This window comes from Leguminivora glycinivorella, chromosome 15, assembly GCF_023078275.1.
Source record: "Leguminivora glycinivorella isolate SPB_JAAS2020 chromosome 15, LegGlyc_1.1, whole genome shotgun sequence".
NCBI classification, from domain to species: domain Eukaryota; kingdom Metazoa; phylum Arthropoda; class Insecta; order Lepidoptera; family Tortricidae; genus Leguminivora; species Leguminivora glycinivorella.
Window position 1 is genome coordinate 6,097,604 of NC_062985.1, and position 70,149 is coordinate 6,167,752.

General features: G+C 37.3%; 2 protein-coding genes across 4 annotated transcripts; one reads left to right on the forward strand and one right to left on the reverse strand.

Annotated features, from left to right (window-relative positions):
* The first annotated feature begins 10,146 nt into the window (after window positions 1–10,146).
* LOC125233977 (GPI mannosyltransferase 2) lies at window positions 10,147–12,503 on the forward strand. The gene is made up of 2 exons (XM_048140156.1): window positions 10,147–10,267; window positions 10,349–12,503. Exon 2 carries the CDS (start codon window positions 10,354–10,356, stop codon window positions 11,953–11,955), a length of 1,602 nt encoding a protein of 533 aa, XP_047996113.1. The 5' UTR covers window positions 10,147–10,267; window positions 10,349–10,353; the 3' UTR covers window positions 11,956–12,503.
* A 2,562-nt stretch (window positions 12,504–15,065) lies between these two features.
* Window positions 15,066–28,930, reverse strand: LOC125234083 (methyl-CpG-binding domain protein 3). 3 transcript variants are annotated; one of them, XM_048140266.1, is made up of 7 exons: window positions 28,777–28,930; window positions 28,525–28,690; window positions 27,963–28,112; window positions 26,124–26,289; window positions 16,901–17,045; window positions 16,090–16,235; window positions 15,066–15,772 (listed from the first exon to the last, which is right to left on the reverse strand). In XM_048140266.1, the coding sequence occupies exons 2-7, from the start codon at window positions 28,644–28,646 to the stop codon at window positions 15,752–15,754; spliced, it is 750 nt and encodes a 249-aa protein (XP_047996223.1). In that variant the 5' UTR covers window positions 28,647–28,690; window positions 28,777–28,930; the 3' UTR covers window positions 15,066–15,751. The 3 variants fall into 3 exon arrangements, with proteins under 3 accessions (XP_047996223.1, XP_047996224.1, XP_047996225.1); XM_048140267.1 differs by having other exon boundaries at window positions 28,789–28,907; XM_048140268.1 differs by lacking the exon at window positions 27,963–28,112.
* Window positions 28,931–70,149: the final 41,219 nt, after the last annotated feature.

The window sequence follows — 70,149 nt, forward strand, 5'->3', positions numbered from 1 at the left end:
CCTTATCTATGAGGTCATGAAAAACCGTATAAGAAATTAACAAACAGCTGCTATATTTGTGTTAAAGGAAGACATAGAGAAAAGAATATAATCAAAATCTCAAATGCGTTTATTGCAATACCTTGCAAGGCCTTGTGTCCGAAGCTATGACTTTCAAATAGTAGATAAAACCTGTCAACACCTTACACATACACAGAGAAGGAACCACTGTTTTACAAACAGCTGCATTGTCTGCTATAAAAAGGAATGGAATTGTCAAGAAATAAATGTCACTTATTGAGGGACAGTAGTTCTCAAAGAAGTTATATGACACAAAGAATTGAAAATAAATTATATTTAAGCACAGAACAGAAAATTGGCCTATTTATTTTCATATTTGAAACTGAGAAACAAAAGGAAATTAAAAGTAAACTGATTAGAATTTGCTTGAAAATATAGATATTAAGATTATTGTTTACCAATATGGTACCAGCAATTACACCAAGTGTATCATGTCCCAGAGAAGATCTGCTTACATATGTGAGCAATTACAATAAAAGGATAAATTTAGTAGATGATAACCCTTTGTCAGATCGTATTGACATACTTATAGGAAGAGATTATTATTATTATTTGCATCTCCGTTTAAAATTCTCGGGTCTTTCGAGCCCGCTCATTTATTATTATTATTATTCTTTATGAATACTGAGAAACAGAATTTTCAGAAAATCTATATTAGGCTAGATCTTATCAGGAAAACCTGATCATAAAGACAAAATGACCTGATGGTTTTAACTTACTTTCAGACTCTGTATGAGAATAAATTGACAAAACCTGACCCTACTTTAGATGTAGGAAATGTAAAAGTTGTGTGAGAACTAGAATCCATTATTATCACAGATACTTCTAGCACGGATAGAGACGAAGAAACTATTAATAATTAACGAGAACACTACTATTATTAACAACCGCTATACGGTTGGCTAGTTGTGTAATGAGTACCCTACGGGTCTACCTGCAATAGAGAGTTGCACTGCTCATTTATGAAAAAATCCCATAAGACCGATTGAATAAAGAGATCATAGTTTGTCCCTAATCACAGCCAGGTAGACCATTCAGTATAATTTGGCTCACCATGGAATTTCATTGAGGGGAAAGGCCATGAGAACTGTACAACGTTTCAGCAGAGGGTAGAGAAGGTAAAAGTTTGATTGAGTCTATATCATAGCCCTCTGATGCTAAAAGATCTCATCCAACTCGTGGTCAAGTTCAGATGTCATAGAATAACAAATAGCTGATATAGAAAAAGCTTTCTTATAAATCGGACGAAATGAAAAGGATAAGAGATGTGACTAGATTTTATGGCTATAGAACATTAACAAAACGTATTCTATGGATACAAATCCTACGGATCTGGAAAATCATTCCAGAAATAAACAATAAAGGCACAGTAAAAACCTTAGGATTGGTTTGCGATATGTGCAAAGATACTTAAATTAAGAACAAATCCAATAAAATACTTTCACCAAAAGAGAAATACTAAATACCATAAATGTTATATAGCTTGCATCTAGGGATCCGTGTGAAATTGCAGCGCCTATCGTTTTACCAGCTAAATTGCTCTTACAATCTTTATGGGTAAAATATATTAGATAGAACTCTACCTTATTAAAAGAAATTGTAACATACTGGAAAACTATATAACTGTGTAGAGGTAGTAAAAGAAATATGTAGGTATACTTACCTAGAAATATATCCAGGGAAGAAACTTGTCAAATATATGGTTTCACAGACGCATTAGTCAATGCATATTCTGCTATAGTGCATAGAGATACTAACTATAATATATACAGCAAAGGTATTAACTGAAATAGACTGACTCTCATAAGAAATCAAGGATGATTTAAAAATGTCCGTTTAGAACTATGAGGCACCTCAATAGAAAATAGATTAATATAATATGTAAAAAGATATCTCCCAATAAAAGGTGACTAAGCAAACATTAGAGTGTGACAGTCAGATTGTTATAAGTGGCAGTCAAACAAGTTACTTGTACTATTTGTAACAAAAGGGATAGAAAAAATGTAAAAGAACAAAAACTTAGATCTACGTTATGTATCCTCCAAATTGAATCCGGCTGATGTAGCAAAAGGACCGTTAAATGACAGAAAATTACATTTTGGCTACTTAAATTGTCCCGAAGTTCTTGTTATATAGCCCGTCTAAATGTCTGAGCAATCAGATGATTGACAACACTTTTTCTGGCGCGGGAGGGTCTCTCGAATTGTGAGAGGTTAAGAATAAACAGAGAGAGAGTTCAAGTTAAGGTGGCACCACGTGTTGTGTTGGTGACATAGTATGTACAAATTAAGAAAAAATCAAGAGAACAGAGAGACTCAGAAAGTTGATCGTATATCAAAATTAATTACAGAAATAAATGGGCAATGTAGAGTGGCCAAAGCAAATTAGGTAATACTATATTTATAGGATATATAGCACATTTGTGTCCTTGAGATAGGAGAATCAATGGTGTCTGTGGATCCTGCAAAGGATATATTAAATGATAAACATTCTATGAGGAAGAAGTGATGGATCTTGATATAGAAGTAGATATACCGGTTCAAAGAGAAGATGTGAAACATAATGGAAAATAGATCAAAGGAAGAGATAGTGGATAATAACATACTAAGTACTCAGAGATAAAATAAGGTGGATATAGGCTTAAGTAGAAGGCATCAATGAAACAGAAATCATGTATACCTCTGAAAATATGTCAGAGTGATTTGCACAAGATGGCATAGAGTCAGTGACGCCTAGAGATGAGAGACAAAAGAGAGCAACAGCGGTCCAAGCAATTGGAGAAGATCAAAGAGTGGTCCCGCCACTTGTTGCTTACACTAACTCCTTTTCATTAAACTTTCGTCGTCGGGTGTGTCGCGACGTTTCGCGAGTTACCTGGCAACACTACCAACTGAACGAAACAACCTCCATTCAAACCAGTAAAAACCTGTTTGTCACTTTATGGCGTGTTGAATTTAATTATGTAAATAATATTCGAGTCAGTGCTCATCGAAGGCTGAGTCATCAGGGAAAGCTAAGTGGTGTTTTTTATCTCTTGATAAAAGAGGAGTTATTCTCCCAAAACGTTCTCGTATATTTAACCTAAAACTAACTTTTCATGATTGAATATTATTGCTATGCATTATTACAAAGTTTACGATGATGGTGTTTCCGTTATGGATGATATATTGAAATGAGTGTGGCAGGGAGTTGTTACACGTTTATGCATATAAAGATCATGTAGTTAACATGATTGCATCACAAAATGGCGCATGTTGAATGCGGGAAAGAGCCAACGTGGCTGTAAGTCAGCGCGGCCCCAACGAGTTTGGGACCAGGCATCGGGTAGCCCTGATGCTGGTATGACCGCCACCGGGGGCTGGGGGTGCGGTCCAGCCTTAGTAATTGTGCTATCTATTTAATATGAGGAAAGTTATGAGTTTGGCTGGGGTTGGAGTCGCGCCCCAGGCCTTGGTAAACGCCAGTGAGTTTGTGAGACCTGGCCGCTGACACCTGAAGGCCATGGGTTCACGCATCCTCTGGGAGGACCCCCCAAGATGGTGATCACTGTAAGGGCCCTCGGGCATGTGTACAGACTAGCGCTACTCTGAGAGGGTTGACGAACCTTCATACACATTTTGGGTCTAATAATGATATTTGTCAGGCGTTGGCCACTAGTGTGGAGCGTTGTGACACCATGTAAATGTATAACTTTAAGTTTGTATATTGTGTCTAAGAAAATGTATGATTTGATAAAGATGGATTTGGTAATGTGCCAGATGAAAGAACTACCTGATTTCCCTATGGGTTTTTCATGTGTTGGTTAAATTCATGTTTATGAAAGTAATTACTGATATGATAATGTGGTTACCACAGAGAGGTTCTGTGGCTTATGAAACATCTATGATGTAACTATAAGTGGCTTTGATAATATGTGTACGACAGAGGTGTTCTGTTGTTTATGAAATATCTCTAATAATCTGTAATGTGTTGATCTATGTGTGGTGTTAATGTACTTGCCTTAGTTGTGTTTATGAGAGACATGTTTGAGAAGTGTACTTTGTAAGAGAATGGTTACAAAGCTTTCATATTGAGTTTGACTATCATATGTGGAATTTTGTATCCTGAATATGCTGAATTGAGTTGATATATCTCAATACATTAGTTGAGATAATAGCAACTATAATGAAAGACAAATGTTGTTAGAAATTGACTTTGTTTACTGATTTACTGCATTATTTGTGTAGTACTTTGGTATGAATATTGATGCACCATAATGGTGGCTGGAAAGTATCTTTGAGATACTTTACATATGTATTTAAGTACTACATTTATGTAGTTCAAAGGGAACTAACATGATAATGGTCATGATAATGATAATGGTCATGATAATGATAATGGTCATGATAATGATAATGGTCATGATAATGATAATGGTCATGATAATGATAATGGTCATGATAATGATAATGATGATGATGATGAAATAGTTGGAACTGTGATAACTTTAATAAGCAACTTGGAATTAATGATTTCAGTGAGATTTGAGAACCTATAATGGAAAGAATATAATATGAGATTAACCTTGTAATAATACTTGCATAGAACTAAATGTGTGATATTATATAGAGATAATTTAGTGACTTTGTAAGTCATAGTTACCCCTTTTTAATACAGATCTTGAGATGCCAGTCATGCTGACCAGTGTGGAAGCAACGAGGACAGCGGTTAGAGAAAGGCTCTAACAGTCATTCCATACATGCAGTGTAGCCACTGCTAACCAAAGGTATGAATCATTCCTTTGCTTGACTGACGTTTGTACAGATTGAGTTATAATGATAGCAGTTATAGTTGATAAACCTTTGGAGATGAATTCAGGCAATGTTTTAATTCTTTTTGTTCCAAACTTATTCCCCAGAGTTTGGAACAACTATGCTAGAAAGAGTGCAGAGGAAGTTCTCTAGGCACATTTACAAACGACTGTACGGATATTACCCATATATGTATCCATCTCTATTCGTAACAGGAATGGTTGGTCTTCAAACTCTAGAAACCAGACGGAAACTGCTGCATATTATGCATTACCGCCAACTGTTTCACCATAGAGTAGATGACGCATCCGTGCTTGAGAGAATGGGGCTGCAAGTGCCAAGAGCGAATGTGGTGGTTGGCATGCCGGGCGCGGTGCCGGCGCGGCGGCGGCGGCGCCTGTTCGCGGCGGCCGGCGCACCGCTCGAGCCCGAGCTGCTCTTAACCGCATCATGTTGGAGACAGACGATATTGACATATTTGCTGATAGTGTTGGTGTGTTTTACAGAAAACTCTTAAGGTTCATAGACTCTACACTCCTTAGGTGATTAATGTAATAACCATAGTTTAACTTTTAAGTGTGTTTGCTTTTATTTATGTGACGCGCGCGCAGCGATCGGTACCGGTTGTGTGCGCTATGGTTAATATTTAATCGCCTTGTTCGAGACGAAATTCGCAAAAATGACGAATGTGCTTAAGTGTAACGCGTGTAACATCGTTATTGATGAACTGTTGTGCTATATACAGAATAAACTGTCGGTAATAGATGACGACACCTTAGTGCGCTTGTGTAAAACGTCGTTTTCCAGCGAAGAAATTAAAAAGTCGAAATGTTTATTGTTTGAATCTGTGTCGACTGATCAACGTAAAATATCGCGAAAAAACAGTGGCAAGGAAGTTCGAGACTTGGAGGACATTGTGGGATTATTGCGATCTATTGAAATAGATAAAGTGCCCGTGTTTGTTGCCCGTAAACTCGAGAACTTACCACCGATAACGGTCGATCATTTAGATTGTACCAAGCTGTTAAAAGACCTCGCTAAGGTACAAAATGACATTGCACTAGTAAAATCGTCTTATGCTACAATGAGCCAACTTGAGGACCTACGTTTCGAGTTAAATAACGTTAAATGTGCGTCAATACCGCCAATATCGCAATCTCCGTTCGGCAATGTGAATGCGAGACGGGGAGCGTGGATGTACGACAGTGGTCCAGTTGGGCTATCCCATTGTTCCACAAACTCCAAAGAAAACTCGCTTATGTCTCAAGTGTCGCCTACTATACCGCTAAGTAATGATAAGAGCATAAGTAGTCGTCAGATATCCTTGAGAGAAAAGAAACAATCTCCAATTAAGAATATTGAAATAAATAAATGCCCCAATAATAACGAAATTGCAATTTCGAATCCGTTATTATCCGTTGAGGTGAGTCATCCGCCTCAGACAGAGATCGTGGTGCCATGTACTCCAGCGGAAAATGATTGTACGACTACCCGCACCGTAGCGGCCGAAAACAACAGCCACCCGCGCGACCTCGACAATAATAGTGAAAGTGGGGACTGGATTGTAAAAACATATAAGCGTAATAAACCAAATTACCGATATGCCGGAAAACGAGGTTTAGCATGCGATGCGGAAAACAGTGCTAAGTTTAGGGCAGCCGAGAGAAAAATACCAATTTTTATCTCGAATGTAAACAAAGATTGCCTTGAGTCCGATATTATAAACTATGTCAAGGACAAAACACAGGAAATCATAACGCTAGAAAAACTAAATATTAGAAGAACGTCCCATAATGCATTCAAGTTTTTTGTATCGGAAAGCAAGGAGTCACTGTTCCTGAATGCTAACATATGGCCGCAGGGTATAATATTTAAACGATTTGTGCACTTTAAACAAGGCACTACGAGCAGAAAGTTATCTGTTGACGGCTCACAAAATAACATTCGAAATGGAAAAAACATATAACCAACAATGTGATAATGACAGTGCAGTTATACAGTTAGTTAGTTTTAACTGCAAGAACGTAAAGCGGTCAGTTGATACGATAAGACAATTATGCCAGTCTTCATCTGTCATCGCCTTGCAAGAAACATGGTTACGGCCTGACGATATACAATACTTGGCTGAAATAGACACAAGATTTGGATATACTGGAACCTCAGCGATTGACACTTCGGCCGGCATTCTTCATGGTAGACCTTATGGAGGAGTTGCGCTACTGTGGAATAAGAGTGCGTTCCCCAATGTTTCTATCGTACAGTGTGATAACGCGCGCGTAAGTGCCATAAAAATTAACCTACCTAGTGAGTCCATACTTGTGTTCAGTGTTTACATGCCTACGGATAAAATGGTGAATTTAGTGGAATTTACGGATTGTCTTAGTCTGGTGAGTGCTACTATTATTAATGAGGATGTCCGTTCGGCGTACATACTAGGAGACTTTAACGCTCACCCGGACGAATTATTTTATAATGAAATGATGATGTTTTGTTCTGAACAAAAGTGGACCTGTGCTGACATAGATAAGTTAGGATTAGGATCAAATACCTACAGTTTTATCAGTGAGGCTAATGGGTCTAAGCGCTGGCTAGATCACATTCTGACAACGGAATTTGCTACAAAAACAATTTTAAATGTTAGCTTTATATATGATGTAATATGGTCAGACCACTATCCTCTATGTGTTAAATGTAACGTTGGTAATATTGGTTCAGAGTTATTTTACGAATTAAAATCTGTCACTAATAAGGTTATTTGGGGGGAAAGAAAACCCGAACAAGTAGATATGTACAATAAAATTTGTGATGACAGGCTTAGCCAAATTGATTACTCAAATGATTTTGAAATTTGTTGTGACCGTTGTTGTGATAATGACAGGCATAAAAACCTTATAGATGAAATGTATGTAAATATAATAAAGGTCTTAAGTGACGCGGCCACTAGTAGTTATACTTTGAAACGTGTCTTTAAAAAGAAACCAACAGTGATTGGGTGGAACAAACATGTCCGCGCGGTGCACTTGGAGGCTAGAGATAAATTTAAGTTATGGGTATGGCATGGAAAACCTAAAGCCGGACATGTCTATGATGACATGCGAAATAGTCGTAATGTTTTTAAAGAGCGCCTGAAGTGGTGTCAAAACCATAGCGAACAAATTAAAATGGACATATTGGCAAGTCATCATAGAAATAAAGATTTTCGTAGCTTTTGGAAATCAACTAAGAGGCTAAATGGCAAGCCGAGTCTTCCGGCAAGTATAAATGGCGTTAGCGATCATATCAGTATTGCTAGTATATTTAAGTCCCATTTCACCGTAACATCGCCTTTGGTGGCATCGCCGACAAAAGGTGATGAATGGCCGCGTGGACAGGAAGTTAAAGCTAAATTTGATGCCAGCGACGTTCATGCAGTAATTAACTCAATGGCTCGAGGAAAATCTCCTGGACACGACGGTCTTAGCATAGAACACCTTAGACATGCTGGCTCACACCTTCCTAGAATACTGGCCTTATTATTTAATCTCTGCATCAGCCATTCTTACTTGCCGGATGCACTCATGAAAACTGTAGTTGTGCCAATAGTTAAAAATAAAGGTGGCGATATTAGCGATAAGACCAATTACAGGCCAATTTCTTTAGCAACGGTGATTGCTAAGGTACTTGACAGTCTGCTTAGCACTCAGCTTGACAAATACCTGGTTCTTCATCACAACCAATTCGGTTTCAGGCCGGGGCTGTCAACCGAAACGGCAATATTGTGCTTGAAGCAGACTGTCAGGTATTATACGGATCGAAACACGGCTGTGTATGCTTGTTTTCTTGACCTCTCTAAAGCGTTTGACCTGGTTAATTATGATATATTATGGCAAAAGTTAAAAAGCATCAATATGCCTGCTGAACTTTACCACATTTTTAAATTCTGGTATGTTAACCAGGTCAACGTGGTGAGATGGTCAAACGCATACTCAGATCCATACAGGTTGGAGTGCGGGGTGAGGCAGGGGGTATTTCCTCACCCAAGCTCTTCAACCTGTATGTAAATGCATTAATAGAGGAGCTCAGCAGCACTCATGTCGGCTGCCATATAGACGACGTATGTTTCAACAACTTAAGCTACGCTGACGACATGGTGCTGTTGAGTGCCTCTCCGTGTGGCCTGAGGCGGTTGCTTGGCATCTGTGAGCAATTTGCTCGTAGTCACGGCCTCGTCTACAATGTTAAAAAAAGCGAATGCATGGTCTTTCAGGTCAGAGGTAAAGACCTGCCACCTGTTCCTCCTATACGTTTGTATGGTACTCCATTGAATAGGGTAGAATCTTTTAAATACCTTGGCCATGTGGTTACCTCTGACTTGAAGGACGATGCTGATATTGAGCGAGAGCGAAGGGCGTTGTCTGTTAGGGCAAACATGGTGGCCCGCAGGTTTGCTCGTTGCTCCGCTGAAGTTAAGTTAACTCTCTTTAGAGCCTTCTGTACAACTTTCTACACGAGCAGCCTGTGGATCTCCTATACCCAGAAACAGTACAACGCCCTCCGTGTACAGTACAACAATGCCTTCAGGATGCTGATGGGACTGCCCCGCTACTGCAGTGCATCAGGTATGTTTGCCAATGCTAGAGTAGACTGTTTCTACACCACGATGCGGAAGCGGTGCACATCCCTGGCGCGTAGGGTGCGGGACAGCTCTAGCGGCCTCCTGAGGGTATTTGCGTCAAGGTTTGACTGTTATGTCAATTTAACATGTACATAATTATATTACCACATAAGTGCTTTGGTGAAATACTGTTAACTTTTGTGTATTTTTAATAAATAAATAAAAAAACGTGAAAAAAGTCCCAGAATCGGGCCCCTTTTGCTATACTCTGACCGCCCCTGTCTATACTACTGTAATGTTTGACGTTATCACGTTAAACTACCGTCCGTAAATCGACTTTACAGACAACCAATTTTTTTCCATTTTTTTATTTTTGCACTTTTTGTTGGCGTGATTGATATACATATTGGTACCAAATTTCAGTTTTCTAGTGCTTACGGTTACTGAGATTATCCGCAGACGGACAGACAGACATGGCGAAACTATAAGGGTTCCTAGTTGACTACGGAACCCTAAAAATTGACAGGCGACATACGAGAGGCCACCGAGAGGCAGAGGCTAATAATCTCCTAGTGATTATTATATTCTTTGCTAATAATCTATTTAACGTCTATGCCAGAACCTGTGGTATCGGAACGTGCCTAGACGTCAAGCACGAAATGTCATTGATTGTGACAATGACAACTTGGCGACCATTAGCACAAAATATTGAATCAATGTATTTCTTGTTTCGCATTATTTACTTAGTTTCCTAAATGGACTAATTTCAGTGTAGTTTCGATAATAACTACAATTATTATGACTCAACAGGAATAACAGTGAGGTGAGTGAATCATATAATAGATACTGTAATGATTTCAAGTAGGTAATAGCCGGTGCGGTCAATTTTACACTTATTTTTCAGGAAACATGTATTCACCGCGTCAGAAACTTCTATGGTTTGCGTTCAGCTCAAGAGTAGTATTGTTAATACTACAAGCAGTATCTAACTTTATTATCCCGGACCACAAAGCCAATGTGTTCGTCAGTCCGGAGGACGCAGGTTTACGGCGCACGGCGGTTGACGCGGCTGTGGACGTGCTGCTCGGCGGCTTCAAGAGATGGGATGCTCAGTATTTTATACATATTTCTCAATACGGATACACGTACGAAAATTGTCTAGCATTCTTTCCGTTCTTCCCCCTCATAGTAAGATATGTAGCATATGGTCTGAACAGCATTGTAGGTTCGTTCTTGAACATACACAGCTCGCTATTGATTTCAGCAACTGTTTTAAATCTTATCATGTTTATTAAATCAGCTGATATTTTACATAGATTGAGCCTAAGAATCCTACGAAGTGAGAGCAAGGCATACAAAGCTGTGATACTGTATTGTGTCAACCCAGCTAGCATTTTTTTTTCTGCGCCATATTCAGAAACTCTATTTGCTCTAATGTCATTTTATACAATGTTGAAGTGCACAGAAAATGAAACCCTTAGATTTGCAAATATTGATATAACAAGTGGCTTACCTGCTGGGTTTTCTATGATAACCAGGTCAAATGGGACTGTAAACATGGGATTCATCCTCTACACTAGTTTCAAGAATGTGATTGAGAGAACTTTACCTGAGATAGTGTACAAGTATAGAACTCTGAAGCGTAAGATTATAATGCCTTTCCTGTTACTGCCACTGTTAACATCTTGTGTAGCTCTCTTTTTGACTGTTATTGTAGCTCTGATACCATTTGTTTTAGTTCAAGCTTATAATTACTTGAAATTCTGTGTTCCTGGAGAACACAATCTGCCAGAGTTCTTGTCTAACTCGGAGTATGTTCTGCCCGGCAGAGGAGACAGTCCCTGGTGCAACAGCTCCTTCCCATTATCATATAGTTACATACAGAGTCATTACTGGGATGTTGGACTATTCAAGTATTATAAATTAAAACAGATCCCTAATTTCTTACTGGCATCTCCTATTCTGTTCCTCATAGTATATCATTGCATGTCTTACATGAAAAATAATCCTAAGCTGTTTCTAAGATTAGGTCTAAGGAGCAATATATTTAATTTTGGGTACATTAACAAAGTGCCTTATAGGCCGAGACAAAATTCAAAAAGTTTTGGTGCCAATGACCCTGCAATCTTTGTATACATTGTTCATGTGTTAAGCTTGGCTACAATCTGCATCCTGTTTGTTCATATCCAGGTCTCCACAAGATTATTAGCTTCTGCTAGCCCTGTTCTGTATTGGATCGGTTCTTATAAGATGAATGTGGGACCCACACCAACATCTGATCAGAATACTATCAATGAACATTTCCGACGCATAGGTATTGGAAAGCGGATACCACCACATCATTTGTCGATAGCTAATTTAGAAGGTGTAGACAACATGTACAGTAAATGGAAGACATTTATTATAACCAGATGGATGCCAGATTTCCAGTCTCGTTTAATACAGTATTACTTCCTGGGCTATTTTGTCATAGGAACAATATTATTTTCTAACTTTTACCCATGGACATAAATTTATTTTTAATTTTACTACACATATCAGTTAAACATATCGCCCTGACAGTACAAGAACAGTTAGTAGAACCATGAATTTATTGCATCCAGGGCATATCTGAGGACTTAATACTACAACTTATTCTGATTTATTAAATTAAATACATACCAAACATTTTATATGCACTATTGAATAAATCACATATCATTATATCACTTAACATTCCTCTTAATGCTATCAGTATTTAATTATCATAATAATCATAACTCCAATTCGCGTCACAGTATTAGATATCGTTATTTAGTAAGTACTTCTAACCATGATCACTAAAGGGTGTTTTACAGCTTTGTATTTGTAGACATAATTGATTAGTTCACCAAATCCTTTTAAGAGATAATGCTACAAGTAGGGTAAATTGCCAGAAACTGGCCAGCATCGAATAAAAATGAGTTCTCTTTACATATCGTCACTACTTTTAAAAAATTTCGTATCTCACGCTGTTCCTCAAAGTTAAAACGCAGTAAGTCTATATGCATTCCATACATACTTACTACAATTTTCTTTTCATTGACAGACGAAGATGCAAGTTTTTAGGGTTCCGTACCAAAAAGGTACAACAGGAACCCTTATGGTGCGACTCTGTCCGTCTGTCTGTCCGTCTGTCACATTCCTAAATATCTCGAGAACTAATAGTTGTGAACATTGTAAACCTCTACAAATAGAAAGTATAATTTTTTTAAATATATTAATATAATTGTAGAAAATGGCCAAAATGAAAGGGGGGCAAACTGTAAATTTCAAGTTACTAGATCAAGTGGGATATCGTTGGAAAGAGCTCAAATTGAACGTAAATAAACTATTTTTTATAATTTTTTTGTTGTGGAAAAAAAAAGAATTTTGAAGGAAAATGTAACCTCCCCTTATCTCCGAAGTTTACCAACGAAAAATTATGAAAATTTTAGTAAACATTGGTTTTATGATATATAATCGTGTTTGTATTTTGAATACTTTTTTTTTAATTCACAAAAAACTTTTCAGATTTTTACTTTCAATTTACGCACCCTTGCATATACATCCTATCGTACTTAAAATTAATACGAGATGTTACGTAAACCATCTTCTGTCCAATAAAGTAAAAACTGTTTAAATCGGTTAACATTATAAAGAATTATCCCTGAAAAACCAGGTCGCGCAAATTAGTTAGCAAATTGACCGGGAGATGGCGCTATACACTATAATACTCATTAGTGCCTATACTTTTGTCTTCTAGTCAAGTCATTAGAGTTATATGAAAATATGAGATTATTTTTACTAGGTAGTTTGAAAGAAAGTTTGTACGGAACCCTCGGTGGGCGAGTCCGACTCGCACTTGGCCGGTTTTTTTAAAAGTAGTGACGATATATGTAAACAAAGTTCATTCTTATAGAAACTTTCCACCTCTCACACTCACACAAACTAGCCACCTCTCAATAGGTAACTGGCCATGTTTTGCTAAAACTTCTTCTGTTTATCAATATACAGGGTTAATTTTTAATACTTACTGGCAATTTAACCTAACTAATATTGATGTAAAACACCCTTAAAATAAATTTGTATTTTTATTATTAGTTAGGAACGAGCATCAATTGCAATTGGATTCTAACAATAGTATTTATGTAGGTAATTGATAAGATCCTTAAAGTAAATAGACCTTTCGCGCTTGAAATCTAATGAAGCATGGGGCCTTAGATTATAGAATTTGTCCATTTTAATATAACAAATATCGCACATTACAATTTTAATAATGTTAAATCTATCGCCTTTAAGAATTTTAAATATCTACTATTTAAGCAAGTTTGTCCACCATTATAAACTTTTATCATTCTAGTCATTTGTGTTCATGTAGGTAAGAATTTTATTGACCATTTCCATAAAGTAGGCTTAAATATAGATTACTAGGAATGCTTTAATAATATATTCATACTCGGATTATTAATATAATCGCGCCGTGTTCTAAACGGCTCAGCTGCTTGATTTTTATCTGAAAGAGCAAACGTTTTCCTAAATTAATAAAAATAAATTGACCAAATATAGATATAAGAATATTGAAAAAATTGTAATGCTAAGTATTTTTCTTTGGCATGCATTAGGTAACATAGATATATTTCATTTTATTTATTTTTACGTCTAAATTAATTCAACATCAGGTTTGCGTTTGAAAATGTTTAAGTACCTACAATGCATGTAGCATTAATTTCATTTTCTATTGGCAATATGATTAGATAGTCCATAGGACCGTCCATTTTTAATAGGACTGCAATAGAAACGAAAGAACGTTTATAAAACAAAATGCTAACAGCCATAGATAGCTAGGTAGCTTATACTCTGTCAAACAAGTTTGTCACTAAATAAGAACAAAGAAAACTATATGCATCCTTTTCTTTAAGGTGCTATAGAAAAGGATACCTATAGTTTTCTTTGTTCTTACTTAGTGACAAACTTGTTTGACAGAGTTTAGGTAATTATTTTGTAAACCGATTTATTTTTGTCTTTATGGTTGTGATTTTAACTTGAAGCCCTGTATCAGCTATTATTATGATAACGGTTGGGTGCCATCAACGGTTTACGAAGAGAGAGCTACACCTTAGCATTATGTGGGTACAAATAAGGTAATCAATACAAAAGAGACGGAAGAGTTGACGTGAGGCCGGTTTCAACATATATAAAACTCGTTTCAATTGCTTTACCTTTGTATATTTTTTAGAATGATAATAAGATAATTCCGGTCTGGCCTAGCGGGTAGTGACTCTGCCTGCTAAGCCGCGGTCCCGGGTTTGAATCCCGGTAAGGGCATTTATTGGTGTGATGAGCACAGATATTTGTTCCTGAGTCATGGATGTTTTCTATGTATATAAGTATTTGTATAATATGTATATCGTTGTCTGAGTACCCACACCACAAGCCTTCTTGAGCTTACCGTGGGACTCAGTCAATCTGTGTAAGAATGTCCTATAATATTTATTTATTTATTATTTATGTCAATTAAAAAGGGTTTTTGATATTTGCATTTTATTTTGTTACTTTGCACAAATTGAAGACTTTTGTAATACTTTATTTAAGTGATTGTATTATTAAATAAAACCAAACTGTTGACAGATTATAAAACTTTTATTGCTACTTTCCTTAATTTTAATATAGTTAATACTATAGAAAGCCTTAAAATATGGTGTCATCAACACCTAAAAGTACTTAATATTAATAAATAGCCACATACATTTTTACTGATAAAATATTAAAATAAAAGATCGAGTTTTTCATGCTTACAAATACGATTCGCGCGAATTGGAAATCATGCGTCGCATTGGAATTTTGCGATAATGCTCACGCATCCAAATATCGTGGATAAGATATCATTCATAAAGTGTGACATTCTGTGGTAAAAGGTACCTTATGGTGGTCGGCGCTCACAGCGACATAAGCGCCGATCGCAGTAACGTATATTTCACTAAATTACGTCGGTAGTCAATAATATATCGTCGAGAGTGTAGTGTGCCGCGTGCAAGCACCGCACTGATTGGCCAAAAACAGTAGACTTTAAAAAGTGGCAATATCGTAGTGTCATCCCTTTCAGATGAATACGTGTGAGTAAAAGGGACGACACTACGATGTTAACAGCTTCTAGGAAGTCGCGCTAGTCAGTAGTGGAGTGCACCAGCGCGGGCTCGGGCTCGCGGAGCGCGGTGTGGGTGTGGGCGGCGGCGGTGTGCGACTGGTCGGGCGCGGGCGCGGGCGCGGCGGCGGCGAGCATGGCGGGCGCGCCGGCGCCGGCGGGCTGCTACGCCGCCGCCAGAGCCTCCTGTGGAACGAAACAAATCAATGAGTTGCGTGCAGATAACTTTTGGAGTTGTTGTATTGTTTGGAATATAATACATATAAGGATTTTTAATATTCCAATTCAGTGCCTCGAAATCCTCCGGGTTGAAGGTCATGTAATTTTCAATTTCGTAAAAATTTGTGCGTGCACTTTGTTGACGCTAATCTCTGAGGCTACTTGCCGAACAGACCCGGGACTCCCATGACCCTTAGCGAAACCCCGAAAGCAAAAATTAAAGAAACGGATAATCACAATCGGAGCTCCCGTGGCCCTCAAGTAGTAAGTAGTTATACACGTACCTGTAGGCGCGCACGCGCACGCTTAACACGCTCCTCCTGACGGCGCACATCCTCCTTGCTGATAGTCACGGCCGCGATCAACGGCTGCTCAGGGTTTAAAAAAACTCCCGGGTTTTCAAGAATCGCCTGCTTCGAACCGATTTGCCCTGAAATTGCCAAATAGAAAATCTTAATAATATATATATTTCGAGAGGAAATACGGAGTTATCGAAAAACTATACCCTAAGGTATTTATGTCTTTGAACATTGATTTTTCCTGAAAAATATTAATGGGTGATAGTTAAGCCTTTATAAAGCAGAGGGAAGCGATTGTATTCAATGTTGCATAAAGTTCACGGCACCCTTGCAATGTTATAATTTTCTCATTTTGGGAAGTCTGACTTACACACAGACACACTCAAAATAATAATAATAAATATTGGGGACACCTTACACAGATCAACTTAGCCCCAAACTAAGCAAAGCTTGTACTATGGGTGCTAAGCGACGACATACATACTTAAATACAATAGATAAATACATACATATATACATAGAAAACATCCATGACTCAGGAACAAATATCTGTGCTCATCACACAAATAAATGTCTTTACCGGGATTCGAACCCAGGACCGCGGCTCAGTAGGCAGGGTCACTACCGACTGAGCCAGACCGGTTGTCAAATGAATAATGAATGAATAAAAACTTACACATATTAAGTAGTTTCTTGCAGTGTAGCTGTGTCTACACTCAAAATGTATAGGATATTTAGTAGTTTGTCCCAATAAAGTTCTCGTCATCTTATCAATTTACTACATCATTCACTGTACCTGTAATTGGCTGTGAAGAGACGTGCAGAGCGGTGGCCAGCGACTGAATGGTTGTGGCGTCCGAGTTGTAGGGGCCCAGTGGCTTGATGTACTTCGGCAACGACGTCGTGCCGATCACTCCGTTGGCATCGCAGGCGGTTAAACCCTGAAATGTATAGTTTTCTTTATGAACTTATTGTAAATATTATTGGTATATGACAAAAATCCAAGTCCTACTTCCTGTCATTCAATCATTGTATAAATACATTCATTCGTTCTCACTCAATCTGTCATTCGTTCATTATCATAATTACTGCTTCACTTGAATACAGAACGTTGAACAGTCAACACGTGTTTTTACTCTGCCGACCCTACCTACACCTATAGGTTATGGGCCCAGGCCACGTGGTTGTCATTAATCCATTTTAAAATAACGTTTAAATACAAATACGTAAAAATGGATCAACGAGCGAAAAGAAATATTCAACCGTTTAATAACCAACACGTGGAAGTTCCGCATCAAATCACTTTTAGCTGAACTTCAAGTGTCGTCCGTCATCGAAGAACCAGCTCCAGAAAACCCTGACGCCGTGTGGACGCGAAAGAATCTCATCGCTAAAGGCACAATTGTGGAATATCTTGGTGACGCATTTTTAAATTTCGCCCAAGATACGGATTCCGCAAAAACCGTTATTGACAACCTCGATAAAATATATGAACGGCGTAGCTTGGCTACACAATTGGCATTACGTAAGCAGTTATTAAATTTAAAACTGCAACCTGACGTGAATCTTATCCAGCACTTCACAAATTTCGACAGTTTAATCACCGAGTTGATTTCCGCTGGCGCCAAACTCGAAGAAATGGATAAAATATCTCATTTATTGCTCACGCTACCTGCTAGTTACGATGGCGTCATTACCGCTTTAGAGACGCTTGGCGAAGATAATTTAAACCTATCGTTCGTTAAAACGCGCCTTTTGGATCAAGAAGTCAAAATTAAGAACGAGACAGTCACTGGATTAAAAGTACTTCATACGGCAAGTGACAAATTCGCATCTCACATCCCATTTCATAAAAGGAAGAGACACATAGATTACACGCCGAACTACGTCCCCGATTACAAAAAGAAGAAACCTAACTACTATTCACAGTTCAAGACGAATCAACAGCAATCTAGAAATTCATCGCATCATTTGTCAAGAATGTACTGTGACTTTTGTGGAAGACGTAATCACTTCAAGCAAGATTGCCGTTTCTTTAAGAAATCACAAGCAACCAGCAACGCCAGCGGCAGCAGCGCGCAGCAGTCGCAGCAAAACCTCGCCCACGCCGCCGTACCGGAGCAAAACAAATGTTCTCTCAATGTAAGTTATCAAAACCTAATCAAAACAGTAATGAAATTACTTTCCTTTTAGATTCTGGAGCCACGGACCACATCGTAAACACACTGGACGTTTTTTCATCATATACGGAATTTACCTCACCTCTCAATATCAATATAGCTAAAAGGGGAGTAACCATACAGTCAACAGGACGAGGTCGCGTTCATGTCTCCACCAACATGGGAATACAAGGTTCCCTCGAAGATGTTTTGTATTCGGCAGAGGCTTCCGATAATTTACTGTCAGTAAGTCGAATGCAAAAAGCAGGTATGGAAATTCTTTTTAATAAGGAAGGCGTTCGTATTTTTCAAAACAATAAGTGTATTACGTCTGGCATTTCTTGCAATAACCTGTCTATGATAACATTTACTATCAATTTGCAAAAGGCGTTGAGTGTAGATGCAAAAAGAAATTCAAATCTATACAATTTATGGCATAAAAGACTTGGTCATATACATAAACAGAAGTTCATTAACCTTAAAAACATGATCGATGATTATTCTGTAATTGATAAAATAATTCCACCTACCGACGAGTTATGCGAGCCATGTATTCTAGGTAAACAATCTCGACTGCCTTTTGCAAAGTCAAAACCAGAACGCACAAACAACAGGCCTTTGTTTATAGTTCACAGTGATGTGTGTGGCCCTATTACACCCACTACACTCGATGATAAAAACTATTTCGTGAATTTCATTGATGATTACACTCATTACACCGTTACCTACTTATTGCATTCGAAATCTGAAGTTTTAAAGTGTTTTCAAGATTATGTTGCCAAGAGTGAAAATCTATTTAATTGTAAGGTAGTTAATTTATACTGCGATAATGGCCGAGAGCATAGCTGGGCACCGTTAATCAAATAGTTAACTTCGATAATCGTTAATCCGTTACTTAAAAAGTTAACTTCGTTAATCGTTAAAGCGATACATTTCGGTAGATTTAACGGAAGTTAAAGTTAATCGATAATCCGTTAACACGTCATAAAAATAGGACTTCACTGTAGGTATTATGTATTTGTATTTACTAAGTATCCACCAAAAACCATTAAACGTGACGCCAATCGGTAAAAAACCGAAATGTAATAATTACGGTCTCTTCGGGCCTCTTCTTACCGCCCTTGGTTAGCTAAATCCTAGGTTTTACTTCGGATCGGTAATTATTGGGTCATTCATGCGGTCGCAATCGTGGTGCGTCGGTTCTTCAGATTGAGGTTTGAGACGACAACTCGATGCTGTGGGTCACGATAACTTGGTTGCGCGATTTGTCTGTCATGTCATGCCTGATGATTGCACTCTATTCCCAGATTAGTGATCGATATAGCACGTCTAATAAGATTTAGAAGATCTCGAATAAGTGATCCAAAGTCGCCAATTGGTCTTTAGACTGTTTATAACCGACGGATCTGCTTTTACCGATAAATCCTAGGTTTTGCCGTACTACGGGCTTTTACAGTAGCAGTCAGGACGTGGTTTTCGCGGCGCAGCGAGCCGCTTGGGGTGCTGGATTAACGATTAACGGACTCGATGAAATTTAACGGAAGTTAACGAATCCGTTAACATTTTTTAAAGTTAACTTAAAAGTTAATCCGTTAACCGAAATGTTAACTTCGTTAATTAACGATTAACGGATTAACGAGTTAATGCCCAGCTATGGCCGAGAGTATCTGTCAAATGAGTTCAAAGATTATTGTGTAAACAAGGGAATATCATATCATTTAACTGTGCCCTACACACCTGTCCAAAATGCAGTATCCGAACGCATGAATCGTACGTTGACCGAAATGGCAAGAACCATGGTTACAAGTGCGAAGTTGGGTAAACAGTTTTGGGGCGAAGCCGTGTTGACAGCAAATTATTTAATAAACCGGCTACCCACTAAAGCGCTAATTGGCAAAACCCCGTACGAAATGTGGCATGGTATAAAACCGAAAATAAGTCACTTGAGGGTATTTGGCTCCACTGCATATGTTCATAACAAAACTAGAAAGACCAAATTTGACGAAAAATCATTTAAATCAATTTTAATTGGTTATGTGCCTAATGGTTATAAATTATTTAATACTGAAAACAATCAATTTTTAACTGCCAGAGATGTAGTGTTTGACGAGTCAAATTTTGGTGAATCTAGATCAATATGCAGTGATGTGATCCCTAATAAAATCAGCAAGCCGAACAATGAGTCGGTGGAGTTGATAAAGCCAAATAAGCCAATATGCAGCAATAACGAAATTCCCGCCAAAATCGATAAGCCAAATACATCGGCGGAGTCGATAGGCAATACACAAAGTGACGTAAATAACAAATCACTAAATGACAACAATGTACAGTTACAAAGTGACGGTAGCAACAAGTCACTCGACACCGAAGGTAGTTGTTTACGACGAAGCGATAGAATTCGTAATCTACCCGCTAAAAATTATAAATTAATGAATGACCCAGATTTAGCGGTTTTATCGCTTTGTTCTAAACAACAGTTACCATTACCGGTGCATTTTAATGATATTTTCAATCGGCCAGATACAAATGAGTGGTTAAGTGCTATAAAAAGTGAAATTGATTCATTACGTAGCAATCAAACTTGGTGTCTTGTGGATAAACCGAGTGATGTAAATATTGTAAGTAGTAAATGGGTTTTTACTATTAAAAATAACGAGTTAGGTGAACCGATTAGATATAAAGCCCGATTAGTTGCGCGAGGTTTCAGCCAACAATATTTAGAAGATTATGACGAAACGTTTGCCCCAGTTGCGCGAATAACTACATTTAGAATGATTTTAGCGTTTGCAAATCAAAATGATTTACTTGTCCATCATATGGACGTGAAAACTGCATTTTTAAATGGCATTTTAAAGGAGGATATCTATATGCAGGTACCTGAAGGTATTTCTAGCAAGTCTAATCAGGTGTGTAAATTAAATAAAACACTATACGGCTTGAAACAGTCTTCGCGGTGCTGGTACGAACGTTTCGATCAGGCAATTAAGGGCATGGGTTTTGAAAGCTCGAAAGTTGACCCATGTTTGTACATATTGAATAAAAATTCGATTGATTTGAATGTGTACATAGTTTTATACGTTGATGATCTGTTAATAGTAACAAAATGTGTACAAACCATGCAGCAACTTAAGAACTGTCTAATGAAACAGTTTCAAATGACTGATTTAAATGATATTAAATTGTTCCTTGGCATACGAGTTGACAGAACCAAAGACAAAATAACTTTGGACCAATCAACATATCTACAAAATGTTTTAAACAAATTTTCCATGAGTGATTGTAATCCCTCAAAATCACCTTTTCCAAATAAATTAAACTATGACGCATTGAATAGTGATGAACAGTATGATGCACCTAGTAGACAAGTCATAGGTTGTTTAATGTACGCAATGCTTTGTACGCGTCCTGATTTGTGCGCGGCGGTTAATATTTTAAGCAGATTTCAAAGTAAAGGCAATGAGGAATTATGGAAATGTTTAAAACATCTTTTAAGATATGTAAAAGGAACTTTAAATCTTAAATTGACTTATCATAAATGTGATTACAAACAGCTATTGACTGGTTTTGCGGATTCTGATTGGGGAGGCGACGAAACTGATAGAAAAAGTACAACAGGATATTTATTTCAAATGTTCGATAATTGTACAATTTCGTGGTGCACACGGAAACAAAATACAGTGGCCGTTTCCTCAACAGAAGCCGAATATATGGGTTTATTTGAAGCTGTAAAAGAGGCTATATGGGTAAAATCGTTACTTAGTAGTATATACATACAAGTGACTAAGCCCATACTTATTTATGAAGACAACAATAGTTGCATTAGCATTGCTAATAATCCCACAAATCACAAAAAGTCAAAACATATCGATATAAAATATCATTTTACTCGTGAACAAATTAATAATAAGGTAATAATGCTAGAACATATTTCCACAGGAAACCAACTAGCAGATATGTTCACGAAGGCAATTCCGATGACCAAGTTTCACGAATTAAGAGTTAAATTAAATTTGATTTAATTAAATAATAATTGCATAAATGTAATTTGATTGCATGAGATAATGATTAATGTTTTAAATGCAATGTATGTTAAGCTTGGATTATAATAGTCTTAAATTTGATTTGAGTTTATATTAAATGTATAAAATACTTGAATTTTTGAGGGGGACTATTGGTATATGACAAAAATCCAAGTCCTACTTCCTGTCATTCAATCATTGTATAAATACATTCATTCGTTCTCACTCAATCTGTCATTCGTTCATTATCATAATTACTGCTTCACTTGAATACAGAACGTTGAACAGTCAACACGTGTTTTTACTCTGCCGACCCTACCTACACCTATAAATATTTATTAAATTGTTTAACATTTCATAAAGCGTCGCCAGACTTTTCTCGGACGGCAAACGTAGATGTCCGTAATAGTAAACGAGAAAATTGCGCGCACTGCCTCAGCTGTAGCACGTCTACATTGGCCGTTCCTTGCGACGCTGCCCACCCCGTGTGTGCCTAGCTAATGGGGGATGTCTGAAAATTTTAAAATCGCCTGATATTTTTTCTGGTGATAGGAATAAGCATTTCTATTTACAGAAAAAAGTTACAGATTTTTTGGTAGCACCATACATTTTATAAAAATAAAAACGTGTTGCTCGACTGCGCGTACGACACACTTCGGCAGTTATGAGATTTGTCTTAGTCTTTAAAAAAACTCCATTTTGAATCTGTGCTGGCCACAGACACTGACAGTTGATTGTCAGCTTGACATTTTTCTCGGAGAATTCATAAGTTTCATAACCATATCTGGTGAACTATTTATTACTGTTTTCGACTCATTTTCTCTCCCTGGCCTCTGATTTTGCCTCCTTCTACGACTACCTTCGCTCTCGAACCCCGGACGTTGATTTTACTGGCTTAAAATGACGACCTTTGATATTAACCTCTGGACCTGATTCTGCTTGCATTAACGAAGACGTTTGCTTTTAAACACTGGACCTGATCCTGCTGAACTGTTTACGATCCGTTTTGCCTCCCTGACTTCTGATTTTGCTTGATATAAGGACGATCATCGCTTTTAAGTTCCGGACACTATTTGTTATAATGAATACAAGTACATAAACACGATATAAGGATCCCAAAACATGCTTTATACCAACTTGTTCTAAAACCAACCAGAAAAACCCAGATTTAAAATTGTTCATATTAAGAAAGGAGCTGAAGGAAAGTTGGTCTCAATAGGTTGGCAGGAACTGCCCAACCAGAGTGTGATTTTGCTGTGAAGACCACCTGAGTGTAAGATACCGTGTCTTGTTTACCAACCTTAAAATGCAGTTACACGCTGGCAATAATATCATAAAAAAGAAAGCCATAAAAATCTGACACGGTGGCATTTTATAAAATGTGTATTTTGTTGGATAGACCAATAGGAAAAATATGGTAAAATACATTTTTTTTTATAATTTGCAATGTCCTATAATAAAATACAATTGATTTATTTTATTGTGTTGTTTTATTTTACTTCTGAGTTGTAGGTGTGTCATGTGTGTCGAGTTACTGTCAAGTTACTATCAAATTCAGTCGGCTATGGCTTTCCATATTCTTCTATGGCCCTCCATACTGTTAAAGCATGATTAACAGCACTATAGTAGATTGTGTTACGAGGAGCAAAATTGCATATTTATAGCGAGGATATAAATGGAATTGTGAACAAAGTGAAGTATTCTATATGTAATTGAATACTGAGTGTAGTGACTGGGATTCGAAAAGAAAGGGTTATTTTCTTCCCTGCACTGCGAGGAGGGTGCAAAGAGGCACTTTTCCTCTTTGCTATTAGGGACCAAAGTGATACTTTTCCCTTCAAGGACACATTTTTTTTACATGGTTACATAACATACCATTTTTTATGTTCATATAACATATCATTATATATAAATTTCCTAAAAGTTCATATAACATATCATTATATATAAATTTCCTAAAAGTTGATGTTAATATGTGTAGCAAATTTAATTCCACCTTGTGTCTTAACACTTGAATCCCTCACTACGCTCAGGATTAAATTTAAGAATACCTTGCTACACTCAAGATATATATCTCATTTTTCTCCCTTGTTGCACAATCTACTATTGCTACCATTTGACACTTTTTTTTTCATATCATATAAGCAAAATACTAAAATATGAATCAGGTCTGTTGTAAAAATATTATGCACTTAATCGACACAATTTTTTTATACATAATATTAGAATATGTTGCAACATAAAAATGTTCTCATAGCAATATAGGTATTAAGATTTATAAGATTATAAGTATTAAGATTTTTAGTTATTAAGAACTATATTTGCAGTGCCCTTACAGGGTTCATAGCTGTGCTATACCTACTGAAATGTAACAACTTATGTACCTATGATAGCAATAAAGAATTACTGATTACTGATTATTACTTATGTGCAAACACTTTCCGTGGCGTTAATATTTTATACAGGCCAGACAAAGTTATTGAACAGAAAAGTGTCACTTAATTCCCTCCTAACAGGGCCGAAAAGTACCCTTTCTGAATGGGTGATGTGAAAAGCAGTAGGCGTCACATCGCAAACTCATTTCCTTTTTGAGCACTAACTACTTAAAGCAGACAATAAACCAACAATCTAAAGTTATTTGTTTAGGGCACAGGTCCTTCTCTAGTTCTCATCTGTAGGCAGGTGCGCTTATGAATCACTACTAGGAGTTAGCCTGTTTTCACATTACCTGATCCAATATCGGATGTCGGAAGGATTTCAATGGAAAAAATCCAAGACGACGCCTGTAATGTATGGGATATCGGTCCAACATCCGGTATTGGATCGAATAATGTGAAAACGTACTTATGGGTGCTAAAATGAGTAATAATGTTAATATAGATCAAGACAAATTTATGTTTATTACACTCTAATAACATGTAGTTGCACTTTTCAAAATTAATGGGATACACATTCTCTGTCCAAAATATCTCTGCATCTTTCATCAATTTCTTCTTCACAGGCATTGTGTTTGTCGCTGTTCCACATTTTGGCAAATTAGATGAACTAGCTCTTACAAAATCGCTAGTACCTATCCACGTTTTCCCAACTCAATGGGCTTAAAAATTGTAATCAGGTCCGGGGTTCAACGCAAAGGCCGTCGGCAGCAAGCAGGGCAAGCACACATCTTCGTTAATGCAAGTAGAATCAGGTCCAGGGTTTAAAATCAAAGGTCGTCGTTTTAAGCCAGTAAAATCACGGTCCGGGGTTCGAGAGCGAAGGTAGTCGTAGAAGGAGGCAAAATCAGAGGCCAGGGAGAGAAAATGAGTCGAAAACAGTAATAAATAGTTCACCAGATATGGTTATGAAACTTATGAATTCTCCGAGAAAAATGTCAAGCTGACAATCAACTGTCAGTGTCTGTGGCCAGCACAGATTCAAAATGGAATTTTTTTAAAGACTAAGACAAATCTCATAACTGCCGAAGTGGGTCGTACGCGCAGTCGAGCAACACGTTTTTATTTTTATAAAATGTATGGTGCTACCAAAAAATCTGTAACTTTTTTCTGTAAATAGAAATGCTTATTCCTATCACCAGAAAAAATATCAGGCGATTTTAAAATTTTCAGACATCCCCCATTAGTAGATATTGGTATCGTAAGAATGGTAACAAAAAGTATTGTCAGTAGAAAAAGGCGCGGTTTTAAATTTTCCTACAGGACAACAATAACCTTTCAAACCTATTTTTTTAATTATTTGACTTTTCTACTCACTGAATATTTTACCATTGCTTTATCGTAGTAAACATAGAAAGTAGAAAGAAACAGGCATAATATTACACAATTGTGTTGTAAAACTTTACCTCCAATCTTTTCTCCCAGAACAGTTGTTTTGGTTTTTCCGTGGTGCCGTGCTTCAGATCTGTCTTCACCATGCTCTCCTGGGTCTTATACACAGTAACTGGCTGTTTGAAAATGGAAGCCGTTTGCCGGATGGGTGGCACCAATGACGCGTCAGAGCGAACCCCTCTGTAAAATACAATTCAATTTTAAAAAGTCTGCTACTTCTGATAGTACTGATGCAACAATATCTTTACTTTCTTATATGTGGACCAGTCAGTAAAGTGGTGTAAATTATGTGCTAATCTAGATTTATAGAACTATAAAATTAAATATAGAAATATATAAGGGCCCTAAACACCACTGGCAATTAAATATTTATGAACACAGAACACCCGTGACCCGAGTAAAGGAAATTATGTATGATACATTTCATATTATACTAATTATATCAATGTCAAAACAGAATATCAGGTTGCCTGGTTTAGTGTGTAGGTCCCTTCAAAATCAATGCAAACAGAAAAAAAAAAACTAAAAATATATTGTTTAGTTACACAACAATACCATGCATCCATCTAAACACTCATGCGTAGGATATATTATATAAGCATCGGAAATCTATCAGTAATAGTATAACTATGTAATAATGAACAACAATTTGCATCATTAAAAAAATGTTTTTGAACAGGTCACTATACATTTGAACTCACAAATTTTGGAAAAAAATTCAACACAATTTTGATACTGAAGAAACTTTTGGTATCTAAATCATACTTATTCAGCTAAAAGTAAAAAAATACACAATAATATATTAAAATAATATCTACCGTAATTATAAAGTCACCATAGAAAAAAATCTTAATAGGTAAATGTTCAAAAATTTGTAGTGGAAGGTTTTTTGTAAGTGGATTGGAAATAATTATATTAGAAATATTTGAATAGATGTCAAATATGTCAATGTGTACAGGTAAATGGATTCTTTGTTCCCATTACAAGATAAACTTTTATGTAACTTTTTTCCATGGTGGTAATCTTTCTACTCTAAATAGTCAGTTAAGAAATCACAGGAGATGATCAAATACATAAGCAGCAGTGACAATAATGAAGTATTGTGAAAAAGTTTCTACAAAGCTTCTCAGATGATCAGACTATTGGATATAATACCATTTAATGATGTAGTTTGAGATATTATTGAAATACATGGAACATTTCAACTCTTAGGCGAGTGTGGTCAGCCTCAACATTGGGCATTGAGGGTATTTTCTGGCCTGTTTCCATATTATTTTGATTTCATACATTTGTTACTTAAGTTTTGCAATAAATAGTAATTAATGTGTAAACAGGCCCAAATGTAAAGGAAGTATTTAATAATCCATATGTATCATTTTTCATTAATTTTAATCTGATCATCTATTAAGAGCCACTGTCCGCTGTGGCCAGACTAGCAGTGCATGGAAAGGACTGGTGATGTCTACGAGCTGTGCATGTTCTAGTTTTTTTTCCAGCAAATGTAACCCTATTACAACAATGAATACTGGGAGGCAAAACTAATAGCAGGAGAAACAGGGTTCAAAAATATCAGTAATTCATAAATCTGCTGGCCAAAGAAATTCCAAAGTTTCCTCGTAAAACGCAATGATCAATTTTTGTCTTAAATTTGGAATTCTGTTTCACATCATAATTTTATAGTACCACATTACCAAACATAAAACTCCATATCAATGAACCCTGAGTATAAAATACATTTATAGTAAAACACTGATTACAGAGGAAGCTTCCATCCATGATTAGCATACAGTAACAAAGCACAGGACGGCACTAATGATGACAACACAAGTGTAGAATATGTCACTAATGGGAACCTGTAATCAAACTGCGCTCGCGCTTTCTTGGCCTTGCACAGCAACATTGTGTTTATCTGACCCTGTTGGAAGTCGAAACACGATAGGTCCATACTATCACCCAGATAACGGACTAGCTCAGGCTTACTGCGAAACTTTTTACCTGTAGGGCTATAGAAAATTTATCAGAACCATGAGGCCGCCACACTGGGAACCGTTAGGCTGACATTCCCTGGTTTAGTAGCAATGGGTGTTACAATGTTCATAGATCACTGGATTGATCATTTGTTATCACAATTAAATTAGAAACAAAAAACCTCATGAGTAGGTGAGTTTATCACTATCTCCAAGCAAGTGCAATGTAAACCATATAATTATAAGCAAATGATCAATCTAATGCTTAGTTTCCATCTTAAGTATACTGTACAAAGTATGTGATGTTTAGTATGTATTGTAGTTTAGTCTAGGAACAAGAATTTAAGAAAAGTCAAGTTAAAATGAACTAATATGAAGGAAATACCAGAAATTATTTTCATAGAGCAATTATCTTAAAATTTTAATTAATTGGACGCTTGCTACATACCTATAGTAGTATACATCAACCTTCCCTGCAGATAAGCCAGTTTTTCTCAGAACTTCTTCTCTTTGCCAGCCTTTAGGTAGTGCCGGACACTCGGAACGTTTCTTTTCAATTGAGATATTCATGATTAATGTAGTATAAAAGTTATTTTACCAGGGACTCCAAAAATCTGCAAATATACAAAAAAAAAACACGAATTATGCAAAAATAACAGGAAGTGGCATTTCTATAATCAGTACGTTAAAAGCTACTAACCAATACGCTCACTTCACTAAAATACATAAATAAGACCTTTAAAATTAGCAAAACCGAGGAGAACAACACAACATCAGATTGAGATCATTGAGAGCAATATTCATTTCATTAATTAATTTCATTTAGTTTTTTTTTCAGTTGACATGACATGACAGCTGGATACGGAGCGTCTGCAGAAATATACGTTTTGATATCGTTGTTATTCACTAACTATGAACTGTTGAATAAATGCTAACCACTCGATTCAACCATTGAAATATGTTAGATATATTAATATTAAAATTTATAATTTGTAAAGGTTAGCCAGGTAAACAAAGAAGATAACAGAGATAGTTTCAGAACGTGTTTTGTTTGGAAGTATAAGCTCGTTATACACGTCAGGAATATTAATTTAAATTTTAAACGTTTATTAAAAAACAATTTTGCTACATTTAGTGGATATAATATTAACATCCATTTATATTTTCATTTTTTTTCATGAGAGCTTAAATTAACAGTAGATTACGTACTGAATTGCCAAAATCTTAAAATTATTTGGTGTATCACGAGCCTTATTTCGACCATTTGACAAGTAAGGTGTTTGCTACGTTTTGTTCTATCTGTGTGTGCCATTGCTGCCATTTTCGACTTTTCGTTGACATAACTGATAGTTGAGTCGAGCGAGTTGATCACCTACTCGTTTATTTTGTGAAATCCGGTTGTATTATTGTGAATATACACTATAAAGTAACATTAGTTCAAGTGCATTGTGTCTACTTGGATTATGTAAAACTTTTACAAATGTAAGTAATCCCTTTACATTGTTATTGTCTGTTTTCCTTAATTTAACTTTCTGAATGATGTCAACTTTTGGTGCAGGAAAATGATACTTTCACTTTGAAAACATCTAAAAATAATTAAAAGTACTTCTAACTAAGTCAAATAGGGTTACGTTTGAGTATGTCTGTGTAATTTCTACTGAGCAAAGATTATTCACGACATAAAATGTGGTTACAAGTATGAGTAATGGTGTTTTCAATCTTTACTAAATATATAACTTGATGTCTGGCGTTCACCTGGCCTCTTAACATCATTTAATAATTCCGTAATAATTAGATCAATGTCTTGTGGAGTTAATTTGGTTCAGTTAACTATATTTCCAGTTTACTTGAAAATTATAAAAAAGTACATTAAATGAAATGAAGTTAGAACACTTGCAGGTATTAATTAACTGACAATGGTTCACTATTTACACAACTACCCGCCACTATTTTTAATTTTTACTTGTAATATTAACTATTTATGGGTTGAAGGTGACCACCTGACCAATAAGAAACTAGTTTGAGAGATATAAGCCCATACCTTAATATATTAAGTTTACTGGTTTTATCACCTAACAGAGTGAAAATAAATATTTAGACAATAGTTCACTATTTTATTTCACTATACAAGCCATAGAGCTGATTTCATTACCACAATCTTGCAAATCAATATTATATAGATTTCCAGGGCCCCCCGGCCTGCGACACATGTACATAATTATATTGTATTACAATATTAAATCTAATGTAAGCAATGTATTTCATTGCATAGGATCAGTGTGCTAGTTTCTGTCTACATACTCTAGTTATACTCATGGAATTGCTAATATTATGGCCGTTATTAATTATTATGACTGGTAAAGCCATAATGTGTTCCACCATATCTTTTAAACTATTACAGGTTCATATGATTTCATATTGTTTACATACATTTACTTGTTACATATTGTACAGATTAATCTTACTAAATATTATATGATTTGTAGGGTTATTGGTCCTGGTCTGCTAGTGGTCGAAGCCAAGTGAGATCTGAACTATCTATCTATCTATCTATTAAGCCCCTTTTTCCTGAATTAGAGAATGTCTCTTAGTTCAGTGTGCCACTTGGCAAAGGCCTTCTCTAGCTCTTTCCATTGCCGTCTATCCTGGGCCACTCTTCTCCACTTCGGGCCCACTGTAAGCTTCAGTTCGTCCTCCCATCTCATTCGGGGTTTTTTCTGGCCCCTAGTACATCCTCTAGGGTACCAGTCTGTTATGATTTGGCTCCATTTCTCCTGCTTGTCTCTGAGCATATGGCCGGTCCATCTCCACTTCTGCTGGTCAATTTTCAATAGTATGTCGGTTACTTTTGTTTTTTCCCTAAGGTCTTTGTTTCGAATTTTGTCCAATCTACATATCCCCATCATACTTCGTTCCATAGACCTCTGGCAGAACATAAGCCTGTCCCGGTGCTGCTTGGTGAGTGCCCATGTCTCGCATCCATATGTAATGCCCCTGCATTACATATGGATAAGATGCATGTGTTAAATACTTTTCTTTTAACTGTCATACTCAGGTTTTTAGACTTCATGACTTCCTTCATAGACCAGTATTTTTTCCATCCATTTGTTACTCTTGTACTTATTTCTTTGCTTGTGAGGTCTTCCGGAGATATTATTTGGCCCAGGTATGTATACTCTTCAACGTAATCTAAGGAGGTCATATCTACAATTATTTTAATTTTAGATGAATTGGTCATTACTTTCGTTTTTGTGGTATTCATCGTCAGGCCTACTTTTCTGCTTTCATTGCATAGGGTCTGGATCATAGCTTGCAGTTTTTGTGGATCTTCTTCAAATAAAACTATATCATCCGCAAATCTAAAGTGGTTTAGTTTCTTGCCATCTATGTTGAGGCCCATATGTTCCCAGTCTAGTTTGCGGAAACTGTGTTCGAAGATGGCAGAGAATAGTTTGGGGGACATTGGGTCTCCTTGTCTCACACCTCTTCTGACTCTGAATTCTGGGCCAGTTTTTTCTAGTTGTACTCTTGCTTTGCTGTTTGTGTATTAGAGCAGGCTCCAAGGGGATGTTCGTTTGCAAAAATAGCGCACCTCATTCTGACTTCAGATATATATTTTATAGATCCCGGACACCATATAAACACATGTTGCCAACCAGTTTTGTGGTCCCCTTCCCCGCACCCCGGCAATCAAAAATCGCATACAAAGAAAAAAAAATTTTTTATCAAACCATGCCGTGTGGGGTATCAAATGAAAGGGCTTACTGAGTAGTTCACGAATATATAGCATACTATAACATTTATTATACTTCCTCTCAGAACTTTTTTGAAAGTTTACTAAAATGCTCGATTTTCGAGTTAACTTTAAACCACTATTGCGAGCCGCAGACGAGCTGGCGGAGCGCGCAAATACCGCCGCAGCGACATGCGCGTGCTGTACGACGTAACGCGCCGCCTCAACGGCCGTCGGGCACGTACAGCAAAGAAACCGCTGAAAGGTAAAGACGGCAGTCTCCTGTGCACCTCAAGCGAGCAGCTGCAAAGGTGGACCGAACACTTCTCGAGCCTGCTGGAGCAAGCCCAATCCCCTGACACCCAGCATACCAGTAATGATCTCCAAGACGAGCTACTGGGTGTGCCAACGGCTCCACCGTCCTTTGCAGAAGTTTTGGTGGCGGTGAAGTCCCTGAAACCGGGGAGAGCGCCGGGCATTGATAGCATCCACGTGGACATGTTGAAGGTCGATCCTGGGACATCTGCAACTCTACTGTATCCTCTACTGACCCGTATCTGGGAAGCTGGACGAGTACCCGATGAGTGGAAGCAGGGACTCTTGGTGAAAGTCCCAAAGAAGGGTGATCTATCGCAATGCGACAACTGGCGCGGCATAACACTCCTGCCCACAGCCGTAAAAGTTTTAGCAAAGATACTGCTCAATCGCATTGCTCCAAGAGTGGCAGAGACGCTGAGGGACGAGCAAGCAGGTTTTCGCCCTGGTCGCTCCTGCACAGACCACACCAATACCCTACGCACCCTGATCGAACAGAGTGTCGAATGGCAGTCGGAGTTGTTCCTCGCTTTTGTGGACTTTTTTTTTTTTTTTTTTAATACTACGTCGGTGGCAAACAAGTATACGGCCCGCCTGATGTAAAGCGGTCACCGTAACCTATGGACGCCTGCAACTCAAACAGTGTCACATGCGCGTTGCCACCCCATTAGAAACTTGTACATTCCCTTTTGCTGTGTTAAGTACACAGCAAAAAGGAGTGCACAAGCTCCAAGGAGGGTTCGGGTTGCCGACGACTCAAAGGACAATAAACGGAACAAGTTAGTTCCGTAAGTCCTCCCGTCATCAGCACACCGCACCCCCGTTGAGCTCTGGCAGCCTTACTCACCGACAGGAACACAACACTATGAGTAGGGTCTAGTGCTATTTGGCTGTGGTCTTCTGTAAGGCGGAGGTACTACCCCAGTTGGGCTCTGCTCTAGATTCGAGCGAGACGATATCCGCTGTGCTGTGCCCTACCACACAAAGCGGAATATCATTCGCTATGCCCTACCTCCGTTTGATGGACTTTGAAAAAGCCTTCGATACCGTGAAGTGGAGCGCGCTGTGGTCCCAGCCTTCGTCGCAGGGGCATACCCGAGTGTGTCATCCGCATCATCCGCTCCTTGTACGAGGGGAGCACATGTAGGGTGATACACGAAAAGGAAATGGGAGCGCCTATACAAATAAGTGCCGGTGTGAAGCAGGGATGCCTCCTGTCTCCACTGCTATTTATAATTCTGCTCGACGACGTCATGAGAAGAGTGGTCAAAACGCCAAGAGGCATTTCCTGGCATACAAAGGTACTGGAAGATCTTGATTACGCCGATGACATCGTGCTGATTTCGCCATCTTTAGCCCATCTAAAAGCAAAACTTGAGAGTCTTCAAGAGGAAGCTGAAGCCATGGGCCTGCGAATCAACCGACGGAAGACTGTCAATATGCGAGTACAATCAGCTTGTAAGGAACCTTTGTTGCTCAAAAACGACCGCCTTGAATCAGTCTCCAAGTTTGTGTACCTCGGCAGTACACTGTCGTGTCAGGGAGGTGCAGACGATGACGTCGAGAGCAGAATTAAGAAGGCAAAAGCTGCATTTGCTCAACTCAAGCCTGTTTGGGATTCAAACGTGCTTACTCGCCGCGTGAAAATCTCCCTCTTCGAATCCATTGTCAAGACCGTGCTTCTCTTCGGCTGTGAGACATGGAGAGTGACAAAGGGGCTGACGCACAAACTTCAAGTGTTTGTCAATAAGTCCCTCCGGTCGATCCTCCGTATCTTCTGGCCGAAAACTATAAGAAATGAGGATCTGTGGAGTATGTGCCCACAACCTCCGATTGACCAGGAAGTGGCTCTGCGGAAATGGAGATGGATCGGTCATACCCTTCGAAGAGGAGCTACCAACAGCGCCAGTATCGCGTTTGAGTGGCGGCCTCAAGGAGGAAAGAGGGCCCGCAAACGCCCCGTACACACCTGGAGACGGAGCGTTGAGAACGAGCTGAGGGAATATGGACTGAGCTGGAACGAGGCCAAGGTGGTGGCTCAAGATAGAAAGGCGTGGAAGGATCTTATGGAGGCCCTATGCACCTATGGGGTGCCTTAGGACATACAACAACAACTATTGCTTGAGAAGTTATGAATCTATTTTAATCATTATTATTTTATATAACTAACAATAGTCCATTGTATACAAAATAATAGTTAATACAGTCAAAAAGTTGCATGGAGGAGCGAGGGGAGCAATCAAAAATGGCGAGTTTCGATATTTCTCTCGTGGCCAAACGTTGTGTATAACTGTTGTTTTAGATATTTTTTCTACTCCTGCTTTCCTCCTCCCACTTTAATCCGTCAATTATATTGTCCCGCAATCAAATTCCACTCAGAAACCGGATTTTAAGAACCATATTGAAACATCGAAACTCGCCATTTTTGATTGCTCCCCCGCTCCTCCATGCAACTTTTTCACTGTACGAACTATTGGTTCGCAAACAATAGACTATTGTTAGTTATTTAAAATAATAACGATTAAAATAGATTCATAACTTCTCAAGCAATAGTGGTTTAAAGTTAACTCGAAAATCGAGCATTTTAGTAAACTTTCAAAAAAATTCTTAGAGTAAGTGTAATAAATGTTACACTATATGTGTTATGTGTGTTTATGTGTATGTGTGTATGTGTATAACTGGTTGGCAACATGTGTTTATATGGTGTCCGGGATCTATAAAATATATATCTGAAGTCAGAATGAGGTGCGCTATTTTTTCAAACGAACATCCCCTTGGAGCCTGCTCTATATGTATATTGTTTTAACAATATTAATGTAAATCCCTGGAATACCCTGACATGACAGACCCTCCCACATGGCCTCATGACTTATACTGTCGAACGCCTTGTTGTAGTCAATGAATGCCAAATATAGTTTTTTCTTGTACTCATTATATTTCTCCACCACCTGTTTTACTGTATGGATGACTGGATGTGGTTTAGTGTTGAAAATTGTTTCCTGAAGCCAGCTTGTTCCATTGGTTGGATTTCGTCCAGTTTTTTACTTATTTGACCTAATATGACTTTGGAGAAAATTTTATATAGGTTGGACATCAAGCTTATCGGCCTGTAGTTGCCTATGTCTTCCTTTGAGCCTTTCTTATGCAGTAGAATGATGTGCGATGTTTCCCACTGTGTGGGTATCCACTGGTTGATCAATATTCTATTGAATAATTTTGTGAGTATAGGAGCTAGTTCTGTAGCCATCCCTTTTAGAAGTTCGTTGTAGATGTTATCGGGTCCTGCTGCCTTTTCTAACTTTTGAGTCTGGATAGCCTTGACTACTTCGCATTGTAAAATCTGAACTATTTACCTGAAATCTAGTTTTTGTTTTGTTGGGTGACAAGCAAAAATTACTAATTTCAAAAAGATATTAAGCTAAAATCAACCTTGTTTTACATGTGGTGTGGTGTGGTGGCGCTTAGTGACTTTTGCTCATCACCTGACAATTTATAGCTGTTATCCATCCACACTGTCAAAAATGTTCTTAGGGAAGCTGGAACTGTCCTATTCTGTGCTCCAGGAAAATTTTTGCACTGTGAAAATTAGTCAACCTGGTAAGAGTGGAGTACCATGGGCATTGCTGTGCATCATTTTTATTTTATTATAATATTTGAAAGTACACAGTCACAGTTTCGTTTTCTTTCAACCCCTTATTTGCCAAGAGTGGCACTGGAGCTTTAGTAGTTTCATGTGTTCTGCCTACCCCTTTATGGGATACAGGCGTGATTGTATGTATGTATGTATGTATGTATTTGAAAGTAGTTTTCAGAAATCAATTTTGTAACTAATATTATACTCACAAACTATTGTTTTTACATGATATCTAGTTACCATCATGTATTATTTTAATGCTACTATTATCTGAATTGCCCTAATTTGTTGTAATTTGTATCAAGTGAAATTACCTAAGTACATAGTCGAGTATGTAAGTACAAACACAATTAGTAGGTACTTATACTTGTTTGATAGGCATACACCAGTTATTATAGTATTTCTAGATAATGAACGAGGAATTCTAACTCAATAGTATGTAATTAAATAGCAATTTATCCAGGACAAGGATAAATGTCACAGTTATGGAACTATGTCAGTAATTCATTGATTTTTGCAAGGCGTTAAGAGAAACCATTACCTGCATTAGTCATTTTACACAAAAGATCTTAGAAATAAGCTTTAAAATGCTTGTGAGTCACAAGCATTTTAAAGCTTCTTGTGAGCATAAGACACCTAGTTAGTATAGGTACACAATAACTATTTTGTGTACAAGTAACTAGATCCATTATGGTATGGTATGGAATAATAAATATGATATTACAACTACATGCATACATGATTTACAAATATTAGTGATATTCGACATTACACCTATCTTCGCATTAGTATTATTTTGGAAGAAGGTTTTTTAAACAAACAAATAAACCTTTATTAATAACAACAAGTTACAAGTTGTACCTTAAACTGTTACTGTCAGATACGTACTGTTGAACCTACCTAAAACATTGACCAATTAGTCCCACGAGCACCTGGGCTTTTTTTTACGGGGAAACCTGGCCCTACTCACTAAACCTTTTGCCTTTGCTGTTCGTGAGGATGCACTGGGATGGAGCTCATTTGGCCCTCCGCGAAAAACGAACATCTGAGTCTCGGACTTACAGTCCAATAAAGAAAGGTGGGTGAGACAGACTAAAGTACCAAACACCATCGTTTTTCCACGAGTTGTTTCCAGAATGGCATAGAACGCTAAATAAATAAAAGCAGCCACCTCATACATGTTAATGACTAGCTGTCCAGATATTTGGCATTGGCCGCTGTGAAGCCCTGGGAAGGGCCAGCCGCCGCTGCGCTGGCAGCCGGCGATTCCCACGCGTGGACGCCGTGGACTCAATTACACGCCTAAATTATTCAACCCCCAGCGAGTCGATGCTACCCTTGAACTTTCTTTTCGCAACACCTGAGGCGTCAGTCAATTTTGTTTTACCTACATGTGGTGCAACTTCACAAGTAGCAACACAATCGATAATGAAGAAAGGAAAGCGGTCGATATAATTTCTATGGATAAATTTTCTTGGAAACCTACTTTACACATGTCTTAATTACTTCATTTGACCCCGATAATAGAGGCTAGTATACTATAGCTACCTATAGCTACCCTTGAGTTTTTTTTCTTTGTTTAGTTTATTAATTTATCAATTGAGTGAAGCGATAAGTTAGTCTGCTTGGGGGTCGGATGATGGGATATTTCCAATTGGAAATATTGGAATCGTACTTCTATCACATACCCATTGCTTCATTATCAATTGGTTTTAAAATGAAACTAACATTTACACCTATCTATAGTATTACATACACGCGATGAGTTCGAACATTGTAATAACTGTTCGGTTAGAAAACATGGAAAAAACAAAACAATTATAGCTTACTAGAGTTACTAGCGACGTAAGCAAATATTTTCTGCTCGCAAGTGGAAAAAAACTGTAATCTTTAGAGCCATAACACCGTACAATTCTTCAGCGAAGCAGTTGCTATAAAGGTGGAATACAGTGACAATGCAGTTATATTCTCGAGGATTATTAGCCAGATCTTCCTAATTTCTCAAGGATAAAACTTTGGGTTAATGTGGAGTGCGTGTGCGTGTGAACTGCGTATACTTCGTGTCGATGTTTAATGTCTGCATATTTAAATAGCTATAGTTTGGCCCGATGGCCATTTTTTTTGCTACAAGCTTTTTTAGCTACTAGGTCTCCAATTGTTTTGAACAATAATCAAAGATATCATAGTTGTATCGCGATACGTCTATAGGTAATATTCGAAAAAAAATTGCGGGTATTATTTTTCACTTTCGCAACTGTGACCCATTCTATCGAATGGTGTGAATGTGAACGCAGAAACACCCATGTTCGAAGGTAATCTGATGGCAGGATTCAATTTAATGTTGATAAGTGTACAGTGTAGCGATGCTAATTGACTAATGAAATTAGCAATTTAAGTTCAGAAGGGGTTTTAAAAACCCCATAAATCTGGCTTTGAATACCTGCTCTCGCGTACGTCTGTAGCTCGTTTAATCGCTGCGGGAGTTAAGCGTTCAACAGCACTGTTAAAATGTAATTCTACTACTACTTTAACTGTAAAAATAGTAACTCCAGTGAGCTTGCAAAAAGTTCAGAAAATGTAAAGAATGTCGAGAATAAAATGGAATCTGGAAATATTGTATAGTATAATGTAATGTGCAGTAAGCTGCTGAAATAACTGATCCCCCTGTAGTAATTGTTTGTAAGTAAATATGTTATTCCTGTAGCTTACTTACATCGTGGTATGTATACGAATAGGTCAATTGCCAGTTACGTTATTTTACAAAACATACAATTGGTACCGTTTAAGTATTTACAAATTGACAGTTTCTTCTTCACCTTCTGACATCGAATAAACTGTAGGTAAATAGTGTAAATACTATTAGTTCCACAGCGCGTTAAAAGCGGACCCTCATTTTGTTGGCTATGCTTTCATACCTATTTCAATTCCACAATGCGCGGCAAACAGCAACTGCAAACAATCAATGCTTCCCCTCGTCTAGAACGTCTAGACAAAGGGCGCTGTGTATTTAGGTATCGCCAGTTAACAGCATTTCTAAATGCCAAGGCAAGACGCAGCTCGCTACGCGAATAGGTAAACCGAAAAAGCACGGAAAGTTATTAAACCTTCTAGTTATCAGTGGTGATGGAAGGTTGGGCTCGGGCTTTGTTGCTCTGTGTCATTCCCAAAGCTTTCCGAAAGCTGCTGTTACCACTATTAGGGCGCTCTCGAATTACAACTTAGTTGTTACAGTTTTCGATCCACGCTTGCCTGGTTTGACGAACTAGTTTTGCCCGCGTTCATGTAACCAATAATAATAAACGGCCTAGCCAAAATGTCAGGCGTGGCCCGTGACGTCACACCGGTGAAATGGCGCGACATTTAGCTTTGCGACCGCCACGCCTAGGCCGCGAGCCCACCCTAATCTTTATCACCGCAGGGCTGCCCATATGCTCCCTCGAGCCTCCTGGCATTTAATCTGGTCGAAAAAGTGGAGCACTGATAAGGTCGGCCTCTCCTAATGTCACAGGTTTTAGCACCAATTTGGCTGTGTGTGTGATCAGGATTTTGGATAACGTAGGTACGTAAGCCGCTCTTGAAATACAAAGCTTTTCAGTCGAGTACCATGTTTAGGCCGAGGTACGAGGCCGTACGGTACGAGAGTGAAAAACTTAATTATAACACTATTGTATACAATACTTTTTCTACGAGTCATCATCTTCATCATCAATGGACGGAAATATCATCATCAGGGAGCGTACTTTTCGTGCCGACGACATCAATTTGACGTCACGCTCCATATAGGGTGATCACAAATTGTTTTATTGTTAATTATTAATCATTAGTCATCAATCATTTTAAGTTATGAATTTCTTTGCATGGTAAATGGACTCTGACGAGGAGATACTTTTAGCTGTGTTGCTCAGAAGGCGATTAAATCGAAAACGAAAATCAAACCGTAAATTTTGGGAGGATCCCGCATTGGACTACCGCCTAGCAGAAAGTGATCATAATATTTTGTGCCCTTTCGCAAGAGTGTTGAATGTAACCCAAAATAGTACATTTCGTTATAAGTGCGAGAAGTATGTCATTACTTCACGAGTCGCGAGGGACGAGTGACTGTGCTGGACGCTTGCGTATTTCTTCTATAAACAATTAATTATCAATTTCTGGTGCCATTTTCGCGTAACGGGATGCAAATGCGTCTTTGACTTGAATGGTAGCATAAAGTGGGTAGATTAGATTGTCTACCTCATAAACAATCGCGGCGATATCGCAGCTTGCTCGCCGCGTGCTCGCGGCGATATTATGCGATAAAATAATCGCCGCGATGCCGCGACGACCCGCGGCGAGCTCGCTGCGTGCAACACCATGTTAATAAACACAAACAGTGAAAATTACACACACCAATTAATATTGATAGTCCTTCATGTTCCAACCCTTTGAAGCGATGTCTTCGATGCTTCATTCACCTTTGTTGGTACCCCAAAGTACTTCCAAAGTATGCCAAACGCATTACCCCACTTTTAGCTGTAGTACAGTTTTAACATTCGATTTTGTCATTGGTTTTTTAGGCGTGCATTTCCTAATGAGCCGCAGCACCTTGGTTGAACTTTGGAATTTGTTCATTCCCCTTAATTGTTTTTTTGACTAGTTGTTAATGATGATGTCTTTAGAGCCATATTTGAAATTATCAAGTTAATAGATAACAGTCCAAAAATATCACATCTTTACAGCGTATCCAAAACATCACGGGATTTTGCGTTACAAGTTCCAACACTTCCAACCCTTCCAACATTTTGCTAAAAGCTACTATCATTAGGAAATTTGGGTACTCTCTGTACCAACGTCGGACGATTCCCTGTGGGCCATGGAAGGAGGCGATTTCTTAGCCGCGCGGTATAATGTTATTACATGTAGTTTATTTATGTACTTATATCTGCCGCATTTTAGTGACTAGCGTATATATGTCGCAGTAAGATAGATAAAGCCGTTATATAGTTATAACCCTAGGGATATAATTATATGTCGTAACATAGTTAAACGAAAGCGATTAATTGCTATCTTACTAGGAATATAACTATAATACGTTACTAGTTTAGTCATATAATTATATGACTGGATTAAGTTTAGTGAAATGATTGTAGGCAGGAGTGCGGTGGTGCGGCTGCGGTATAACTAGTTATAACCCTAGGGATATAATTATATGCCGTAACATAGCTAAACGAAAGCGATTCCTTACCATCTTACTAGGAATATAATTATAATACGTTACTAGTTTAGTTATATGATTATATCACTGGATTAAACTTAGTATAGGGATATAATTATAATACGTCTCTAGCAGGGTTAGCACATGATTGCCGCGGGAGTATGTCGACGCGAGATAGACTACCCGTCCTTATGTCATTAATACAGTTAGAACAAGACGTGTGATCTATCTCGCGGCGACATACTCTCTCGGCCATCATGTGCTAGGCCTATAGTTAAGTAATATAAGTTATATTACTGGATTAAGTTCAGTAGTATAATTGTAACAGTGTAGTGCGGGGGTGCAGTGGAGACGGGGGCGGGGGCTTACCCGCTACCACAAGGCAGTCGTTCGGCATCAGTATTCAGTAGTCGATCACGTCACGGTTGCGTTTTCGTGTATAATTATTTATTAAATTTGCGTAGGGTTTGCAAGATCCGCCGATTTTTCGGATCCGGATATTTCGGATCTTAAGATTTGCCGGATCCGGATATTTCGGATAAAACGGATCCGTGTTGAAAAGGTCACTTTTTATAGGGGTTTCGTCAAATCAAAGCTGATGTTACCGAAATAAAATAATTTAAACTCACAAAACGACTTAAATATAGTCTATTATTGCTCCATTAACTTTTTAGACGAACTTTTAACATACAATTGTGTCGTTTAACTTCAAACTCGTGTAAATCGATTCGGTTTTAAGGATGATTATACAAAAAAAGCAGAACGGATTTACCCGAGTTTGAAGTTAAGCGGCACAATTAATGTCACTCCCATTGTACAGTACAGCATATAACATTAAACAGTAGGCCAATATTTTTGTTTAACATACATAAGCTAATGCAGGGTAATTTACCTCCGTTTTACTGGGGCGTCTATCCGTAACCACAGCCAATAAATACATCCATGCGAAATTGCAGATGTAGAAAAAAAGATAAAATAATATAATTTTATTGCGTATTAGACGTGTGAAATATGTTACACATATTTAGTTATCATGTACTATTTTCAATTGTTTTTCTGAACTTATGTGCAAAATGTCAGTCAATGTGTGTTTTGATATTTGCCAGTCGCTTTTCAGTGAAGCTCTAAGGCTGGCAGCGCACCTCCAATCCTTCTGGTGTTTTGGGTGTCCATAGGCGGGAGTGATCGCTTACCATCAGGCGACCAGTCTGCTAGTTTGCCTCCCATCTTATTAAATACAAAAAAAATAGATCTGGATTCAGCTTATAAAATAACTAGCGACCCGCCCCGGCTTCGCACGGGTACTATACCTACATGTAAACCTTCCTCTAGAATCACTATCTATTAAAAAAAACCGCATCAAAATCCGTTGCGTAGTTTTAAAGATTTAAGCATACATAGGGACAGAGAAAGCGACTTTGTTTTATACTATGTAGTGATAGTGATTACGTATATAATTATATTAATTACTTCCATGATCTCTAATTCATCATCAAGCTTAAAAACATCCATGGCAATCATTTCTGCTTTATAGAAAATTAATAATTTATCGTTATTCCTGCGGGATGCATCCAGTTAGAAACGAACACAGTTTTAAAAACAATGATTTAATTTTCATTTTATTTAGTTTGTTAACATATAGTTTTATGGATTCATCGCATGACGTAATGTACCAAACCTAACCTATCTTGATATTCTGGAGTATTTGAATTACGTAAATGTGAATAAACATTTTAGGCGACAAAATACAGGAAATAATTCATCAATTTCATTCGAAAATTCTTTCTGGCGTGGATAGATACCCATATTTAACGGATCCGTATTATCCGTTTTATCCGGATCCTATGAGACCTCGGATCCGGATCTCAAGTTTAACGGATATCCGGATAATTCGGATATCCGGATATCCGGATCTCAAACCCTAAATTTGCGCCACTTTTTCTGTGATATCGTTATCATATGTTACGGCATACAATTATATCCCTAGGGTTATAACTATACCTCCGCCGCACCGCCGCACTCCTGCCTACAATCATTTCACTAAACTGAATCCAGTCATATAACTATATGACTAAACTAGTAACGTATTATAGTTATATTCCTAGTAAGATAGCAATTAATCGCTTTCGTTTAACTATGTTACGACGTATAATTATATTCCTAGGGTTTTAACTATATAACGGCTTTATCTATCTTACTGCGACATATATAACTTGTCTTGTTCCTGTTATTACTAATCTTCCTTTGGCTTTGAAATAGAGACAGTCGGTGGCGCGCGCTGCAATTTGGCATCGTTATATGAGACCATTCGCAATAAAATAATGATTGTAATAGAGCAGCACGGGAAGCATGGTCGCGCGATAGACGATAAAATATCAGGCCGTCCCTATCGCACTTACAAACAGAGCGATAGGGACGGCCTGCTATTTTATCGTCTATCGCGCGACCATGCTTCCCGTGCTGATCTGATTAAAACATATGTTACAATCGTCAAAAAAAAGTTTATTTTGTCTTTAACACAGGGTAGCCCTGGCCGTCCCCGTCAAAGAAAAGTGTTGCGGAAGCGATGTCCATAAACAAATTGCACGCGTGCGTGTGGTGATTGGCGGAGCCTCTGCCGCATTAGATGCCGCATTATTTGCACGATGTGTACCTACAGGCGTTGGCTGGTGGGGCCATTTGCATGTGTCGGACGAAACGCGCGATTGATCACAATTATTCCCACTGTTTGTTTCTTGGTCATAGTTTTTGAGGTCGTAATTGAGTATCGTCATTAGGTTCTTTATTTGAATAATTTTATACACTGTACTAGGTACTACAAATTTGACCTTTTCCTTTCCATTTGAAAGCTTCAGTGTTCTATTAGGATATTGCAAATGTCAGGTTTGAAATAAAATAACGTAGACGATTTTGTTCTTTATACGCAATGAAAATGGAATTTCTAGCAGTCTTCCTTGAATTTAATGACGGGATGCTTTATTGTGTTAGGGTCACTTGTACCACCGAAAATGGAGGGTTAAGCCACCATTAACCCACTAACCTTGAGTTAAGCGGTTGGTGCAAGTGGCCCTGAGAAGCCAAGTGGCCAAGAGAATTCCCGCTCTTCATGACATTTGATTTAGGTTTGTTTATTAAACAGGAAGGAATCCCCTAGACAGGGCGGACCAGGTGTTCTTTCTTAAACCAAGTGCCAATTAATAGTTTTGTCCATGAAATATAATAAATTGTGAATCATACTTGACATAAAACTTTCTCTTTTCTTCCAAGTGTTTTTAGTGCTTTAATATTTAACGAGATGACACACTACCATAATTTTAATTTTAAATATTCAATAATAAAAAATCAACATATTGTGATTTTTAAAAATTGTTTAGCTGTAGGTAATAACAGTACATATATCTAGATTTCAAGTCTATAGTTGTAAAACACCTCCCATGTACTTATTACTCCAGTTCATGACACGAACAAGGGTCATTTATCGAGGAGAAAATACAACGAACCCAAGGGTAGCGTTTAATCTTAGATCTTTTCGTTTTAACGCGTCTAGAAACGACCGTTGTGATTCGCGTGGTTTACATAACTCTTATTCCTAATTCACTTGCCATCCAGTCTCTGACCAGTCAGTTTGATCTCTTATAATCAGCAGTTAACACGATCTGAAGGTTACACTATACCTGATGCGAGCTACTATGAACTATGGTAATAACAATCCTGTATTGTTATGTCTAAAGATTTTGCTTACGTTCTTTTTATCGCGTTCAGCGTTGATCTTTGCTGTTAACATTTACTGTTTGACTTTTCAAACTGTGTCCCCATAGCAGACGTTGTGACTAGGGCTTGCAATATCGGACGGTTTTCAATTCCGGAACTGGTTTTCGAGATTGGACTTCAATTCCGGAATTCCGGAACTAGTTCCGGAATTGAAAAAAATTTTTTGGTTTGGTTTTCTGGTGGATTTTTGATGAAATAATACAATTTTAAACTGAAATTTGTTATAAATCGACGTTTAAGACAATAACTCCGTACCTGAAAGGCATATAACACTGAAATTTTGATTTTAGTAATTTTACAGGAAAGCCCATTTTACGTCAAAATCGGTCTTACAAGATATTTCGAACTACAGTTGACGATACAAACGAGGTTTTAGTGCCAGTTTTCTGATAGTGGTCAACGTTAAAGTTATTTTTTTATCCATTGAGAATCGAAATAATATAAAAGTAATAATTTACAAGAATTGCATAACGTTTTGTTCGCATGACGTAATAAATGAAATATTGAATTACCTTTATCAGACTCGAGTAGGGACAAAAGATATCCAAGCTAGTCCAAAAAGACAGATTTTATGATTTATTCCTAGGTACCTACATGTACCTAAACCTTAATTTTTTGTAAAAAAATAAATCATTCTTTTATATACATCATTTTCCATACATTTGCTTCTCAAATCTTTTGATTTTGTGGTAAGTGGTAAGGTAAATAGAGTTTAAGGACTTAGATAGAGTTTAGTAAAATATGCACACGTCTTTGTGAAAAGTGTATAAAGTAACTACGACGTTATGCTTGTGAATGAATGTAATACCAAATACTATGATTTGCTTCTGAACTTAAGACTTTATGCCTAAAATATTCAGTGCTATGAGAAAAGAAGTAAAATTTTGAGTTTATGCCGCTTTAATACTGAATTACCGATTAATTTAGATTATTACTTGATTGAGCAAAAATAACGCCAATAAAATAATAATATTAATAATGTACCTAATATTATTTATTTATGTTTAATTGTCCTTCAGTATTCGAGCATAACACTCAACTCCCGGCTAGTAATTTTAAATTATCACAAAACAAAACTTTCTACAACAAATATTTACTTTAAAATGATTATATATTTCACTTATTAGCTAAAACAATTGAGAGCAAAACCAGAAAGTGACAATGACAATATTAGCGATAATATTAGTAATAGCAATGATATATAATAGCAATATTAGTGATAATATTAGCGGGTTAAAACTACACTATCTCGCTCTAACTAGCCCTGGATGCAACCCTTTGGTCATAAAATAGGCACTACCTGAATCCGAGGAGTGTCTAACTTAATGAATTTACATACTTATCTTTTATAGACGCGGTGGTAGTTTTGTAAAATAAACAGGCTGATATTACACGTTTTTGTCCAAAAATATATCTTTTTTCAATTCCGGAATTTTCGAGATTATGTGTTTCAATTCCGGAACTGTAATATCGGAAAAATTGTCCGAAATTCCGGAATTTCGAGATTCCGGAATTCCGGAATGCAAGCCCTAGTTGTGACATGCATTAAGCTCGGCGAAATGCTTGCATTACAATAATTTGAGACTGTGTTTATTTATACGTTGCCTGGTGTTATTGTCGATATCATATTACATTGTTTCATGGCGACTCAGCAGTTTTCACTCGAGGTACGTTATATAACCGCGAGTGCTGAATTATTAAAACACCTTAAAAGACAAAAGTCAAGGAGGGTTTAATAGGAATTACTAATTAACGTGTGAAGCTAAGCTGACTTGATATTTCTAGAAGAGTTGTAGAATAAGAGGTCTAGTAGAATTAGGAGCGGAATTCTCCGATATACACGTTAAGATATGTATCGTAGATGAATGTGGTGAAGTTCTGCAATACGCCAAAAACTTGTAACATTATAAACCTATAATGAAATTCTGGGAGATAACATCGAATTGGTACTTATGGACTGAAAACTCTCAACAGTATGTATCGATGTCATAAACAGTAGGTAGTAATAAATCCTGGAAAGAGATAAATTTCACGTAACTTTTTCTATTCCAGGGTGTCCACTTTCTGGAAAGTCAGGGAAAGTCAGGGAAAAGTCAGGGAAGCTCATAGTGGTCATGGAAAGTCAGGGAAAGTCAGGGAAATGATTTGGAGGTCAGGGAAAAATTTGGCACCAAGAAAAAAAAAACAAAAAGTATTGAAAAAATTATATGATTTCTTGGGTTGGCCACATCCATGACAGCAAAGATGGATCTTAAGGCAACTTAGAATTGTCTCTTTAGACTTTTCATGACAAGTATAGTGCCTGGCCTCCATCCCAGTGATTACTAAGGAGGGATATCTTCATGCTCTAGCTGACCTTAATTTATTTACATATATTTGTACAACATTTATAATGGGCGACGTGAAAACGACAAAGTTACGTCGCTGTCCAAATTCTAAGTATCTATCCGACGTTCCAAAGCGGAGTTCCTCATAAAGCCAATGGCGCATAGACACATAGAGGCGCAATTTTGTATGAGTCAAAGGAGCATAGGAGGATAATAAGCCTGACGATAAGAATTACTTTGAAACCTAAAGGCATGTCGTGGCAAAACACCTAAATGGGCATCCCAACTCTGACAACAGACAAAAAATTTCGCGCTCGCTTCGCTCGCGTTTACTACTTTTTTCTACTCCCGTACTGTTATTCGTGAGTTACAAGGTCGTGCATAGAACTTAAAAACCCTACATAAAAGATGTCAGGACAAGTCTATCTAGTCTATACCCTGAAAACATTTAGTAGAAGTAGCACGATATAGCTGTTACAGTTCAGTAAATACATTGCTACCAACTTAACAAACCAATTCGCAGAGTCGAGACTCCTTCGTTTTCTGCTGCGTTCATTGGCGACGCGTCAAATCGCATTCAAATGTATGAGAACTCGATTCAATTTGGCTCGATTCGTCTTAGTGGCCAGGCTTCAAAGAACCATACCATAGACAGTTTTATTTTCATGTTTGCACTCAAACTGCATATTCAAAATGGTAGGCGGTCCACTAGATAACTAAGATGACTGAAAGTAGGTATTTGTTGATTTATAATTTTCTTTCAAAATAAGTGCTTGGTCGTAGAAAAAGTATTGTATGCAACGGTGTTTAACTGAGTCAAAAAATGCTCGTGGCGTCTTTATTAACAATTTTCGGCTTCGCCTCAAATTGTTACCTACGCCACTCACCTTTTTTGACCTCTTTTAACCACCAGTTGCATAAAATACTATTACATAGGTCATATTTCACTTCTTGGTCAATACTTCGCGCTGACTACGCTCGAAATCTCGTTTTCATTTCAAGCCTGTTTTCCTGCTCGCTCTGGTACTGCATTTTGTTTGCTATGCTATCAGCTGCAAAAGTGCATGGCGAATTTATCAATGAGTTCATTTATACTTTCTCCATGCAATTTTGCAGCTCACTATACGTAATAACTACTATCAGCGCCAGGGACGTATAAAAGGGGAAAAAATTTCGCGCTCGCTGCGCTCGCGATATTTTTTTCTACCATACCATATCATATCCATGGGTGCCAAAATTCAAACTCGCTCTACCCTGATAGAGTGCACGGGCTGGCACTGGTATAGCTAAAAGTAAATGGGTATAACTACCAACTACAGATTTCGTTAATGTTAGTTTTATAAAACCAGAAATTAAAGTTTAATAATTAACATAAAGGTAAAAAAAACCGTAGGTATAAAAGTATGAACTGCCTTAAAAAGTTTAATATTTCGTACTTTACGACTTACGTACGTTAGAAAACAAACATATTCCAGAAAAAAATTTGCTGTGACAGACGGACAGACAGACGCACGAGTGATCCTATAACGGTTCCGTTTTTCAAAAAAAACTGCTTTTTTCAGGTTTTTTTTCCAATATATTGATTTAAACTAACACGATCTTCACTCATATTATTAAATTAAAACGGGACTTAATCGCGTAAAACTTACGTTTTATATTTAACCCGACGTTTCGGACATGACATTACGTCCGTGGTCACGGGTAGACTGGCTGGGAGTTGTATCAACATCTTCTAGCTGTACGAGTTTTTCGAACTACCCGCACTTGATTGTCATCAGTCACTTTTACGCTAGGGTTGCCACTCTGCCTACATACAACACTCACGACATCCGATGGTATGAGACGGGAAGTTTTCTCACGTTTACACTTGCTAATCACTGGATTCCACGAAGATGAAATCCCTTGCCCTTCATTTTGATTGAAATTACGATGTTTCCTGATTTCAATCGCTTCACGTACTTTCCTGCTATAGTAAAGACGTTCAGTTGAAAGGACTTTGGGATTATGCAGTTCAATCCAGTGGTTCGGTCCTGACTCTAGCAAATGCTCGGCAACCGCAGACTTATTTATTTGTCGTTTTTTGACCGCCGCGATATGTTCTTTGACCCTTTCCGCTATGGTGCGTTTGGTTTCTCCAATATAAGAACTACCACAGCTACAGTCAATCTTATAAACGCCTGGCGTCTGATATGGAATAACATCCTTTGCTGACCTTAGTTGCCCCGCCACCTTCGACAACGGCATGTACACAGTCTGTATCGAATACTTCTTTAGTATGGTACCAACCTTGTCTGTCACTCCCTTGACATAGGGCATAAATGCCGGTCGTCTTGCAACATTCGGATGCTTCTTCGCAGGCTTTCGTCTTGGTTGCCGACAATCCACCCTGTACCCATTCTTTCTAAGAACATCTCACTCTCTAAAAATTCAGGGTCACAAAGGTCATGTGCTCTGTTCTTTAGGGAATTAACGACGGACAGTAGGTGACGAGGGTGGTGGTGAGACTGAGCATTGAGGTATCTATCTGTGTGAGTAGGCTTCCTGTAGACAGTGTGCGCCAAGGATCCATCCATCCGACCTATCACTTTTATGTCCAGAAAAAACCAAGACAGAAAAAAACCGTTTTTTCATAACCCTGAGCAAAAGTGGTAAAAATGTCATCATAGAATAAAAATTTGGTCAGGGAAATTTTCTTAAATGGTCATGGAAAGTCAGGGAAAAGTCAGGGAATTTTTTTTGGGTTTAGTAGTGGACACCCTGTATTCTGATCAACTAGAACACGTTATTTACCTCTTCCTTCCTTCCTATTGTTCCCAGGTAATTAAAGCGTGGCTGATGACCATGGGTCAATTGGCAGACTACCCGCCGCTGAAACTGTGATTTGCTTTGGGTACGTACCTATACATACTATGTATTCTTGTAACTATTACTGTCTATTACGAGTATTACGACGAGCGTTGCCACTCCATCAATCTTAGCCCGCTGCGTAATTTGTTAATTGTCTTCCGCTCGTCCGCAAAAAGGCAAAAAAGCCACCCCTTCATTGTTCGCGTGTCTGTTGTTTGTTTTATTTGAAGGATGATGATGCTAACTTTTTGAGGCGCCGCGACCTAAATACTGCGGTTCATATATATTGTGTCTTGTGGGCCCGCCCGAGGTCAGAAGGGTAAGGCTTGCGGCTCTAAAACCATTCGTCTTTATCGCAGGTGTGTGCATAGTTATAAGTGTTATAACATATACATATACTATTTACACGTACTAATTACAGGCTAAAGAGACTCGCTTTGGCGATGACGGTTCGTACTAAATAATTAGATACCAACAATTGATTTGCTTTCCAACAAGTGGACGATGTACAATTGACTGTAACGACCACTAATGGTTTCACATTAACTGCTCTGGAACTTTGTTCTAATAGTTTTGACCGCTGTATTGTAATAGGTAACTATGAAAATATTATATTCACAATCTTGTGTTATTTAATTCATGGGAACTTTAACACTGCTCGCCTTGTGGGTGTGTCAACATCAGTTCCACGAAAAACCATTTAATATTTAGTGCTAGAATTATATTAGCATGTAGGGTGATGTCATTCGTACGGATTGTTAACGTGTCAACACGTTACAAACGAGATACCGCACTACGTTCACGTATAAATTCCAGGGTATACTTTGATTAAAAAGCTGGACGTTAGGGCCCAATATAGGTTAGCCATAAACGTCTATTCCGACCGGCGACCCGATTAAATTCAATCAGCTCATTGTTTCTTTCCACGGATCTAGGAGGCCATAATATATCGCTATAGCTGGAGATCGCGGGATCGCGTGCCAGGCGCCGCACCTTAAACTTATCACGAATCACGACACACGTACAGCCAAGTCCTTTTAACGAGTCTTAGAAAAACACCGTTGGTATAATAGAAGTTTACCTTCTTTTTCTTCAACTTACCATAACTAATTGAATATTTATTCTAAAACCTCGATGAGCATTTGTATGTACTAGGTACAGTCACCTGCAATATGTGTTACCTACACATCAAACTCCGCAAAAATATGTGACAGATTCTTTAAGTTCGTGTCAGGTGTCAGATGTTTTTGCGGCCTTGGTAGTGTAACATATATTGCTGGTGACTGTATCGAGTTTCTGAACGTGTGATTTTCAGATCTTGAATTTGATTTTACTCATAAGATGGGCATTGAAACAGGTCACTTCCGGCGGTCCTAACTCTGTGTTCGGGGAATCATAAAATCACCGATGATGCGACGAACTTGATTGTTTAGGGGGTTCTTTGTTGACTCGACCTAATTTTGTAGCCCGCGAACGACCGCGCCGCGTCTGTCAACCGTACGGTTGTGATTTTACTTTGATTGTCGATAGAAAATAATAAAAAAATTACCATAACATAGATCAAAGGTACTAAAACAAATATTATAGAGTTTTTTTTAAATATTATCACATTTTCTTAGAAGAATTTTTAATGTTATTATTAAATTTGTCCACTTAACGTAGTCATAAAACGCATTTTTCGGAGGCAAGCAGACAATGATGATTGGATGACTGCCAAACGGTGTGAGTGTGACTGCCCGACGGATTATTCATCGATTTATTTTTAATATCATACTTTATTTACTTACAAAAACATGTAAAATGTGATATGACAGACGGTTAATATTTTTGCTAACTGATTTACTTATATGAAAACAAACCAAACTTATTTATTTGTGACAATGAAGGTTTAAATTAAAGAACAACCTACATAATTTATCTTTCCTCTAACATTGCAAATGAGAGAGTAGTAAATCTAAGGGTAATAATAGTGCGAGCTTAAAAATCAATATTCCTCAGTAAGTCACTGTACATTAGGTTCAATTGTATTGATTTTAAATTGACCATGAATCCCTAAGGTGGGTAAAGGACCTCTTGTGTAAATCTACCTTTATACTAATAACCTAACTACAAAATTAAAATTTTGAAAAAAGCCCCGACCGCGACATAGTGGACCGATTTTCATGAAATATGGCTAACACTCCCGACTAATCGAGCTTTCAAACAAAAAAGAAAAACTAAATCTAAATCGGTTCGTTCGTTCGGGAGCTGCGATGCCACAGACAGACACACTCACAAACAGACAGACAGACATGTCAAACTTATAATAACACCTCGTCGTTTTTGCGTCGGGGGTTAATAAATTCTAAACTCAGTGGCAATACACCGGTCAAATCTTACATGAAAATCGGCTAAAAAAACAAAGTGTGATGTAAAGCTGGATTTTTGGTATGTTATTTGGAGTCCTTGGCGGAATGTAAGACTATGTTTTGCAAGCAAAAAAAAAGTGTGCTAACTTCGTAATTTAAAAAAAAAAAGTAAAAAAATCGGACTTTTTTTGGTTTTTATTTTTTTATTAAAAAACTATGCGTTTTTTGTCAAAAGTTGCTTTATAATGTTGAAAGCGCATTAAATTTCAAACAGTTTGACATCTTTTTTATCAATGTCCGTCAAATAGTTTTCGAGATATGAAGCGTCAAAAAAGGTTAATTTTTGACGCATTTATAAAATGTAGCGTTTTGCCAATATTTTTGGACAAATATCTGCAAAATACTTCATGATATGATATATATTGCAATACAACATTGTATAAATTTATTTTGCTTTAGTTTTAGTGCAAATAAAAGTCAGTAAGAAGAATAGTTACTTTGGTAAACAAAAAAAAAATCTATAAATGGAGAAGCCAAGAGTCTGGTAGATTGGTTAAGGTATTAGTTTACGCTAAAAGTTTTAGGTTGAAAGTGTTATCTATTCGATCTTACTTTCTTTGATATCCGTTTATCTGATAAAATTGTCTAAGCTAACTTTGCATCGATTTGACTATTACTAATGAAGAAATAAAATACAGTAAAATTTTGAAGTTTAGTAAATTAATTTAATTTAATTTATTTATTATATCAGACAACAAAGGGCCCATAATGGTTAGTACTTATACATTATTGGATATTTTAAAAACTACCTGTTAGTATAACATAAACAAAAAGTCGACACAATAATATACAACAATAAAACACTCACCTAGTGGCCTAAATTAGAAAAATAAAATAGAATTAGTTACATTTTACTTTTCCTTTTTGAGGGTCCTGGTTCTGCATCTTGATGGCACAACTCCTGTAGTGATAGAAAGTCCACTTGAGTTGTATTTGACCACCAATTGCTGTGGAATAAACTACGGGAACGGAAAGCGCCCACGCCAATTATTAAGATACTGGAGAAGTGGTATTCCCAGCAGAAGAACGTAGTAAGATGGAAGTCAACTCTGTCCACAGCCAGCGGGCTAAACTGTGGCGTGAGACAAGGAGGCAGCATGTCTCCGGCTCCCTTCAGCGTGTACATGGATGGGCTGTCGCAGGCTTTGACCAGTATCGAGGTTGGCTGCTCCATCAATGGGCAAATGATAAATCACATCGCATATGCAGACGATAATATATGGTCCTACTAGCACCATCTGTGGGAGCTATGCGTAAGATACTTGCAGAATGCGAGAGATACGCCAGCCAGCATAACATGAGATACAATCCGGACAAGTCTGAATTTTTATGCTCATGGAGGCAGCACATCATATGCCCACACATGTACCACTTCTTTTGCTTGATGGAGTTCAATTGCGGAGTCACATCTTGTCCAGTTTAAAAGACCAGGAGGACATAGAAAGGCAGAGGCGAGCCACCTCAGTAAGGGCAAACCTCTTGGCTAGAAAATTCGCCACATGTAGTGACAATGCAAAACTAGTGACAGAGCAAAAAGACAGCTGTTCCTCAGTGTATACTGTCGAGTTATGGTCCGACTACACCTGCGCGGCGGTGAGAGACCTGCGCGTGCAATACAACACATACTATGTAGTCTATGTACTGATATTTCGTTAAACGGAGAATACTATGATTCGGGCACGTCCACGACAAACGACAACGCTCGTGAGATTGCATCGATGTTATTGACCCTCAGTGATATGCTTTAAAAACCAGTCCGTACAAGAACAATTTCGGAACAATCTGATTCAATTAATGAGGGTTTTCTACTCGTAAATATTTTTTTCCGCCAAGCGTCGATCCTGAGGTCTTTTTGACCGTAAACTTAACTAACTAAATAAATGTTGATTTGATATACGCAAATATGTGTCTGAGTAATACTTGAACAGCCCCCAAATAATCATAATTCATTCTCCGCTACACCTCCTGTAAATATATGTAAACTATCCCATTTGGCCATTACCATCCACCGATTATTTCTGATCCAGTTATACTAGACTTACGATATAATCGTATTTTTTTAAATAACTGGCACACTTTTGGTCTTAAATGAAAGCTAGTGAAATTTCCTACATTTTTATTTTACAATGTATGTACTAGCCTGAGTTGTTTTGCTGATATCTGTCTCAAAATATTAGCAAAATGAATATTTTCATAGAAAGGGGAAAAATGTTTTTTTTTGACGCTTCATATCTCAAAAAATATTTGACGGACATTGATACAAAAAATGTCAAACTGTTTGGAATTTAATGCGCTTTCAACATTACACAGCAACTTTTGACCAAAAATGCATAGTTTTTTAATAAAACGGCAAATACCAAAAAAAGTCTGATTTTTTTACTTTTTTTTTTAAATTACGAAGTTAGCACACCATTTTTTTGCTTGCAAAATATAGTCCTACATTACCCCAAGGACCCCAAATAACATACCAAAAATGCAGCTTTACATCACACTTTGTTTTTTTATTTCTCTTTTTGACCAGTGTAAATATTATCGCTAGAAAAAAAGATAAGTATGTACTTACTTTAAGTACTAAAACTTCAGTATTTTATTTATTTAATTGGTCCGCTTAATAAAACTAGTGTATACCTAGTTACCAAATGCCTGCTTGACGCACTTGGCCGCAGCGCTTCAGCTGCGCTCGTAAAACCGTGATGAGACTATCAGTTGGAAAACTTCTGAATTTACAGATATTTCCGTGTATGACGTCACTGGCACAGAATTATTTTTTTACATTGTCTGGGCGATATTATCGACTCCCATATGGCGCGGAATGAAGTCATGGTCGCGACGGGTTCTTCCTGAATTCTAAAACGCTTTATGTATCAAAAGCTTACACTTTAATGTTGCCTTTTGATGTATTGTACCTGCTGAGAAATATTTACAAAGTTTACCTAAACCGTTGGGAATTTTAACAGTTTCAGATGCAGGTTTAATGATGTTAGGGTAAAAAAAAACCTTAGAGCAGCTTAGAAATTTGAGATAAATGTATTAAATCTCTGTAATTAAATTAAATGTCTCTCCTTATGTATTTCACACCTCTTAAACTAAACTAGATAAGTAATGTATAATTATTCATTTTCGTAGTTAAAAACAATCAAATATTTTATGTGTTGAATATGTAGGCTAGTACATTAATTTACGTAATATATAGGTACATTCGTTTAATTACCCAAGTTAATGCACAAACTATATAAGGTGTTAAGTATAAATAGGAAATATCCTTATGCGTGATGTATTCGCTCCGTACATTATATACATAGATATGTGCTATTTTGCCTATTTTATATTACTCAAGCTTTATTTCCTTCCTTCCTTAACACAGCATAGGAATTAGCTGCCCGTGTAAAGTACTTATATAATGCCGAAATTTAAAATATAACAAGCAAAATCGAGAATGTATTATACCTAATGTAAATTAATCAGCGAAGTTTAGAAGGCTTAGTTAATAAGGTTTTGACAGCGAGCTCTCTTATTAGGAATAGTTGAAAATATTTTAGGAACTTGAAAATATTTTAGTAGGATTGTATTATGCAAAACTAATAGCAAGGTATGCAGAGATTAATTTTTTGCACTTCACTAAAGCTAGGACGCATCTTCTGAGTTTTACCATTTTATGCTGACTGCCCACGGCTACAACGTCGTAAAGAGACTCATAATAATATAGGACGGTGCGATAAACTCGCCATACTAACGTAACGTTTCGTGCCCTCGGAAAAACCAGTCCCGTTGTGTCGATGACATTTCACAATCTGTGCACTTTCGTACAGTAAAATAAGGTCCATCTGATGGCCGCGTAGCGCAGTTTTGCTACGAGTCGCTTGGACCTCTGAGTGCGCCGCCGGTGCACGTGTCCGCGGTCTGCACTCGGTCTTCCACGCACGCCTTCACAAATCTCACTGCCCTCGCCGAGACAATTATCGTACCGTTACCGTCTGGCCTCTGATTATTCATAATTGCTACCAATCTCTGGTTCAAGTTATAATAGGGTTTCGCTAATCACCAACCTGGCTGTTTTGTAAATTAAACTGGCAGGAAAGAGATAAAAAAACCTGATTTGTTCATAACGTTACTGGAATTTCATTAACGATACGATACGTTTCGCATGTTGAAACTACAAAAATTCCTATTCTGACCTTGTTTTGAATTATTTGGGATTAGGATGAATGCTAACCTTGTTATGAGAATTTTGCAACATTAGTTGCGGATGGCTCGTTATGAATGGATCATGGCTACTTGTCTTTATTTTTATTAGGTTTTGGCTTAACATTTGTTAAGCCTACAGTTATTTTACAAAATTGTCAACATCTTCTTGATGTCACTTTTCCTCTTCAGTTTTTATTATTTGACAGTTGACACGTAGTTAGTGTTTCATTTTGCCGTCTAAGTTATTGCTGTAAGTGTAATAATATTTATGAATAATAAATAGGAATAAGTAAAAAGTACAAATTGTCAGGAAGGCGTTATGTCGCGTGTAATATGAGGATAATTGCTAGTAATTATCGTTTAGTAACATTGTGGTGTGAAGACATCCACCGTGGCAGGTGCCAAATGAGTCTTCAATGAAAGTATGAAAGTACGGCGGAACCCGACCGGCTCACCTTGGGCTTGCTTACGCTAAATACACAAACTATCAAACAGTGCGTCTCGTCCGCCGCGCCGAGCGCACGCTCCACTGCCACGCCGTTTAAAAACGCGTTAATAACTCGCGTGTATACCGTTTTTAAGACATTCGGAATCAAGTGCCTTAAGTGTTTTTTTTTTGAATTTTACGGAATTTAAAAAGTTAATAAACGGTTTTATAATAAAAGTGACGATGACGTGTGAACCGTGTGATGAATAGAAATATAAAATCTGATTCGGATTGTAATATAATATCTTCTGTAACCAAATTATAATTATGTAAGTATTTGCCTGGTTTTAAAGTTAATTTTAATTGCGGTAATCGAGAATGTCGTCAAACCTGAACTTTGATAGGTAAAGAACTAAGTAGATTTTGGCTTTAACTATTTTAATATTTTGGTAATTGATTATAACAGCAATTCCCGTCAACTTTGTACAAAAATTAAGGGAAAAGTTAAATTTGTTTTTATTAATTCCTATTTTGTTACCAAGATTTTGTTGATTAATTGAGATTTTATTAAGTTTTATTTCGTCATTAAGGTTCTCTAGTATCTATATTTTCTTAATTATAACAATTATCCTGTATATATCTTACGAAAGTCGAATTATATTACTAAATGTTGGTAACAAAATAGGATCAATTAAAATTTGCTGACGTGGCATTGTACAAAGTTGACGGGAATTGCTGATAACATAAAATAAATTATGGCTTACAAATTTGATGTAAAATAAACATAAACCAGATTACTTTTTTTTCCTAATCCTAAACGTTTGAGCAAATGATGCTTTTTGTTTTTATGCATCAAGACAAGTGCCATTTTTTAGGGTTCCGTAGCCAAAATGGCAAAAACGGAACCCTTATAGTTTCGTCATGTCCGTCTGTCCGTCTGTCCGTCTGTCCGTCTGTCACAGCCGATTTACTCGGAAACTATAAGTACTACAGTGATGAAATTTGATGGGAATATGTGTTGTATGAACCGCTACAAAATTATGACACTAAATAGTAAAAAAAAGAATTGGGGGTGGGGCCCCCCATACATGTAACTGAGGGATGAAAATTTTTTTTTCGATGTACATACCCGTGTGGGGTATCAATGGAAAGGTCTTTTAAAATGATATAAAGTTTTCTAAAAAACATTTTTCTTAAAGTGAACGGTTTTTGAGATATCAGCTCTCAAAGTCGTAAAAAGTATGTCCCCCCCCCCTCTATTTTTATAACTACGGGGTATAAAATTCTAAAAAAAATAGAGGTGATGCATGCTAATTAACTCTTTCAACGATTTTTGGTTTGATCAAAGTATCTCTTATAGTTTTTGAGATAGGTTGATTTAACTGTAATTTTGGTTAAGTTATTGTGCTTACACTGAAAACGATGGCTGAACCTTATAAGATAGATCAATAAGTTTATTATATTTGCTGCTACGGAACCCTTTGTGCGCGAGCCCGACTCGCACTTTTTTTTTATGAATCAAAACACGTTTAAGTGACTTTTTAATATGTCATTTAGTAGTTTAACCATGTAGTCAATAGAAAGTTATTTTCATTTGTATACAGTATACACAAAGCTTGTCATTGAGCATCATTAGTCATTTTGGAGGTATTTCCTACGAGGCAACGCAACCTATTTATTTGCATACAAGTTCTTATCGTATCGTTATCCTGCAGTGTGTATTTCTAATTGTGTTTTATCTATACTAAGCTACAGTAACTGTAATGTGAAGTTTGTATTTTTAGAAAGACTTTTGAATCAATTTTTAATAAATATAAATGGCCGAGCGGTGGGACACACATCTGGGCTAAAATAAAAAAATCTGAAACATTGACACTAAAAAGTCTTCAGTTTTATGAGTTGTAAACAAATATTCGTCCATCCAATTATTAATAGATCAACATCCAATTATATTACATCAGTATCAACATTACGTTTCTTAGTGTACATTTATTAAATTCACGAAGTAGCCGAAAAAAACTATTTTCATATCAGGATGATTGTTAGAACCAGCTGTAATTAGCATAGCAAGACTGTCGCCTATAGTCATAGTCGTAAATATTAGAGTTATTTCGTAAATATTAGATTTATTAGTTAGATAATTAGGTAGGTATTGCAACGTACGTAGGTACTTGTAGCAAAAATCATGGTTTTTATTCACTTTGTTTTCCAATTAGCTTTGCAAGATTGTCTATTTATGGATTCATGGTCACTTCAATTTTGGACAGTTGATTATTTTAAAAGCCTCCGTCTATGTTGTTATAATATAATAAATTACTTATTAAATAAAATGGTTGAGATCCGAGTGAACATTGATGACTAATAATTAGTAATGTAAATTTAACTATACAACCGCTTACGTTTTCTCGAGTTACGTATAACCTTTCTCGGTTACATAAAACTTGTTTCTTTTTGTTTTTGACTGAAATTATTTTGTAATCGCGACTGGTTCTTTCAAGTGATTCGTCAATTTCGCAATGTTTAAAAGCGGATTTTTTGCTAAATTTCTTAACTATTGTGCAAAGCCAAAATCAGGACAATGTGGTATAATCACTAAATATGCGTCCTGCCTTATCTTCACTAAAGTCTAGTAAATAATTACTTATAGCAAAATTACTTGTTAAAATATTTATTGCGCAATGCATAGAAGGTTCTATTATTCAAATATTCAAATATTCTTTATTCAAAGATTTATTAATTAAATAACCTTATAAAGTATCCGTTGTTTAATAATGCTCAAAACAAAAATTATCAAATTTGCAAAATAGAGCGCCGCCGGTGGACCGGTTTACGCTTGTGCAGCATAGTTGACCGTAATGTCCTCCGAGTAAGGTTACCCATTACATTATCCTCGTTATGTGCACAGAAAAATAACAAAAATTTACGCCTTCGACAAAAATGGTGTTTAAAATAACCCTGTTTCCAATTCTATACTCGCAGACGTTTCTGCACGATAAAAAATTAAAAAAAAAATACCCTGTTTATATACAAAAAATGTATTATTTTCCTATACAATACCATGGGCACCACGGCCATAAACACTTTTTGCGTAAATAACTTAAGTACCTATAATAGCATTCACATTTGAAATGGATCTGCACATTAGTTTACAGTTCCAAAAAGTTTCATATTTATTATCAGATGTAGTTGGTAATCATCACAATTTTACCAGTGATACAACATGTAAATTATTCAGAATTTATTTAGGATACCATTTTAAACACTCATCATGACAAACTATTCAAAATATTTTATTATAGATACTTATACTGGCAGCAGCAGTAATTTTTGTACCAATCAAACATTTACCTATTACTTTTCTTCCTTCGTCATATAATTTAATTTAGACTGTTCTTTAAATCCGTCGCGAACTAAATTGCGAGTTCATTACGTGCGAAGGTCTCACAGACCAACCCCTATAGACATCTATTACAAGACGACTCGCGGTGGCCAGCCTTCCTAGTATTTGCACTGATATAAGCGCGGGCGCTCGCCGTGCCCGATCAGTATCGACCAAGTAACAGACCCGAAAGCAGCGCGTGTTTTTCGCACAAAAAAATTGGAAAAGGGTATTTTGATGCCTTAAAGATGTCCACCTGTAGTGTGAAATGGTGTGGAAAGGTAACAAGAAGCTCAAATTTAAAAACAGACGGCATTACATTCCACAAATAAGTCATATTTATAATTTATTCAGAGCCGGCATAGGTCAACTTACATTGGCCACTTACGCGTCAGTAGAGGGACAGTCATACTTCTGTCCCTTTTCATCTGGCGCGACTGCCCGCCGTCCTTGAAACGGCCAATCACAGCGCGCTTAACACATTCCCCGCCCGCTCCTCGCACCCCAAACACTGGTGACTCGTATCGCGAACCAAATATACAAGACTGCCACTCTATAGGAGGTTCTCTGTGGAAGGTCTTAAAGCCATGATACGGTTGTGATGATGTCATAGCTGTCTTGCCAGATATGAATATGCTGGCTGATCATTGTCGTATTTACGAGCTAGTTTCATGTTTATATCATAATCCCGGAATAATAATATACAGGCTGTTAGACGTTTGATTGTGTCGTAACTGTTATTGAGATTCGATCGTAACGGATGGAATAACGTTATTTACATATAACAGGTTTCTATGGTTTCCTATTTAAATTGATGCGAGAAATAAATTATTCTACTTCCCACTTTTATTAAACCTGTATAACGGAATGAAAGCATGTGGTTAGGTTCCTACTAATAAAGTGTTAAAACCATGGAATGCGTAGAAGAGAGCTCGTGATGGGTGGTTTTGAACAGAAATACGGAAATACTTTTAAGTTTAAAAATGTTGAACATCTTGGGCCTATTGCATAACAAACTACAAATCAATAGTACATATTAGCGATTTTGTATGTAAATTAACTAATATTATTAATTTATTAGCTTGTCATTTATTATACAATCCGGCCATGGTTATTATATAAAACACACACACAGTAGGAAAGTAATGGGCAAAAAAAACTTATTCATAACTATCGCACACAAAATGTGTTAATCCTTCAAATTCGAAATGATCACGTCTAACAAACTAAGTGGCGTTTACGTGGAAGCGGATAATATCGTCAAAATAAGGCCACGACCTTCTCCGCTGCGTAAGAATTTACAGGTGCGATTATGTTCCGTGCGGATAAATAACCCCTGCGCTGGCCCACTTTCCACTGGGCAAGGAATAATACCCGCCTGACAATGGCTGTAGTGGATAATGGGTTTAAAAACTTGCTTACTTGCGAACAGCAAGGCAAGCCTATGGGACGTATATGTATATTCGTCCGCAAGTTAGACTATCCGTCCTTTTCTGTATTTATGACATTGGGAGTGATTGAGATAGGATGGGATGGGTGGGCTGTCTCGCGGACGAGATACTGTTCGGTCCCATTATGTGCTTCCCTTGCAGGTTATTGTATTGCGATTATCATAATTGGAAACCTAAAGACGCTGAGAGTATCGCTTTACGTTGTAAACTGATGGCCGTACAGCTGTTATTTTTAAAATTCGAACACTGGCAGGTGTTCCGGTACGTTGGTCCCATTATTTATTCAGTGGTTGGATTGGATCTAATGCAGCTAGGCCACCCTCTGCAATATTTTACTTTTTAATTCCATTCCATTACCCACCTACCCGTACCCGCTGAATTTTAAGCTATTTTGAATCGTATATTACGAGTACTTGTAATACTTTTATTAGATTATGAATAATATTATGATAAATGTAGACGTCGCGCCGCTTTCATCGTACCAAGGGGTGAAAGAACTTATTGCAGTATTAAGAGTGGATCTCCGTGAATTATGTTTCGTCTATCTTAGACTACAAAACAGATGACTGTCTAAACCAAGTTATAAACAAAACTACGTCACCGCAAATATTTACGAAACACATAATTTTAATCCTAGTGGATTAGTACTCAACTCACATAAAACCAATTGTCATCGATTATCAAATGTCACAAGGAAAATCTTCAGTAAGCGAGTACTATTTTATTTGCAATAGGAAAATGTATAAAATATTATGATTTGTTTTAACTGAAACTTACATCAGGATTATTACCTGCTACTTATACACCCTCAGTATAAGATTTGATATGCGCATTTATATCTTTTACTGGCATAAATAAAACATCTGTCACGTTCTGAATGTTATGATATGTAGGTATGTCCACGACGAGAGTTACCGCTGTTTTATTCAGTAATTTATTTCAATCATAATATTGTTTATGGTCTTTATTTATTTTATAAGTAACTCAGGTTGGGATGTACATTCCTCTGAGGCTAGGATTTGTAACAACATGTCTATAAAAGTATAATACAATAAAAACCAGTCAAGTGCGAGTCGGACTCGCTCACCGAGGGTTCCGTACAAACTTTCAATAGTTGAATCATCAAAATGTTATTCATAGAACTCTACAGATTTGACTAAATTCCTCAACTCAATTTCCCACATAACAAGTAATATTTTAATATACAATGTTATTGTTAGACAACGTCCAAATAAAATCAAGACTATTCGACTTCGATAGTTTACGACTTACGACATGTCGCAAGGACGCTCCTGAACCTACCTCATTATATCAGGAAAAACGCGATGTAGGAAATGAGCGTTCAACGTACAGCGACATCTATCGGCAAATTGAGTAAACTAATGCGCGCGAGCTAGTATGGAAGATGATTTATATGGAATAGTTGTTTATTGCGTGAACCGATTTTAACCATTTTGCCTCTATTATATAAAAATACAGGTACAGTAAACACCCGCAAGGGTGTTCAAATTGAAAACGTAAATCTGAAAGGTTTTTTATAAATTAAAAAAAAAGTTTTCAAGATACGTGTACGATTTTATTTTTCCTGTAATATTCATTATAATAGCCATGTTTGGTGAAAATTTCATAAATTTATGTTGGTAAACTTCGGAGATAAGGGGGGGGGGCGGTATTTTTTTTACATTTTCCTTCAAAAAACATTTTTTCCCACAAGCCAAAAATTATAAAAAATAGTTTTAATATGTACAGTTTGAGCTCTTTCTAACGATACCCCACTTGACCTAGTTACTTGAAATTTTCAGTTTGCCCCCTTTCATTTTGGCCATTTTCTGCAATTAATATTAATAAATTAAAAAATAAATACTTTCAATTTGTAGAGGTTAACAATGTTCATAAGTATTCAAAATTTCAAAGCGATAGCATAAGTAGTTCTCGAGATATTTAATAATGTGACAGACAGACAGACAAACAGACAGTCAGACGGACAGAGCAGCGTCATAAGGGTTCCTTTTGGTACGGAACCCTAAAAAGTAGGAAACGTAATCTATTAACGTATAATACAACAGTCAAAGAATGTATTTACCAGTCAATCCATTTCGTATCTATACTTGAAAATCGTTATAAAAGCCTCTAGGGCTTTCACTATTGTCACTGTGACAAGGTACGAAATGTTGTTTATACGATAATCAGATCCCTTGACCATACCTATGGCATGACAAGCCATGTGATGGCTATCAAGCAGCGCATCTCAATTCACCCAATGAAGTCTAATTTGTCTCATTAGGAGCACTGCTTGACGGCCAGTCTCTAGGCGGGAGCCGGGACTTAATAACCGACTCTATACGGAGTAACTATGCTACATGACTATTTCGTCTTCGGGTTCAGTGAAATTATTCGAGTTTTATTACATTATAATGTATAGAACGGGTCAATATATACTTATGTCGGCGGCAGATCGTAGCATTCCTTTTGACAATAGTTTCGTGGTTTCATCATCAAGTAGTGACCCTGCCTGCTAAGCCGCGCTCCCGGGTTGGAATCCCGGTAAGGGCATTTATTTGTGTGATATTTGTTCCTGAGTCATGGATGTTTTCTGTGTAAGTATATAAGTATGTATTTATCTATATAGGTGTACCCTTGTTTCGCCGACAAACTTTTCATCGAATATCATTTCATCGACAACAAATCATCGAAAGTTTAGTTCGAGTAAAATTGTTTCGAGTAATTTTGTTTCAACTACTATTTATTTGAAATTTTCTTAGTTATTATAAATACTATTCAACTAATATTTCTTCATAGCTGATTCGTTTCAAAGTTCTTCAAATAGCAGAACTACAAAACATCGCAATTCATTTATTTGACGTATTATTACAAAACTTTCTCATTTGTCGTACTACACATTTATAGATGTTTCTATTCTAGGAAACTTCAAATTGTCGATTTTATCGTGGCACATCACATACGTCCATAATTAAACTATGACCATTGGCTTAAATCCTATATTAGAGTAGGTTTAGGTTAGAAGTGTGATCACACAGAAACAAACGGCTTACCAAGTAGGTTTAGGTTAGGTTAGAACTGCGACCTTCACAACAACGAATGGCTTTAAATTAGGTTTAGGTTAGGTTAGAACTGTGACCACACAAAAAAACAAATAGTTTACAGAGTAGGTTTAGGTTAGGTTCGACCTGTGATTTACACAGAAGCAAACGTATTGCAGAGTAGGTTTAGGTTAGGTTAGAACTGTGACCACACACAAAAACGAACCTTTTTTATTTAAAGTAGGTTTAGGTTAGGTTAGAACCGTGACCAATCAAACAGTTTACAAATTGTAAAATTTCAGAAAAAATCATAATTGAAATAATATTATGCGTAATGAATTGTATTTAATGTAAAACAAAATGAAATGAAAAAACACGAAACTAAATACCACGATATAAAGTATACTCGGAATAACTTATCTACGAAATAAAAGTCTACGGTTTGATTTTACTTGTATCGATTGTTCTACGATATAAACTGTCGATGAAATGAAATGATTTGAAACGTTGTCTTTGAAATAATATTCGAAGAAGTGTCTGTCGGCGATTCAAGGGTAAACCATCTATATAAGTAAGTATATCGTCGCCTAGCACCCATAGTGCAAGCTTTGCTTAGTTTGGGGTTAGGTTGATCTGTGTAAGGTGTCCCCCAATATCTATATATCTATATATAGTAAGATTGCTCCGATAGCGCTGTTGTCAAGACAAAGATTTTACGATAAAGATAAGATAAATAATATTTAGACGACAAAGATATAATATATCTCGTTCGTGTCGTATGGTGGCCATTTCCACAATACCCGATCTGAAAAAAGGATCTCAGTATAAGTTTGTAGTTATTTATTAGTTTTATTATCTAACGTTTCCATAGCTTTAAGGATTTTATTTTAACGAGTTACATTGTATCCATCGACTTGATTGACAGGGAAATTTAATAAAGGCACATGGTTTATCGTGTGTGTTATGGATTATGTTATGGAACACTATTAGGTGACAAATCCTTCATTTTACTCTTGAGACGACATCCTCTACTACAAGAAAACGAACCGTTTACTCTCGTCTCGTACGAGTAAGCGATAAAAGTTAAATATTTATCAGCTATTATAAGACGTGTGTGTGTCTAAATGCCAATATAGGCCCTTTGAAAATAGTTCCCGTACCTATAATCCTGTAATATCACCTAATTCATAGTGCAGTTTGTGTAACATATAATAATATATGTATAGGAGCGATATGATATGGTAATGTAATGTGTTGGTGTTGTTACAGAAGGCGAGGTGCACCGGGCCCGGGGGCGCGCAGGATGCGGTTCGCGCCGCGCGGTCCTCCGCCCTTCACAATACCGCCTTACCGCCCGCTACGTAGAAGACCTAGATTACCCTCAAGTGTCCTTTCATAATATAAAGTGTAACTTTTTGTACGCCGCTTTTATACCGACCTTTAAGTATAAGTACGCACAGTTAAGTGTTAAGTGTGTGTTAAGTGTGCCGCTAGAGTGAGCGTGTAAGTGTGGATGGTGCGGCCGACATGGGAAAGTCCTCGGCGAGAACACATGGCCAAGGTGAGTGTGTTCGGCCTCGGCGCTTGCCCTCAAGGTTGACGCCAACTCTATTTATTTTGCTTAAGTCATCTGCTTATTGTTGTAAAGGTAATTAGCGCTCTGCATTGTATCTATTGGGTTGGCACAAAAGTAATGAGACACTTGGTTACGATTTATATTTTTTATTATTATTACAATACAAAAAGCTTAGTCGATGATGTAATCACCATTAGCATCTATGACTTCTTGCCAACGATCCGGCAAAGTTTGGATGCCTTTCGCCCAGAACTCTGATGGCTGTGCCTCGAAAAAGTTGTTCAACTCCACCTGTACATCATGGAAATCATTGAATTGTTTACCCCGCAAATGTCGTTTCAGGGCTCTAAACAAATGAAAGTCTGATGGTGCGAGGTCTGGAGAATAAGGTGGGTGGGGTATCGTCTCCCAGCCCAAGTTCTGCAGCTGTTGGCGAACGGTAGATGCGACATGAGGTCGAGCGTTATCATGTAGTAAAATTACAGTGGCTCCTCTTCGTCGTTTTTTCTTGATAGCAGAAGATGAGCTGGTGAGCTGTGTTGAATATTTGTTAGCGTTTACAGTTTCATTGTGTAATAGTTCATGAAACAGCATGCCTTGCGAGTCCCAGAAACAACAAAGCAAAACTTTTAAGCGGTTCTTTTGACTCAGCTTCGGTTGAGTTGGTGGCGTTTCTTCTCGAGGCAGCCAAAAAGCACGACGTGTATCGTTCTCATAATAAATCCATGATTCATCTCCCGTAACCAGATCAGTCAAAAACTCTTTACGTCGGGGTCGCAGCAAAAGTGATTGACAGATGGCGACACGGACTGCACGACTGGCGTCGGTAAGGATGTGCGGTACCCATCGAGCCAAAACTTTTCGATACCCAAGCTCATGCAGATGGTATTCCACAGCATGGTGACTGCAGTTAAGTGCTTCCGCTAATTCACGAGTAGTAGCATCAGGATTCGACTGTAGTTCGCGGCGTAAATCGTCATCATTGAATGCAGGTGGTCGCCCTGAGCGTGACTGACTTTCAAGGCTCCTGTCTCCTGATTTAAAACGGTCAAACCATCTGGACACCGTGGCATGGCTTGTACTTCCAGCGCCCAATGCAGTGTTGATATTGTCAGCCGCAGCCCGCGCACTGTGGCCTAACAAGTACTCGTATAAGTAAAGTGTTCGAACTTGTCGCTCGTCCATTTTATTTCAATCTAACTAAACCAATCACGAGGGCGGCTTTATATACCCTCACATTAGAAGTACCTAGAATGTTCTACAACATACTATAATATTATCGAAAACAATTAACTTAAGAAAGGAAATGTATAGAGTTTTGTAGAGTGTGTCATTACTTTTGTGCCAACCCAATAGAAAAGAACGTATGTTGTTAACTTATCTCATGAAGTACCACTCACCTTTATGCCAGCCAAGTTTTATGCAACATATCTTTATTTATGTGTTGCGATATGTTTGGCCAATGTAATGACGGTTAGTTTGTATATAAGAACTTACGCCGTTATTAAGAATGGGATTATACATACCTACATCACAGTATAAGGATAAATCAGTAGTTAATCTCCGGCAGCGGCGACGCGGTCGTTACTACTGCGCAAGGTCACGCAGGGTTGTACCTGTGCTACTGTCCTACTCGTAGTAACTGTGTATGGCGCTATGCTAGTACCAACGCTCTTTCTACCTTTTTATCTAATAAAGATTCAAGTACGTGTTTGTTTCTTAAATACTGACGAAATCGTATTTACATAAAATGTTTGAATAGATGTTTGCACAATATTTAAGTAGGCACACAGCAAAAGGGAGTGTACAAGTTTCTAATGGGGTGGCAACGCGCATGTGACACTGTTTGAGTTGCAGGCGTCCATAGGTTACGGTGACCGCTTTACATCAGGCGGACCGTATACTTGTTTGCCACCGACGTTGTATAAAAAAAAATATATAAAAAGTAGGTACCAAACTTTCGAGCTAGATAGATCGCAGCATCTACCTAAATGTCGTTACAGATAAATCCTTATTGATTTTAATGTGTCATTCTAGCTTTAAATCTCACTTTTACGCCATTTACGTAAGCAATAATGTACCTAACACTGCAAAAAATATAACAACCACTTACTTTTCTGGGTGTCTAGGAATTCTAAAGAACATTCTGACATTTCCGCATTTTGAGAACTGTTCTCCATGTTTGCGCCTCAATTCAAAACTTCTTGTTAAAAAACCTATTATGGCCTCCTCGTCGGGTGTTGTCAACAAGGAGTTGAAATAAAGAAAAAAGTGACAGTAACGTCAGTGTCACGAAAAAAAAAAAACTCGAAATTCATGTGTTGCGAAGATTGTGTTAATCATATATAATTAAAAGGATCCTAAAATTAATATCTAAATTCAACCAACTAAACCCAAAGTCAGTGAGAACACTCGCCAAGGAGCAAACCAGTGACCTAAATATTCGGTAAGTTATTCCGCAGCCCCATATTTTTGGCCCACCGAATCGGATTTTCTAAATTTATTTCTCAATAAGTAATCCTTGTTGCTCACTGATTTAAATTATTTCCTTTAACTTCCTTTATTTAAATTGTTTTATAAAAATGTTCCCGTTTATACATCGTGTTACTTAAGGCACAGTCATACTAAGTTATTGTTATTTTCTGTGGCTTAATTTACGCGGAGCGCGTGGGACTATTCATCGCGTTACTTATATTCGTAAATTTCAAATAAATTTTCAAAATTTGTTTTTGACATTTGTCATTATTTTCACGGGAAGTTTTATAGCGATCTTCGTAACATAATATCGGTGTATTTAAGTTATTAATACATTAAACTAAACTGAATACTACGGGTAAATTATTCCTAAAAGCCTCAGTTTTTCTTTCACTGTAATTAATTATATTTTCGCGAAAGTTACACTTGTGTTAAGATATTACACAAGCGGACCGTTCCTACTTATTTAATTTCCTTCGACTTGTATTAAGGTACTATACAAGTTGAATATTATTCGTTATTATTTGTGCATCTTAGGCATTTATTCATATTTCTCGTGCTGTCATAGTAACAATTAGGTAACCATGGCAACTAGACTTAAGCTCGCGGAAGCAAAACGTGCTCAATGTTTCATGCGTTTGCAAACCATTTTCGACATGATTCCAAAGCTAAGCAGTGACAAGAAGGCTTTCTCTCAGTTCATCGCGCAAGCTCGATTGGTCGATCAACTAAGGAAAGAATTTATTGACTTGATGGATGAAGTCAATCTTCTGAACTTGGAGTTGAACCCAGAGTACATCGTCAACTACAGCGCAATGAACGCGTTTGATGATATCTACTGCGTAATAAAATGTCAAATTGGAAAAATTGATGCACCTTCTCAGAGCACCCCGACATCCAGGGATTCGAGCCATTCCTGTAAGGACAACTCCATTAAAATCCCAAGGATTGATCTTCCGTCTTTCGATGGAGATATTCAAAATTTTCCTTTCTTCTATGAAACATTTAAACGTGTTATTCATGAGAATAAAAACCTTACGGATTCTGAGCGTGTTCACTATTTATTTAGTCATCTGACAGATAAAGCTAAGTCGATCTGTGCTGGAGTAATACCTGCCGCAGAAAACTATAACACAGTATGGGAAGTATTAATCGCGAAATATGATGACAAACGCGCATTGGCTACGTCATATTTAAACCAGCTGTTTTCGATGAAGCCTGTCAACGTCAACGGTCCTTCGGCATCTACTTTAGAAAAAACAATTGATTCGTTTGCTGCTACTATTTCAGCAATAAAACAACTCAAGCTCGAA

Coding starts and splice junctions, on each gene's coding strand:
- LOC125233977 (XM_048140156.1), top strand. CDS start 10,354: ATGTATTCACCGCGTCAGAAACTTCTATGGTTTGCGTTCAGCTCAAGA.
- LOC125234083 (XM_048140266.1), bottom strand. CDS start 28,646: ATGAATATCTCAATTGAAAAGAAACGTTCCGAGTGTCCGGCACTACCT. Junction 26,290..27,962: donor CGAGCGCAGTTTGATTACAG/GTTCCCATTAGT, acceptor TGTATTTTACAG/AGGGGTTCGCTCTGACGCGT. Junction 15,773..16,089: donor GTGCGCGTGCGCGCCTACAG/GTACGTGTATAA, acceptor TTCGTTCCACAG/GAGGCTCTGGCGGCGGCGTA.